The following is a 72,089-nucleotide window of genomic DNA, read 5'->3' as shown; positions in this document are numbered from 1 at the left end:
ACATATTTTTAACCCATACTTTAGGAACAGTACAACTTTCTTCCCTCTCCTTCCCTGTAAGGATCTCCCCCGTTAGTACTTCTTCATAATTGAAATTCCTTATAAGCAGTTTAAAGTGACTGCCTTCTCTCTGTAGGCTTTGGCTAGAACAGTACTACGTATGGTGGCTTTAGATTTATGTAAATGTCAGTATTGCTTTCTCGGGGATGTCGTTCAAGAAATAGAGCTCCTATATTGAAGAAATAGAGAGAGAGTGGACAGCCTTGCCTTGTCTCTAATTTTAGTGGAATTGCTTTAAGTTTCTCTCCATTTAATCTGATATTGACAAATGGCTTGCTGTATATTTCCTTTATTGTGTATAGGTATGTGACTTGTGTCTTTGATCTCTCCAAGACTTTTATCATGAAGGAGTGTTGGATTTTATCAAAGGCTTTTTCAGCATCTGATGAGATGATCATGAGGTTTTTCCTTTCGGAGTGTTTATATGGTGGATTACACTGATAGACTTTCAAGTGTTGAACCATCCCTGCATTTCTGGGTGGGAGAAGGGTTAAGGAGGGGAACAGGAGGAATGGAGTGTAGGAATGACCGAGGGAAAGAGAACTGGGATCACTGGGATCTCTGGGATGAGCTATAAACCTAGGACGATGGAAATTCACAGTACTCTATGAGGGTGACCCTAGCTAAGACTCCTAGCAGTAGGGGATATGGGACCTGAAATGGCCACCTTCTGTAGCCAGGCAAGACTTTCAATGGAGGGATGGGGACACCAACCCAGCCACAAAACCTTTGACCCAAAATTTGTCCTGCCTACTAGATGTGCAGGGATAAAAATGAAGCAGAAATTGAGAAAATGGCTAGCCGATAACTGGTCCAACTTGAGACCTATGACATGAGAGCCCACCCCTGACACTATTAATGATATTTTGTAATGGTTGCAGACAGGAACCTCGTAGAATTGTCCTCTGAGAGGTTTCATCCAATATCTGGTTGAAAAAGATGCAGAAACCCACAGCCTAACATTAGGTGGAGCTCAGGGAATCCTGTTGAAGAGAAGGAAGGAAGGATTGATGGAGCCAGAGGTGTCAAGGACACAAGAAAACCTACAGAGTCAACTAAGCTGGGTGCATAGGGGCTCACAGAGGCTGAGCTGCCAACCAGAGAGCATGCATGGGACAAACTTAGACCCTCTACACATATGCTACAGCTGTGCAGCCTGGCCTTCATGTGGGACCCCTACCATTAGGAGCAGGGCTTGGCTGTCTCTGACTATTGCCTGCCTTTGGATCTCTTTCTCTTAACTTGGCCACCATGTCTGTCCCCAACAGGAAAAGATGCACCTGGTCCTACTGCAATTTGGTTTACCAAGGAGCATTGATACCCAAGGGAGACCTCCCCTTCCCTGAGAAGAGTGGAGGGAGGGGGAGGGAGGGGGAGAGGGAGTGACTGGGAAGAGTGGGGGGAGGGGAAGGTGTGATCAGGATGTGAAATGAATAAGTTAATGGGGGAAAAACGAAATGAAATTCCTATTTGCTTTGAGGTCATCTGAATGTCAAGCTTTTCTAAATTAAAATGAGTACAAGTCACTTTGGAAAAAAAAATGTGTCTATACAGAAACTGCAAGTCTTTAAAAGTCAGCTAATGGGAGTGCCTATATTCTGGAAGCCTTTATGATGTGATGAGAGGTGGCAGCAGGCTCAGCCACAGGGAAGCCATTCTCTGACTTGGCCTGACCTTTGCTCATTCCTAGGCCACTGCCTTATCTTTGTATGAAACTCCTGGAGTTAGTCCCTACGCAGAGTGCCCACTGACTGTGACCAAGCTATGCTCTCTGAGAAGCCTTTAGGGAAACACGGCAAGAAGAGAAACTGGGTCAAGGATTGCGGAGCATGTTCGAGGCTCAAGAGGCTCAGTGAGACATGTTGTCCTCAGCCATAGTTCTTACTGATGCCCTTGTGACACAATAATAAAAGAACAGAAAATAAAATGCAGCTCCAAAGGAGCAGTTACCACGTGGGGATTTCCAGGTGCATCCTGAGGTAGGGTCAAGACGGAGGCACCACAAAGGGTTTTACTCTGGAAGCAGAATCCAGTCCTGCTGATGTGACTGGACCATACTTGACATCTTGGGGCCCGGCATCTCAGATGCTGAAAATGTCTCTGTTGTTTTCACTAACTCACATGCTGTTGCTGGTGTGTGTGTGTGTGTGTGTGTGTGTGTGTGTGTGTGTGTGTGTGTGTGTGTGTGTACACGATGCACACATGTCACAGCACATTGTGTGGAGGTCAGAAGGGAACTGGAGGAGTTAGTTCTCCCCTTCCATATGGAAGTCCCAGAGATGGATTTCAGGTCACTAGGCTTAGTAGAAAATGCTTTTCCTGGCTGAGGAAAAGCTGGCTCTTCTGTCTCTCATGCAACCTCAGCAATGCCATCCCCAGTCCCCTAGTCTATGTGTTCTTGTCATGCTCTGGCAGAGTCTACAGAGTTTCCATTGTGTTCACTCTTTCCTCCTGTACTTCAGAAAGTACACACACACACACACACACACACACACACACACACACACACACACACACACACACAAAATCACACACACATATACAGACATACACACAAAATACACACAAAATCACACACACACTCACACACACATACACACAAAATCACACACACAATCACACACACACATACACACAAAATCACACACACAATCACACACACATACACACAAAATCACACACACATATACAATTACACACAAAATCACACACATACACACATACACACATAATCACACACATACACAATCACACGTATACCACACAATCATACACACATACACACAAAATCACACACACATACACACACATATACACATACACACACACACACATACATACACATACAGAGAGAAACAGAGACAGAGACAGAGAGACAGAGACACGCAAAGAGAAACAGAAACAGACACAAGCACAGAGAGACTTGATTCGCCGATAGGTCTAACCCTGAGGTGATTCTTTAAAGCACTGTCCAATGCTCCTCTGACTCCAGTCTCCTCCTAGTGTTTTCAAGGTCCCTCCTCTCTTGGCCAGGCTTTCCCACCTGGGCTAAAGTTTGCCATGGCTGTTTTCTGGGGGATGGGGTGGGGTGGGGGGGAATGACAGCTAAGCCATGGAATGAGCAAACGAGCTAAATGAAAGGGCATGTTCCTGGCTCCAGTAGACTGAAAAATGAAAGTAGGGGATTAAAGACCTGGTGGCTACAATGAGAATATATAAATATGTAATAGACCTCAGGGTTGTCTAGGAGATTAAGTTTCTGCAGCTTTACCTTTCCCTGAACAACACTCCAATGTCCCCCTTCCCAGGGCTCCCTCAGGGACGGTAAAAGCTTGTGTAATGTTACCTGTTATAAAGAATCTATTCGTCCTTTATTCAGAAGCTTAAATTCTTGACTTTCAAGGGACGTTGTGGAAAGAACTCCCCCTTGGAGAGTCTTTGAATACCAAAAACCCGTGGGGTTCCAAGTTTGGTTGCACATCTAAATCCCCTAGAGAGGTTTATAAAAATGCAACAGGGCCTGGGAATTTATGTTTCTCAAAAGCTCTCTGATCGATTTTGATCCTCAGCCAGCTTTGTGGACTGCTGTCCGGGTGGCTGCTTGGACATTAGCTAAGTTAGTTTCTGGGCCTTCCGTGGATATTCAATAGGTGGCTAACAGTTACTGTACATAGATGCTGTGCCTGTTGCCATGGTATTTCATAGCACAAGAAATTTGTCTAGGTTTCTGAATAGCAGAAGGTAAACCCAAAATAAGAGTCAGATCCTTCATTCTTATCTGGCTTCTCAACTAAATGTGGATGATCCGGCTGCTAGATAGGTGTGGAACAGACTGAACTTAAAAACTCAGCCCTGTGAACATTTTACGGTAGATCTATCAAAATGAAAACATTGGGTTTTGTCAGATTTCCCACCACGGTCTGTTCAGGCTGCTATAACAAAGTACTATTCACTAGGTAGTTTAAAAATAATGGAAATTAACTGGCCGGAGCTTGAGAGTGTCAAGGCACCTGGTGAGGGTTCTGTCCACCACAGCGTGGAAGGGGAGAGGACTCCCACAGGCCTGCTCTGTGAGGATCTGATCTCACTCTTGGCAGAGGAGTTTCAGGACATAATCACCGGCTAACACTCTACCGAATACAGTCACATCGAGTTCCATCACGGATCTGGGAAGCATCAGCTAGGCAAGTATTCCACCACTGAGTTAACATCCAGACAGACCCCGTCATATTTCCAAAGGAGTGTCTAGTGTATTGTTGTGTCTCCTCCAGTTTTTAGTTTAACTGATGTATTCTTATGATCGGAATTCATATTCATAGCTGGCATCTTCATGGCTCACTAGAACTATGAATTCTGGAGATATATTTCTTGTGGCAACACACTGCAGTCTCTGCAAGATTTTGGACAATGGAGTATCTGTATCCTCTCAGTAAGAGAAGAGCTGAGGGCTCTAAGATGTGGACAGTACTGCCCAGGACTGGATTCTCAGGACACCTTCTAACTCTGAAAGCCTCAAACTAATCATCAGATACAGAGAAGAGTGCAGAGAGATGGGACACTTTCCAAGATGAATACTGGATTTGGGGAGCTGCCCAAGTCTCATTATGTCCACTCTCCAAAGGGTACCCCCCTTTTAGAAGGATCTTTCTTGAATAGGAGCTGAATTCAGATCTGTGAAATCTCTATAGAGCTAGGGTTTTCCCCGCGTGCAGTCTTATCATAGTCTGGGAAGAGGCGTCTATAAGGAAATGTTTGTTGTGGGTAATTGAAGCAGGGAGGCTGCCATTGTGGTTTTTCTGTTGTTTCTAAAAATTAAATTGATACCTAGTTAAGTGGAAAGCAATCTAGTTCGAAAGAAAGTAGCAATCTGACTCTAGCCAGTTATATGAAGTAACTTAATTTCCTTAAGCCCAGAAAAGCTAATTCTGGATGTTAACATATGAGTTTTATAGACTATGTTGTTATGAAACTGTAAACAATGGTTATTGTGAAGAAACTCGTTGGTCTGTAATGTGTTCCGGTTCCTGGGGAGAAGGGGAGGGGCAGAGGCACAAACCTGACTCTGCAGGTTCTACATTGAAACGCTAAGTGTGTCTTTTTGAAAGACTGGTGGAACAGAAAACACTCGCTGGGTTAAACGTCAATGCCTTACTATATGTATGATCGAAATTATCTTTATTATTCTTAATTATTTTGCTGATTTTTGTTTTGTTTTGTTGAGACAGGGTTTCATGTACCCCATACTGGCCTGGCATTCAGTGCCATAACACAGGCTGGCTTTAATCTTCTGACCCTTCTACTTAAACCTCCCTACCCCCAACACACACACACACACACACACACACACACACACACACACACACACACACACACACACACACACACACACACACACACACACACACACACACACACACACACACACACACACACACACACACACACACACACACACACACACACACACACACACACACACACACACACACATACACACACACACACACACACACACACACACACACACACACACACACACACACACACACACACACACACACACATGTACACACACACACACACACACACACACACACACACACACACACACACACACACACACACACACACACACACTCACACACTCACACACACACACACACACACACACACACACACACACACACATACACACACACACACACACACACACACACACACACAAGGATTACATGAGTAAATGCCTGCTTTACTTGCTCCTTTACAGGGTCAGACATCCTTTCTGATCCTGTCTTACAGTCTTTAATTTCTTTTAGAAAGTTCATTCTTTCCATCCACAAAACTGTGAAGTATTGCTAAAATACAGTTCAAACTATATTCTGATAATTTTGCTAACAATTCAGGGAATGCTTGTCTATCTTTCTTGCAGTTTGTGTAAGTACCTTGTAAAAAAAATCTCAGAAAGTTTAATAACTGTTTGGAATCATGCTTTTTTTTTTTTTGATGCTGTTGAGTTTTTTATTTACGAGGGAGGAAAGTAGGGAGGGGTGATGCACACACAGAGAGAATGGTTTCAATTAGGAGTTGATAATATTCGTATTAGAAAATAAACTTATAGGTGAATATGTATGTAAATATATGACTAAACTCGCTCCTTGCCCAAGATGCTCTCCGTTGTTTTGCTGGCACTTAAGTTACAATATGTTGAAAGGCAGTTACACTGTGATAAGTGTAATCAACACATTTCCTGCTGTTGAAGACCCGTTCATAACCAGCATTGAAAGAGAAACCCAGTGATGTAATGTCTGGGACGCATTTCTTAATAGAAGCTCAAGTCTACGACTTGTGGTTTTCCAAGCCTTTGGCTTCTTCGGGGAGGCTCGCTGACAGCTTTGCTTTATAGTTAAAGAGGACTCTATCACCAAGGTCTGAGTGGATGGTACCTGTTCCGTGGGATTGGGGCTTTTCTGTTACCCCTTCTGACCGGAGGAGGAGGAGGGGAGGAGGAAGAGGAGGAGGAAGAAGAGGAGGAGGAGGAGGAGGAGGAGGAGGAGGAGGAGGAGGAGGAGGAGGAGGAGCCTGTCACTCTGATTCTAAGCATCTTTCTCCAGCTGCTTCTCATGACTTCCGTTGGCTTTCCCCATGCCCGGAAAGCACAAGATGAGACAGATGCCCTTTCAAGGTCATTCATGACATAGCCATCAAGTCTTCTATTCTGCTGAGAGCTGAGAGTGAAATGGAGCTTTGCCCTGGGCTACTCGTGTCCTGAATAAACACACCGGTTTAGTCTGGGATCAATCCCATTTAAAAGTTAATTGTAGTTTAAGAAACAATGGAGCTTACAAAGCTGGGCAGTGGTGGCAGAGTCTTTAATTGCAGCACTCAGGAGGCAGAGGTAGAGTGAACTCTAAGTTCTAGGCTAGCCTGGTCTACAGAGTGAGTTCCAGGACATGCAGAGCTACACAGGCAGACCCTGTCTTAAAATCAAAACAAAACAAAACAAAGGAAAAACAAAACAAAACAACAAATAAATAGACCAAAGAGATTTTTTTTTCTCAAAAGGGGAGGTGGGGAAGAAAGGAGATTATAGCTTTTCATTTAAAAAAACCTCCTAAATGATGTCAATAGTTCTGATGGCTGGTAATCATCTGTTCAAACAAGGACGTGGATCTTGTGTGTGTGTGTGTGTGTGTGTGTGTGTGTGTGTGTGTATGTGTGTGTGTTTGTGTGATTACTTTCCAAGTCACCAAGTCAGAGTGGTGCTAATCAACATAGAAATAGTGAAAGATCTGGTTTTGAAAATGCTTCTTAACCATCATATGGTGAATGCCTATGTAAGCTCTATCTAGTCATATGGTAAATAAGTATTTAGTCGCTGTCTACCTGGAGAGGGGAGCACTGGCATCTTCCATGTCTGCCCATGCCCGTAATGTAAATATTCTCACCGTGTCTAATTTCAACCTAATCTTTATATCTAGGATCAGGACAAAATATGCACCAGCAGCCCATAGGAGCCGGTTCCAGTCAGCTTAATATGCCAAGAAACAAATTAAAAAGCACAGGGTCATAAACAGGAAAATGTCTGTTGCCCAGGTGTGGCCAGGTATAACCAGAGATTTCAGACATCCCTCTTTTTCACTGAAGTTGTGACAAAACTTCCATAGGATATAGTGTGCTAAGGTCAACTTGCAGCTCCTTGTTGATAAGCCTTTGTCATTGCTGAAGAAGACGCATCCTTTAGAGCTGTGTCATTTTTCGTCCAAAGTGACATATGTAAGAGACTCTTCTTTACAGAGTTAGGAGGCTACTCACACACTGCTCGGGGACAGGAAGCATAAGAAACCACACATGCACAGCGAATGTGCTGCCACTCCCTCCTGAAGGAAGACAGCTCGGAGGGCCTTGTCCAACCAGTTTCTTAGAACTGAGGAGAAGAAATGTGTTATGGTTTGTATATGTTCAACAAGGGAGTGGCACTATTAGAAGCTGTTGCCCTGTTGGAGTAGGAATGGCCTTATCGGAGTGGGTGTGCCCCTGTTGGAGTAGGTGTGTCACTGTGGGTATTGCCTGCACTGTGCCTGCTTGGATGCTGCCATGTTTCTGCCTTGATGATAATGGACTGAACCTCTGAAACTGTAAGCCAGCCCCAATTAAAGTTGTCCTTATACGAGTTGCATTGGTCGTGGTGTCTGTTCACAGCAATAAAACCATAAATAAGACAAAATGTGAGTTAGAACTCAACTCCTATAGACTGTGTGTAGTGTGACCCAGGACATTTCTTCTTTCCCTCTCCGTCTCCCTTACTTCTTTTTAAAAATTCTTTTGTTACTTTGAGCCTATGGATTTTTTTCCCCTCTACATGTATGTCTGTGCACCGCACATGTGTGTGTGCAGTGCCCTTGGAGATCAGAAGAGAGGATCCGATCCTCTGAGACTGGACTGACAAGGGATTGTGATTCACCAAGTGGATAGAGGATCAAGCTTAGTTCCTTAGGAAGAGAAGCCTCTGTGCGTGTGTGTGTGTGCGTGTGTGTGTGTGTGCGCGCATTGCATGTGAATGAGCATGGGTGTCTTCCAAAGATGCCCAAGAGCTGGAGTAACTGGTGGTTGTGAGCCGTGTGGTACTGGGACAGTAGGAAATGTCCTTGACTGCCTCTCCACCCTCTCTCCAGCAGGCCCTGATAGAGCTGTTTCTGCACTGGAACAAGGGGCCCTACCCATGGCCTACCCCGTCCCTGCCTATGGCAAGAGCTGACATGGTTCCTTCCTTTTCACTTCTGAGTACTTCGTTTCTCTGCTTTCCTTTATAGCCTTTTCCCCTTTATCCCTCTCCAGTCCCTCAGCGCCACCTCCCCCCAACTTCAGCTCTCTTTTCATGAAGAATTTTAAAGAAATTGAGAAAGAAAAATGAATTCTAATTGAAATAGAACTACAGGAAATTCCAAAGTTAAGCTTCAGCTGCCAGAGCTGACTTGGTCTGCAGTACACTGTGCTTTGGGCTTCTCTGATGTGCTGTTAGAAGGGGCCAGATGCCCTGTGTTAGGCAAACCAATGTCTTAGGTTTCAGCTGGGTTCGTTGGGTTGGTTGGTTGTTCTGCTGCTCTCGATAATAGTTCTCTTCAAAAGTTCCCACTAGAGACATCCTGCCAGTGGTCTTGGCTGACCCTAAACTGGTTAAACTCTTCTCTGACCACAACTGTCATCTAGGGGCATTGGAAAGCTTGTGATCTGAGGTGTGTTACAGCATACCAAGACAGCAGAAGCAGCAAGTGCGTCTCCCCGAGAAATATTTCATATTCTGTCTTCCAGCAGAGGCCAGTCTGTGTCCATAGAGATGGGTGCTTGTATTAAGGGTGCAACAAGCACTGTTTGCTTGACTTAAGGTTTTTTTTCAAGGCTCAAATGTACACACCTTGTAAAATCCACCTTTACCAAGCATCTTGTTGTGTTGTATTAGCCAGGGTAGCCCCTTCTCTATATCTTATCACCCTTAGTACAAAATTAGCCTCCTGTTTCTCCACCATCCCCTGGTCTGTCTTCGGTCTTCAGTAAGGATTCTCTTAGCACACATATGAAATCCCAGCATGTGGAAGAAGAGGCAGGCTGGTGATTTCAAGGCTAGGGCAGGCTACAGTGTTAAAACCTGTCAAGTGAGATAGATAGATAGATAGATAGATAGATAGATAGATAGATAGATAGATAGATAATAGATGGATGGGTGGATAGATAGTTGGATAATAAATGATTGACAGATAGATGATAGATACATAGATACATATATAGATACATACATAATATATAGAAGGAAGAATGGATGGGTAAATGGATAGATAAATAGATAATAGATGGATGGATAACAGACACATAGATGATAGACAGATAGATGGATGGATAGAAGAATAGATAGAGATAGATAGATAAATAGGTAGATAGATAGATAGATAGATAGATAGATAGATAGATAGATAGATAGATACCATGTTGGGTTGGATTTACAAGAGAAATGGACATAAACGCCTACCTCTTTCTGCTGCATTGGGAACTGAAGTAGGATATTCCTGGATTCTGTCTCTCATTGTGATGGGAGTTCATCCTTACTAACATTTGTTCCTGGCACTGCAGCACTGCTGTTCAGTTCTGGTTCCTCAGCTCAAGCCACGTCGGCAGCAGAAGAGGCTGTCAAGATAAAGAGAAACAATAGTCTTAAATTTCCAGATAGGTAAACCGAAAAGGACTGATCTTTATTTGAAGTACTTGATACTGGCTGCTAGTCCCTGACACATCCATGGTTCTCCTTTTACTTGGCCTTACCACTCGAAAAATAACTTGCATTTGCTGCTTAGAATAGGATTTATTGTGAGCATGAGCATTTAGTTTTCTCCAGTTAAAAGAAAAGCATCTGAATGTAACTAAGTTCACTGTTAATCCCACATGGCTCCTGTCCCACTCCACCCATCCCACCTATGCTGTCCTTCTTAACCCATAGCAGTGCCAATCTTTCAGTGAATGTCCAGGCTATATCTATGCTATGAGTTTCCATGTCTGAAATCACATCTGCAACATATAGTGACTTTATGATAATGATGAAATTCTAGATTTAACTCTGCACCACCATGTGGTTAACAAAATACAGTATGGTCAGGCCCTGTCTTTATGAGCTGACCTGATCTTTCATCTCTAGTCTGACCACCTGGCTTTCATTATCTGCCACTTCAAACCTGGGCTCCAGAATATGCATGGGCCCCAAACATGCTGTGTAGGATTCTCTTCCTGATTTCTGCTCAGTCTTCCTTTGGCTGTAACATTCTCTCCTCTTTACATAGAGCTCTCCCTAAAGCTCTGTCAAAATGCTTTTTATCATATGCTTATGTTAGTGTTTTATTACTGTGAACAGACACCATGACTAAGGCAATTCTTACAAAGGACAACATTTCATTGGGGCTGGCTTACTGGTTCAGAGGTTTAATCCATTATCATCATGGTGAGAAGTATGGCAACGTTCAGGCAGACAGGGTGCTGGAGGAGCCAGGAGTTCTACATCTGGATCTAAAAGTAGCCAGAAGGAAACATTATTCCATCCTGGATGGAGCTTGAGCATATATAAGACCTCAAAGCACACCTACACAGTGATATACTTCTTTCAACAAAGCCACACCTACTCCAATAAGGCCATACCTCCTAATAGTGCCACTCCCTCTGGGACAAGCATTCAAACACATGAATCTGTGTGGGCCAAACCTATTCAAACCACCACATTCTACCCTCTGGTCCCCATGGGCCTATAGCCGTAATATAATGAAAAATATGTTTAGTCCAACTTCATAGTTTATCCCAGTCTTTTTTCTGAAAGATTTATTTTATGTATATAAGTATACTATAGCTGTCTTCAGACACACCAGAAGAGGGCATGAGATCTCATTGCAGATGGTTGTGAGCCACCATGTGGTTGCTGGGATTTGAACTCAGGACCTCTGAAAGAGCAGTCAGTGCTCTTAACCCTGAGCCATCTCTCCAGCCCAATCCCAGTCTTAACTCCTCCTAATATTTCCATTCCCTATGGCCAAGCATTCAAACTCATGAATCTATGGGGGGCTATGTGTATTCAAACAACCACAGTGTTCATTTATTTTGAGAGTATGGAGGTTTAACTCAAGGACTTGAGCATGCAAAGCATGTGTTCTATGGTGTTTATTTATTTTAGGGCTACACAAAATTGTACTAAGTAGCATTTATTGGACAGTCAGTCTAGAGGAGTTTGAAAAGTAGTGACATAAGTAGCAAAAGATAGTTTAGTGGGTTTTAATAGTATTATTATATTCACGTAGAAAATAAGTGAATATCAATTAAAAGTAAGCTTTATTCAAGCTTAGAAACGTCTGTTGAAATAAATAGAGACAAATATGTCTGTGAAGACTCAGTCATGAAAACATTCTGATTTCTACCATAATGATTCCTTAAATTCATTCCCCATATTATAGTTTCAAAATTGCCTTTCAGACAAACTGGTAAATGGAACCTATTATTCAAGGGAAATATCTGAGAAATGGACAGTCTTTAGGAGAGGTAGAAAAGGAGATGTAAGTCTTAACTGGACATCAAGATATATGACAAACTATAATGGGAAATGACCACTTGCAGGCCAAATATCCAGTAAATGTAGCATTTCAAATTATTTGAAAAGTCATGGTACAGCTTAATTTAAAAAAATTCTGGCTTCTCTTTGCACTTTCCACCATTATTTTTAAAAAGGTTTGAAAAACTTGCAATAAGGTTACAGGGTAATATCATTAATACATCGTTGTAAGATAATATCAATAAAAATGTACTCAAATAAACCATAAACAAAGCAAGAAGAAAGAGCAGAAGGAAGAAGACAGAAAGGAAAAGCACATCTGCACATATATAAGTCTTATGTGCCTCATGGACAGATGTGAACTTTGGGAGCATCCGGTGTGGTTCCCAGAGTCCTGGACCAATGAAGGATACATATATTTGCGTACATACCTATGATTTTAGATGGACAACGTCTCTGGGGAGATCAATAGTCAAATTTTATAGCTTTAAGTAGTTCAAACAATGATCTCAGGTCTTAGACAATAATTTTCAGACTTCTTGAATGTCCTAGCATTTATTCTGGTATTGAACTAATTAGGTGGTTGGGATTACTGTAAAGAATCTGTTTAGAACTAATTATTCAGTTAGAATAATGTGGGCGACTAGGCAAGCAGCCACAATATGACTCCTCCACTGAAGGAACATGAAGGCCTGAACGGCTGAGCCGTGTACATCATCCTTGAGTGTGTTTGAACTCACTGTCTGTACTGAACTCTGACAGGCTCTGCGTCATCATAGCGGACTGTCCTGGATTTTCCAGAATTGCTCCACTCCTAACTTTTCTGTTAGTCTGTAGTTGAGTTTGCTGTAGAAAATGTTAGAGCACCTCCTGTTCATTTGTGGGCCTGCCTGAAAGCATGGGAAAGGATTCTATTCAATGTCTGGAGCTGTCAGTGCACCTGAGAGTGATGGGTATCATATTATTCATGGTAGGACTTAGGATCTTATACATACAATGGTGTCACAAATATCCATTAGCAGTTCAGTCAGACATTCTTAATTATGGTAAAATTTGAATCATTTAAACTATTGAGAGGGGCCAGTGAGTGCCTACACAATTTGGAGGGCTGTCTTCTCTTGAGTGTTAGATGAGAAGAGTCCCAGATCTTCAGTCTGCAATCAGTAGACGTTACAATGCGGCAACATGTGTCTTGGAATATATCAGCAAGTTCCCATTTTCAAAAGTAGCCGGTGGCTTCTTTCTCTTTTGCTTTCTGTTCTCATCTCTAGAGACGTTTCTCTTGCCTTGGACTTTAGATTATCTTGCCAGTGACAGGAGGATTCCGGGAAAGAGCAGCGACTTGGACACTGAGTCAAAACTTCAAAGCCGCAACCTTCCACCTCGCAGTGTACTTGTTTGGTGGCTGGTCTTAGCCTCCGTTATTGATAATGCATACTGCAAGGCCTGTATGATAATCACAGGCAATGGATACAGGAGCCAACATTCCCCGTGTATGCTCCTGCGCTTTTGTGTGCTTCCACTGATAAAGCAGCGTTGCCCTGTGAAAGGCGAGTGTCTTCAGTGGAGTTCATGATACACTAGTGAGTTCACTTGTTCTCGTGCTTGGACTCCATCTTTAAAAAGCATCAAACAAGCTTTACCTGTTTCACATTCTCTCCATGAAACTCAGTGGAATGATTTGCACACATTAGGCTTCCTTGACAAGTTGTTTACCTAAAATCTTGAGGGATTGAAGATTCAAACTGTCATATGTATTTATGTATACAAGTGTATGTGAACTTATTTTCAGAATAAAATGCAATGCAGTACTGTGTTTCCTTCACAAAAAATATAAAATAATCAGTATTTAGCCCTGAGGTTCCCAACTGCCTCATGTCTGTCCGGCCATAGGGAAGGGAGACTAGTTGTCAAATGACAAAGAAATCGCACATACAGAGCTGCTCCGGGGAGAGCCTTGGTTGTCTGAGGTCCCACTGCTCACAACGTTTGGCCTTGTTTCCTCTGCAATCATCCCATTCAGAATCAGGAAGATGTGAAAGGTTGGGGAGCAACGTTCACTGCAGCTGTTTGTACCAATCAGGAGAGAGCAGCATTGAGGCCAAATCAAGCTCTTTTATGCTGGCCTCATGCAATATGTAGAAGCAGATATGTCCTGTAAAAGAGAAGGGTTGGCGTGGGCGTGCAGGGCAGAACATAAAGAAAATAATTCAGTGTGAAGTGCAATAAGGAAGAGGAAAGCTGAGCTTTAAGGCTAACCAAAGCCAAGCGGAATTTGCTGTTCGCCTCCGTTTAGTGTCTGGAGCCTTTCGCCTTTTCACAGGCTCTAAGCAAGGATGCTTGAGCTGCAGATGCTCTTAACATAGTATAAGAACCTCAAGGTCTTGAACTCCTGCCACCATGGAAGTTCCCCTGCCGGCGGGAGGGCCAGTGACTTCAATTGCCTAAGTCATAGCTCATCAAGGGTGTTCCTGTGCCACATTCTGGTGGCTGCAAATGGGGTTGGGAGGAGCCCTGTTGTCCTGTGTGTGGACCAACAGTAATGGGTGTAGCAGTCTCAAATCTTCTTAATAATGATGTATGTACATGCTTTTGTATGACAAAATATGTTCCTTATGTCAACTATACATGTGGAAAGACACTCATTCAACTCCTCGCCTGCCTTTAACTTTCCAGGGCCATTATTAATCTTCAAACACTACTTCTACATGGCAGCAATGCATAGTAGCAGTCTAGAATAATAGGCCATCCTCTCGTTCAACAGCTATTTTTTAAAGACATTCTTCCTTGCCCCTTTTTTTTTTTTTTATTTTAAATTTAATTTGATCTCTCTCTCTCTCTCTCTCTCTCTCTCTCTCTCTTTCTCTCTGTATCTCTCTCCCTCCCTCCTCTCTTTCTCTCCTCTGTGTGTGTGTGTGTGTGTGTGTGTGTGTGTGTGTGTGTGTGTGTGTGCGCGCGAGCATGCAGGTGCATTCACACATTTGTTGCGGTAATTATTTAAAAATGAATCTAACATCTCACACTAATGCCAGCGCCAGAGGGCCATTCATCTTAGCGGTGGTTGATAAAGGGCACCATGCCATGCTACCCCCAGCTACTCTCTGGCCTAGGCAGTCTCTCCACCCCATTGCTAGCCGCCCTCTCCCAGCTGTCTCTCTGCCAGCCAGGAACTCTCTGGTCCCAGCAACCCAGTAAAATCAGGACTCTAGAGATTATAGCAGTGGCTACACTCTTACAGCTCTGCTGCTGTTTACATTCCCAGCATCTGCCCCCTAATAGTTCTAGTATAAAACTCCCAGCAACCCATTAAAATCAAGACTCATAAAGCTTATAATTTAACAATCAGATTTATATGTTAAATTCTCAATCTACAATACGTCCACCCAATAAACTCACAACCAATTGATAATGATATAAACCGCCCACCTAGATAAGATGAATTGAACTATAAAAATCCATCCCTTAAGAAATATCCATAGCTATCTGTGGCCATTTAAGGCCACACGAACCTGGGCCGTCCTTCTCTGCCTCCATCTTGGTCCCCCCATACCTCCACTTACAAAAACTTTGTCCCCACTTTACTTTTTACTGTCCAATTATAGGCCTTGCCTTGACTTGTGCCAGCCCTCACCTGCGTATAGACATCAACCTACACATGAGGGTGGTTTTTTGTGCATATCCTGGTTAGTTTTGTTGTCAATTTGATATGCATAGGAAAATTGAACTTCAACTGAATTGCTTGGATTACTCTGATCACTGAGCTTGCCCATGAAGCAATCTCTTAGTTGTTAATTGAAGCAGGAGGGCCCAGTCCACTGTGGGAAATGCTATTTCTACAAACTTGGGCTTGAGCAGCATAGGAAACATAACTGAGCAAACCGGGGGCAGGGTAGGCAATCCAATAAATAGCTCTTATATGTGGTTTCTACTGCAAGTTCCTGTCTTAAGTTCCTGCCCAGACTTCCCTTGATGATGTCCTATAACTCGTGAGATGAAATAAACCCTTTCCTCCTCAATTTGATATTTGAGAAATATTCTATCCCAGCAACTAAAAGCAAACATTGTACACGCATGTGCCTATCTGTACCCATGCATATGAAGGCTGAAAGGCAGCCTGAGGAACTTTAGGAACAAAACAGCTTAGTTTTTCAGACAGGGTTTCTCATTGGACCTGAAGTTCACCTATATCAAGTTAGGTTGGTTGACCAGTTAGCCCTGGAGATTCCCATCTCCACCCTACAACCCCATCACATTCAGAGCTTTATGTAGGCATTGGGGAGCTAATACAGACTCTCCTGCTTGCACAACAGAAGCTTTTTCAACCCAGCCACCCCCAACAGGACCCTCAACAACTGTCTTTGCTTTCTTCCTATCCTCCACAAATGATATTCCAGCAGTGAGTTAGCAAGCCGTCACTGATGGTTTAGCAGAAGAGGATGGGAATTAATAACCATAATAATGATAATGATGGTGTGAATAGTCAGTTGGCAACATCGATAAAAAATCATAATCAATATGATAAGGAAGCATTGGTTATTTGCAGAACACCTAAACCAATCTACCAGGGCAAAGACATTTTGGTTAGATGAATAAGTGACCTCCCCTCTCTGTACAGGAATTAGAAGCTTTTAGGGCATAAAGGAATGACTACCTATGACTGCTCCTGCTATCAGGGAGGGACCCTTGGGGGCTTATGTTCATTAAACAGGTTGAGAACATACCCAGGTGCTCTGGAAATTCATTTTGGACCTGAACATGTATTTATAAGCAGATGGCTGTCAGGTCTTTGAGAACCATAGATCCTTGGAGGTCCTTGGTTCATTCTTGGGCAGGTAGTATGGAACTGACTGACCTCATTGGGCTCAAAGTAGTCAGGTGTTCAGAGTTCCTGAACATTCTCTCTGATGGCATCGTGCCTCTGCCACACTTGTCCATGCTTGGGCTCATAATCCCGGGAGACTTTGACTCAGCACACACTGCTCTGCTTTCCCACAGGAGGATTTTCTCCTGTCTGTTGTTACATTTGTCTGTGATCCATAGTCTGAGTTTAGAATCCATTTGACACTCACAGAAAAAAGTTTTTTTCCCTAAATTTAGTAACTGAAAATGAAGCTTTGGGCTTATTGAGATAATTGAAAATTACAACATAGAGAGTTGTGGGTTTTGTTTTGGTTTGGTTATGTGAGAGAAAGTCTCTCTGTTGCCCAGCTAGAATGGAACTTGCGTTGTACAGTCTGTCCTGCCAGTCACCTACAAACTGTGATATTTGGATCAGTCTCACCATGCTAGCTAAAAATTAATTTTTGTTTGTTTGTTTGCATGGGGAATTGTACAGGGCCTTACAGGTCTGAGGCTGTGTTCTACCACTAAGTTATAGTCTTAGCCTAATGACTGAAACATATTTAAAATATGTACCAGAAAAACAACAGCAGAAGCAGCAGAAGCAGCAGTAACAACAACAACAACAGCAACTTGTTAATATTGAATTAAGGCATGAATAATATCAGTAAGGTATTCTGACAAGTGACTCTCACTCCTACACCATTTCCCAGTTTTAATATTCCTTGTAAGTCATCAGGTCGTCATGGAAGATAGTTAGATACTATCTGTCAATGGCCATGTCTTAGTTAGGGTTTCCATTGCAGTGGAGAGACACCATGACCAGGGCAACTCTTATAAAGGACAACAGTTAATTGGGACAGGCTTACAGGTTCAGAGATTCAGTCCATTATCATCTTGGCAGGAAGCATGGCACCATGCAGGCAGATATGGTGCTAGAGAAGGAGTTGAGAGTCCTACATCTTGATTTGAAGGCAACCAGGAGAAGACTGGCATCCTCAGGCAGCTAGAAGGAAGCTCACTTTTGCAATGGGTAGACCCTGAGAATAGGAGAAAATCTGCAATGCCCACCATGACAGTAAGACACTTCCTTCTCAAGTATTACTCCCTATGGGCCAAGTACAGGTCAATCCACCCCTGCATTGCAGGTAGGCAGTGTATTTCCTGAAGACCACAGCATGTGCATGATGAAGAGCTTCCTACATAGTTCTGTATATAAGCATAGAGTCAAAAATAAAGATATGACCAGAAGCCATTGCATTACAGAAATGTCCTAGTCCTTCAAGGTGAACATGCTTATCAAGTAGACTTTTAATGTGACAGAATTTCGGTGTCCTGAAATTCTACTCCAAACGTTAAGGCAGATTTAGGTCTTGCCTTGGTTAGAGTTACTATTGCTGTGATGAAACACTAAAACCAAAATCCAATTTGGGAAGGAAATGGCTTATTTGCCTTATACTTTCGTAAGTCCTTTACTGAAGGACATCAGTACGGGTAACCTGGAGACAACAATGATGCAGAGGCCATGGGGGTGGGGTGCTGCTTGCTCTACATGGCTTGCTTAGCTTGCATTCTAAAAATGTATTTATTTATTTTATGTACATGAATATTCTATCTGCATGTACACCTTCATGTAAAAAGAGGAATCAGATCATACTATAGATGGTTAAGAGCCACCATGTGGTTGCTGGGACTTGAACCCAGGAAGAGCAGCCAGTGCCCTTAACCACTGAGCCATCTCTCTAGCCCCTCAGCCAGCATTTTCATAGAACCCAGGACCACTATCCTAGGGTTGCCTCTACCCACAATATGCTGATCCCTTCTCTATCAATCACTAATTAAGAAGATTCTCTACACTCTGATCTTATGAAGTCATTTTCTTAATTGAGGCTCCTCCTCTCAGATAACAATAGCTTGTACCAAGTTGACATAAAGCTATCCAGCATAAATGACCCCTTGTCAACTTGACACATAAGCACATAGCCACTGTTAAGACACAGTTATTCACTTTTTGGTCATCTCCAAGATCTCACATTGAAACACACTTTAAAAGGCCCACAGTCTTTACAGATTAAAACACATTCAAAATTCAGTCTCTTTAAAATATTCATTTTTTTCCAAAAAATCCAAAATCCTTTAAAAAGCCCAAAACCTCCCAGCCTAGTGCCACTGTAAAAGCAAAATTAATTTAAATACCTTCTTCAAGAGAGAAGAATTGAGGCATGGTCACAATCTAAGCAAAGCAAAACCAGATTCCAATGGTGTAAATACCTTGGTGTCCAGTGTCTGGAATGCACTCACAATCTTCTGGCTCCTCCAAAGGACTTGAAGGGCCACTTCTCTGGCTGCCCTTCTGCAACACACACACTTTGTCTTCTCAGCTCAGACAGCCTCCCCTCTGCGGTTGTTCTTGGTGGTTATTCCATTATACTGGCATCTCCAAAATATTAGGGTTTCTGCTGCAACTGGGCTTCACCATCACTAACAACTTCTCATAGGCTTCAACCTCTCTCCATACCTCTTTAGTTTCAACTTCTTTTGAGAGTGTACTCTCTCTAGTGGCCTGTCCTAGCATTTCATAGTGCCAAGCCTCAGCTATTTTTCATGAACCCTTCACATCTTCAAAACTAGTACTTCCTAGGTGACTCTTAAACTACCAAGTTCAGATGCCACCTTGGCTGACTCTGTAATATAGTGCTAACTCTGATGAAACGCTTCCTGGAAGATGTCACCTCAATGATACTGGTCTTTTCTTAATCACCACTAATTTCTTAGCTTTAGCAACCAACATAAATTGTCTGAGCAAACTATGGTTTTTACTTCAGTGGGTCTGGTCTTCTGTTAATCACATCTGATTCTTCAGCCCCAACTGACCAGAACCACAGACTAATGACACAAAAGTCCTGGCAGTGCCTTTCCTCCGAAACATCACAAGCCAGGCCTGAATCCTCTACACTGCTCTCAACATTCTTATTCTCCAATCTCCTACAGAACATCCCACTGAGCTCTCAACACTCAATGGCTTTTCTAACCCAAATTTCTTTCATAACCCTCCCCAAAACAACATGGTTGGGTCTGTAGCAATGTACTAAGGTCGGTTTCGAAAGTCTACCATGGACTATCAGTCTCAACACTGTCTAAAAGTCCTGAGTCTTTTATGAGACTCTGCCATAAAATCAAAGTGAAAAGGCAGATCACGTACCTCCAACATACAATGGCACAGAATATTCATGACCATTGCAAAAGGGAGGAAAGAGAACATAAGTGAGAAATACCGAACCAAAGCAAGACTGAACACCAGCTGGGCAAACTCCAAACTCTGTGTCTCCATGTCTGACGTCAAAGTGCTCCTCAGATCTCCAACTTCTTTCATCTTTGTTGACTGCCGCACACTTCTCTCTCTCGGGCTGGTTCCACTCCCTGCTAGCAGCTTTCCTTGACAGGTATGTGGATGGCATCCGCAGATGGCAGCCTTGGGTCCTTTCAACGACAGATGAACTTTTGCTAGGCCCAGTGACTGCTAAACATGGGGGGACTTGTATAGTATTGATGTTTATACCCTCAAAACACTCTGTAAGACTTGCTCTCGAGAATTTAATCCACTGAGCAATTAAATTGGCTCAATAATCCTTTGTCTTCCTGGCCCCCACCCCTCACTACCCCTCTGGCTTATGTCGTGTTTTCTTTTGATGCCTACACTCTAACCTATCCAAACGTTTAACTATAGATAAGATGGGGAACAGTTGCTCCAATGACATCTCTGCTTTGTAAAAACAAAAAGGAGGAGTTGGGGGCAACTGGACTGTGCCACCAGACAGAACTGGTAAGGTTGAGTGAGCTTAAACTCTGTGATACTCAGAATTGAGTACAGTAGGTGTGGGGCCAGGTCCCTGCCAAATTCTACCTGCTCTGGAACATGTAACCATGGCAATCCACTGAGAGGACCATGGCAATCAGTCATGTAGCATAAAAACCCAGAGTTCTCCATGCTAAGGAGGTGTCTAGCCTTGGAGTTCCCCATGATAATCTATCTAGATAGGCCCCGAGTGTTCAGCCAACGAGCTTCCCTTCCTGGGCATCCGTTCTCACAAAAAGTATTTATTCTTTGGTTCATTCTGAGTAAGGAGTATGCATTCACAACTGTCATATAAATAAAACATCCTGGAAAAGCAAGGGGTATCTCTTCATCAAAGATTGCTGTGGGGGGAGGCCTTGGTCAAAAGGAGCCACACCTGAATCTCTTGGAGAAGGTCTTCTCTCTCCTAGCCCCTCTATATTCTCAGCACTCACTTGGAACCAAACCAGGTTCTTTCCTCTCCCCCAGCCTTCCCCACCCCCCCCCCTCCTCACCCTCTTTACCCCCTACCCCTCCCCATCCTCCAACCCAGGCTCCACCTTTCCCTTCCTGCTTGACATGTGGGTCCCCATGAGAAGCATGGACCAGGGACCTGTTCCCAACTCCAAGTGGTATGACAGCGTGCCTGGGTACGCAGGGGACCGGGAAACATAACAATCATCTCAGACTCCAGTTCTCCCCCTGGGAAAACACATACCGAGGAACCCCATTATGGATTGTGTTCTTCCTCCCCTGAACCATGTGCAGGACTCCATTACTCCTGTCTTGTATCCTTGACAAAGCCAGGAGCATTTGGCCAAAGCTGCCAAGGTCTTCTGCTCACTGGGGTGGATCACAGTCCCCTCTTCCAAGTACATTTTAATAGCTGTCTGTTGGTGATGATTTCCTTCACTGACTTGGCTGTCCTGGAACTTGCTGTGTAAACCAGGCTGACCTTGAACTTAGAGAGCCACCTGCCTCTGCCTTCTGAGTGCTGGGAATTAAAGGTATGCACCATCGTACATGGCCCTAAATTTTCTTTAATTCATTTGCCTAAATTGGAAGCTTAGATGGGTAGGGTCTTGCTCTGCGGTCATCACTTGCTGTATTATATTTAGCATCGGTTTTCACCACTCAAGTTTTACCTCCCAGAGCACTACCCTTGGCTCCATCATACTTCCTGGAGTTCATTTTTTTCTCTAACTATATATTTTATATTTTTCCTTGCTTGGCATGTTTTCCTTCTTGGTTTGAAACAATATAGATCTGCATGTGAATAACCACCGGACACAGTCAATACTAGACTGTTTTGAAATCTTCTCTGCCAACAACATTAATCTAAAGTGCTTCAATCTAGCCTCAGGCAGACTTCTCAGACAAAAGAAAAGAAAAGAAAAGAAAACAAAACAAAACAAAAACAAAACAACAACAACAACAACAACAACAACAAAAACCCCAGCTACATTCTTTACCAAAATAATGTAAGAATGATCTCTGTGCCACACGCACAGGTCTTCTTCCCTGGAACCTCTACACTGCTCTCAGTACCCCTGTCTTCCCTGCTCCTGCTGGAATGGCCAAGTAAATCCCACTTAAAGCATCCAACTGCTTTCCTAATCCAAAAATCCCCAAATCCACATAGTACAAAACAAAACAAAACAAAACAAAAACAAAATAAACAAAACAAAACTCAACCCAGTGGAAACCAAACCAAACCAAACCAATCCGAACCAAAAAACCATGGTTAGGCCTGTCAGTGAAATATCTCACTCCTGGTACCAACTTCTGTCTTATTTGGTGTTGTATTGCTGTGAAGAGACATTATGACCACAGCAACTCTTGCAAACAAAACAGAACAAAACAAAGCAACCATTTAATGTGTGCTGGCTTACAGTTTCAGAAGTTCAGTCCATTATTGTCATGGCATGCAGACAGTAGGAAGAGAGAGGCAATGGGCCTGCCTCCAGTTTTTGAAACCCAAAAAGCCCACTCCTAGTGACAGTTTCTCTAACAAGCTGATACCTATGCCAACAAGACCCAAATCTCCCCCAAGTATGCCCAGAAGCATTTAAATAAATGAACCTGCAGGAGCCATTCTTTAAACTACCACTGGTCTCGTCATTGAGACTAAACCCAACATATAAATTCTCTTGCTTTTCTGTACAGCTTTTCTTTGATGCCTAGGATCTCAAAGAATTACTCTGATCAGGCAAGTCCGACCTTTTGACAATGCGATGCACGGTTGTCTGCTACTAAGTTCACACTTGAGAAATGAGCAGTGGAGTTAGAAAAGAAGTCTTACCTGCCCCCTAGAGTATCAGTCAGTGATTTCTCACTGGGCCATATTTTTAAGTCTCCTGGAGTACATGCGGCAGCAACATCTAAGCAATCATGGCAATACTGCAGGAGAATGAATTCTCATATATACTAATCCCTTCAACCTGGTTTTATTTTTTTCTCTTTTGTACAATATCTATTATAATAATGCAATTAAATTCTACACTCTGCATTTTTGGGCCCTGTTTCTATATTTATCTTATCGATGATTGATGTATAATTTCCAAGCACGTACTTTTCTCTACTCATATTAACTGTTCAGTTTTTTTCCTATGTGTGGTTTCCCTTTAAAAGTAGCACTTATATTTTAAACTAAATTATGTTTTATGTATTCAGGGCAAAGATGATCTCCTTTGATAGTCACTTACAGTTAATGATCTATGTTCTAAAGTTCTTAATGGATTAACATTTGTAATTAGCCAAGCTTTGAAAACTGTTTATAAAGTATCTTGGTGAGAGATTTTTTAATAAGATGGAGGCTGCACTTTTTAATTAAAAGCAAACTCTAAATTTGTAAACTTGTTTTATTATTTTTTTCATATATTCCATTTTCTTATTATTTTGTGGAAAGCTGCCAAGCTCTCTGGAAAGCTTATTGAAATTATTAGTTTTCAGTAGATAAGGTTTTTATGATAAAGATGTGGGGTTTTGACCTAACCCCCGTTTGGTGTCTCTGAACTGCACAATGGGTGACAGGAATCATAAGAGCAGATAACATAGATATTTGCGTAGCTTGTTTGCTTTTGAGTTCTGCTTTTTGGTTTTTTGAGACAGGGTCTCTCTGTGTAACCCTGGTTGTCCTAGAACTAACTGTGTAGACCAGGCTGACCTTGAACTCAGAGATCTACGTGCCTCTGCCTCCCAAGGGCTGGGATTAAAGGCATGTGTCACTACCACGCTGGCAAACTATTTGTAAATATGTCACAAACACATTAAAAGCAATACTGCCTCAGTGTCTTTTTCAAGGTCTTACAGATTTGTGCCATAAATCCTAGCCGTACATAGTAACTTCAGCATTTTAAGGTAGAGATATTTTCCTCTGATCAAAGGTTGGAGACAGAGTGTCTCCTGGTCCAACTTCTTTGCAGTGTTATTCTTCAGCAGCGTCTTTCCCCACTTTGACATCTGGTAACGGGGCCCACAGACAAGAATCATCTCCAGCAGGGAGAGCAATACTCCGTCCTCCGTCATAAAGAGGACTTCAAATGAGTCCAGACCTAGTCATAAACTTCCCGTCTATTTTAATATGGCACTTGCTAAATTCACTCAGGGTCATCTCTGCATTCGTCTACAAAGAAGCCGTGAGCGAGGCCCGTGGTTTCCGAGAGTAGGTTCTCTCCAACCCTCCTCCAATTTTATTTTCTTTGAGTCAGCCTGTCCAGCCCAGCTCTGGGTATTAATAGCTGCTAGTTTGCAATTCTTGAGTCCCCATGCCCTGCCATTGCTAGGTTATGTGAAACCCTTTCTTGTGTTGAACACAAGAAGCCCCTGATTATTGGTACCACAGATTCTCACATTCTTAATCAGTTCCACCTGGCCAATAAACAGTAAAGCCAGGGTAGCTTCTCTTCTTCGTGGGTTTCCTACTTTATGGGTAGTAAAGCTGTCTTTGGTGTGATTTAGGAATCCCTTTGATGCCTGCTAGTTTACTGTATTGATATTTCAGGAGTGTTGGGAGTTGCCGCTGAGACTTCTCTAGGGTCCCCGTGGTCTGTAGCAGTGTGGTAGCCTGAATAAGTCATGGGGGGGACACAGCTGGGAATACTTCTTCTTGTACCTAACCCGATGAGGAGACAATTAGAAGTGTTCTTGTTTCAACATGCTGGGTCAGAGGTGGTGGCTAGGTCCTTTTCAAACCCAGAGGAAGGAACAAAAGAGATGTGGAAGACGATACAGAAAAAGGAGAGGAAAGATGAAGGATGTTTTTGAATGCTGCGAAAACTCTGAATTGTGTGTTTGAGATGGTCCTGTGTTTAAAGTCACGGCTGTACAAATCAATCTGCTGTCCTGCAAGTTAAAAGAGAGCAGGAGGAGGGGGAGGAGGAAGAGCAGAGGAGCGGGAAGGAGGGAGGAGGGGAAAGCTGTGCCTCCTATAATTTCAAGGAAAGAGAAGTATGGGGACCATTCTGTTTTCTCTTTTTAAGCTCTAAGCTTGAGGTCTTTTTATTTTCACTGTCTGGTTTGGATCACGCGTCGCTACTTCGGGGCTTGGGGAGGTTTTTTTTTTTTTATTTTTATTGGTCTTTTTTTATTTTAATTTTTTTCCTAACCAATATGCGAAGGGCTTTTGAAGTGGAAAGGATTAAACAGTGTGAGAGGTTAGTTCAGTTCATAGGACACATATGTAAAATGAGAACGGGTTAGGAACTTGCACAACTTTGCGTGGCACATTTATTTAAGCAATGCATTTAGATCATATTTATCAATAATTGTTACAGTTGGGACTGGTTTGAAACAGTTCTACAGCACAGAGTCTTTCTTTGTGTTAGTAGTAGATATCAATCTGTAATTAATTATTTGGGTCACTTCTTGAAAAGAATGAGTGTCCTCAGCCTTATTATTACATTTATTATTACACCATTGTCATGTGTTAATCACAGGTAGTAGTATTAATTATCCTTATTTATGAAACTGAGGGATGTTCTGTAGTAAATGAGAGAAAGCTCCCCTTTGGGCTTCCTGCTCAAAGCTTATTCAACCAAACACATGGGCATTGTCAAGGTTTAGAGGTCTAAATTTTCTCCTAAGTACCTTTTTCTCAAATACATTAAATTAATGTATTAAATTAAATTAATTAATTCTTAAAATATTTGTGTAATTAAAATATTACTCAGGTTAGATTTATTAATCTATTTTGCAGATAGTGAGAAAACTATTAGAGTTAGACCACGTAGCATGTTATGAATGGGCATAATGTATATGTGTGTGTGTGTCCATGTGTGTGTATTCATGTGCATTTGTGTGTGTATGTGTGTATGTATGTATGTGTGTGGTATGTGTGTATGTGTGTGTGTGGTATGTGTGTGTGGTATGTGTGTGTGTATGTGTGTGTGGTATGTGTGTGTATATGTGTGTATGTATGTATGTGTGTGTATATGTGTATATGACATGTGGTATGTATGTGTGTGTGTGTGGTGTGTGTGTATGTGTATGTGTATGGTATGTATGTGTGTGTGTATATCGTGTATAGTATGTATGTATGTGTGTGTCTGTGTGTATGTATATGTGTGTATGTGTGTATGTGTGTATGTGTGTGTGATTGTGGTGTGTGTGTGTGTGTGTTTTATAAGAGGATCCATTCAACATCTACCTAGAAGCTACTATAATAATTATTTCTGGCACCATAAAATCATGGAATTCATTCCCTTAGTCACTATATGGTATTAAAAAGTGATAGACTTTCAAATAAATAATCACAATAAAAAGTGATCCTGGGGCAGTTGAGACAGGATCCCTAGCAGAGAAGTTTTGAAAACAGCTTTGGTCAGAACACATCAGAGGAAAATACTGGAATTCAAAGACAAAGTCTGTAAAGAGCCCAGGGAATCAGCGTCTGAGAACAACCAAGGTACAGGTGCCGAGGACAGGAGCTGAGACACGCCGCTTCTTTTCCTGCTGAGATGTTACTCATTATCTACTTAGGCACAAGGAGGCCCGTTGACCCTTGTCATTGATCTTCTACTCCCGGTAGATAATTAAAGTGTGTTAGAGCAGAGGAGAGAGAAACACAGTGAGTCTGCACTAGAATGTGGGTCTCCTGGCAGCTCTTCATGACCATGCTCCTCAGGTCTGAGGTAGATTCTGTCTACTTAGATGGAATCCTTTACTCATAGCTGCATCAGTATCTTCCTAAGTTCCTAACTTGAAGTAAAATGTTTGATACCTTGTCGCTAAGTTAGCACATCTAAGGAACTTCTTATATTTATACAAAGTCAGTATTTCAGCTGATCTTAAACAAGAAAATAATGGGCATTGATAAAACAGGATTTCAGTAAATTATGGTATGAAGGAGAAAAATATTTCATTTTGTTATGTGTCTATATGAGTTGCTGTTTATATAATACTTTCCCTCATGTATTTCTTCATGGACATAAACCTTATTTAAACACTATCAGTTTCCTAGTTGAAACTGATAAGCAAGAGATCTTCAGCTGCATTTCTATATTATGAACTCTGACACTTGTCATATATGGGATAGACAGAGACAGAGAGAAGAAAGGGAGAGAGGAAGAGGGAGAGTGAGAAGAAGAGGGAGAGGAGAGTGAGAGGGAGAGAGTGAGGGAGAGAGGAGAGGGGAGAGGAGAGGGAGAGGGAGGGAGAGGAGAGGAGAGGGAGAGGGAGAGGGAGAGGGAGAGGGAGGGAGAGGGAGAGGGAGAGGGAGAGGGAGGAGGGAGAGGGAGGGAGAGGGGCCAAGCACATTTGGAATATGTTTTCTTTATTTGTTTCTTTGTTTCCTTGTTTGTCTGTTACTTTCTTTTTTGGTTTAACACAATGTAAAGCTTTGACTTATGAAGTGAACAAGACAAGAGTGAAGTTTTCTGTGGAAACTTGAAACATTTTGGTCTGAATTGTATTGCGTGAAAGCCAGCTTATTTAAAACAGAAAACATTTTTATATGATCATTAAAAATTCTCATTTAAGAGAATAAATGTTGAGCTATATAATATTTTAATGTAGTGAAGATATGATCTGAACACAAATTCCTTAACAGAGTCGAAAATCAATTAAAGATATAATTTGTGGGATTATATTTGCTACCTAGCTCCCTGAGCTTTAGTTAAATTTTTCCTTTTACTCCACATAGGCGCTGCTCTTTGCCACTGTTTCATTCATCCCAGATAAAAACAATAATGGATGCTCTTACAATTCACTGTTGCTGTCTTCTGTCCTGCCTGCTGTGAGCTGCTGCAAACTCGCTGGCAAATGCCTGCCAAGGGACCTGTAATGACTTAATTACGGTGGGATGTGCGGAGGCTCCCCGGCCATTGCTTCCTGCACAATTTCAACACTGAGAGAAACAAATTAGGTAGATGGCCATGAGATCATCCCGGGACAGATGCCTTAGTCACCCAACCCTTAACCCGCCCAGCCAGAGGAGTAACCTGGTCACACCTGGAGTTGCCCCTCTGATTTCTGGAGACCTCAGCAGTATTCCAGAACCTTCCCTCAAAGCTTTGGCTTTGAGTCGAGGTTAGCACCCGGCGTGCATTCCAAACCCCAGAGCATTTTGTTTCCTTCTGGACTTGGTAATTAGATGGTCTCAGACGCATCACTACTACTGGAACTGGAACAGAAAAGAAGCTGGGTTTGTCTTTTTTTTTTTTTTTTTTTAAGAGATCTTAGAACGTGGCCTCAAATCTCTGCCGGGTTCTCCAGAGTGCTGGAATTACAGACACGGACTGGAGCACAAAGCTCACTTACAATTGCTGATGTGTTCTCTAAAGCAATCACTAGAAATGTTCACAGCACTCTGAGCTCAGCAAAAAAGTACCTGGTCAAGGCAGCCTGTGCCGCCTGCTTTTTCTTCTGCCCGAATGGATGCGCTCCCAATACTGTCAGAATAAGACAGGTTCCGTTTCCACCTCGAAGGAGTTCTTAAATGTGTCCTCTGCTTTGTTAACCACTGACTCACCAGACTTCCAGACCCTACATGCCCCAGACTCTTTCTTGACTGTTAGATTCTTGGACTAAGGAAAGTTTCGGAAATGCCTGACCACTAACTACATAAATCTCGTGGATCAGGTGAGCTAGCTACTGTGTATCTTCAGCAACACTACACGGGTGCAACTGGGGCCAAGGGAGAGTGTAACTCTAGAAAATTGGTTTAAATTATCCTGACGCGGCTTGTGGCTTGTTCATCTGGGGGTGTATTTAACCCAGGGGGTGGGGGTGGCGAGGGTGGAGGGATGGGAGGGAATTTCCATGCAGATCACACCATCTTACTTTATAGCATCCAAGGAACAATGGCAGAGGTGAGAAGAAATGTTTACTCTGGACTCTTCTGCATTATAACACTTGAAAATCTCGGCTTCTATCATTGTCATGTGATCAGTTGTGGAGAAATAACTTTTCTTCTGTTATGTTCCTTCTATCATCATCTGACAAAAAAAAAAAAAATCCAGAAAGAAAAATCCCAAAATCCAGGAATCAAGTCAGCCTTTGAGAAAATCCTGCAGTCTAAAGTGTCTTTCACTGTGGAAGAACTGACAGTAAAGAGGCAGTATTTTTTATCTTTTGTCTCAATTAAATTCTCTTTCTTAAGACAAGTCAAGATATCTATACATATCAAATATGTACTTACATATTATCATATATATTATTATATATTATATTTATATATTATTATACATGATTATATTTATGTATAATCTATATATTTTAATCTATATATTTTATATACATTTATATATAAATATATTTTAAATAACAAAGAAATATCTAATATATAAAAATAAACATATATGTAGTAGTATATACACCATTTAAAAAAAAAGAAATAAGAAAAAAGTCTACTCTGGAAAAAGAAATTATCCAATTGGGAAGAAGGAGCTGAGAGGGATTGACATATAGCTCTAAGGGGCTACAGAAACTCAGATTGGCCCATGAAATAGAGATGATAGAATGTCAGATGACAATTTACCAAGAAAGAGGGTCCCAAAGTGGGTCATTAAGAGGGATGTGTAGGTGCAAAGAGGAGTGACCCCATTTGTAACTGTAGGCATAGAATTGTGAGGAGCCAGTATGTCCAGGAGGGACTTCCAATGCAGGTATACCAAGTATACCACAGGGAGGAAGAAGACTTGGGTGACCCAGGAAGATTCAAACGTACACAATGGGGGCATGCCCATGGAATAGATTCCATTGGATGAGGCATTTCAGAGGGCAGATATAGTTGTGACAGCCTCCTCAAACCTAGAACCCTAGCATGAGGTTATCTAAGCCATGAGGACAAGGATGGGTCAGTTGTGTCTGAGACATCCTGAATGGCACATGGTCCTGGTTGAAGCGGGTATGATGTCAATGACAGGGATGTCCAGTGTCTAGAATCATGTCCCCTAATCCCAGAAGGAATAACTAGTGGGTCAAGAATGACTCAGGGTAGCTCTGTCTCCAAGGAGGCAGCACTGAAGGTCAGAAGGTGAGAGGAGGTAGATTTGATAGAGAAAGCTCAGATCCTTACAGTGATGTCATAGGTATGGGACAGAGCATGCATCTGCCCACAGCAGATGAGGTTGGTGAGCCTGGGTGCTACACTTCTAAAAGCTATTCAACTGCTAAGTCTTGATCTGCACCCTTGGAGGCGTTGAAGGTGTAAGACACAGCAGTGGCATGGTTATAGAGGTATCATCTACTCATGACATCAACTGCTGTATTTGAGGCATCAGATATAACAAAACTAAAACAGGCATAACCTTTGATGTTGCCCATGATGTTGCTGGTGATGGTGATCTCAAAGGCATTGTGGACTGCCCTGGTGCTGTTTGTATTTTGATGCTAATTCTGCTTCCTCAACAAGGGCTGCCCTGCCCTAGGGGTGGACTCAGGCCATTTCAGGTAAACCTTCTCCCCATCGTAAGTGGTGAAATAAAGGCTAGAGACTGTGATTGGGCAGTGAAAGGGAGAGGTGGGGCTGGAGGTTTTAGAGGGGGAGAAGAGGAAAGAGGAGAGGGAGATAAGGAGGCAGAGGAGACATAGGAGACAGAGGATACAGAAGAGACAGGGGAGATAGGGGAAGATGGAGGAAGGAGGTAGAAAGAAGATGGAGCAGAACCACGTGGCCTAGAGAATCTACAAATAACAAAGGATCTCATAGCTGGGGAATAGAGTAGTGCAGTGGTACATCTGCCCAATCTAAGTGTGCGACTTATAAATATCATGACTGAGTTGTGTGTTCTTTGCACGGGCTTATTGGGGTTGGAGATTTACTGGAACACACTTGGAATATCAGAAAGGAACGTCTCATCAGTCTTTGGGTTGAGATTTCCAATGAAAATGTTAGCCTACACGTCTGTGCTTTGGTGTTCTCCATTTTGTTTGTTTTGCAGTGAGGTGAATGAGTGTGTTGGCTTCCCATAGAGTTTGAACCTGTTCACAATCCTCATGGCACAGTTGGTGCCTTCCTTCCTCAAGAATTCAATAGAGCAACAACCTTGATAGCTTCTGGTGAGCAACAGCCATAGTGAAAAAATAACAGCTACCATCTCTGAGCAGCTTCCCTGACCCAAAGTCTAGATGCAGTGAAGGTTGGGGGCAGAGTTGCTAGTAAATAACCAAGCACGCACCCACATCTTTGGTGGATTGTTTTGGACATTTGAGTACCTGATTTGCTCTTAGAGGGAGTTCTAAAGCTTTGCCTTTACAAATGAGATCAGAGTATGACGCTCTGAATGCCATCGGAATGGGAAGCAAGATTGTCGGCCCCATGACTAAACTGCACTCACCGGTCTCATCGTCCGACACTTGTGGCCACCAGCATCTCTCAGAACTCAGAGCGCTCCTGGAAGTATTTCCCTTGGTGATGCCAATAGCTGATGGATGACTTTGGGAATATCATTTCCCTTTTGTGTTTTTCTTTTCAATTACATGACTTTAATGTCTTTTCAGGATCAAAAAAAAATGCTATCCTAAAAGGTCATTGCTTACGGACATTTGAAATCTTACATTTTTTTCCCCATAGGGCAGCCATTAACATGAAGCTACAATGCATAGCCGTAATGCACAGGTGAAGAATGCATATTCGCCTATGCAGGATATGAAAGGAAAGACATTTTGATATTTATGAAGTATGAGGCTGTTTTATAAATTCTTTTGTTAAAACTGAGAGAGGCTGGGAGCCAAGCTGTAGTCACAGACGAAAATGATCATGTGAGCGTTTCCCTTGTCTGTGGTATCATAAGTGACATAATCTGGGTTTCCATTTATTCATTCTCAGTCATCTCTCCTTCAGGTTTGGCATGGTGGTAATCACACATGACTGATGATGTGGGTGTAGCGAGATTGAAGACCATCTGAAAGTGGGAAACAAGCCAGGTACTATATTAAATAATTAGAACCACTGTAAGATTAATGTTGATGAATGCTTAAATATCTATGAACATAACATTAAGTCAACTTCATTACTTGTTAAAAATAGTACTCATGGACTGGAGAGATGGCTCAATGGTTAAGAGCACTGGCTGCTCTTCCAGAGGTCCTGAGTTCAATTCCCAGCAACCACATGATGGCTCACAACCATCTGTAATAGGATTGATGCCTTCTTCTGGTGTGTCTGAAAACAGCTACAGTGTACTTACATAGTACAATAAATAAATAAATATTTTTTAAAAATTAGTATTTATATCAGTTCATGATGTTTGGAAACAATCTCAATGTAAACTTCCCTTTTTGTACAAATTCTTGAGTATGCAAGATGAATACCAAAAAGAGCAAACTAATTTTAAGTTCAGTGATATGATGTGACTAGCCAAAGGATTTTAGGAGCAAAATTACACACACACACACACACACACACACACACACACACACACACACACACAGCATCCTCTACTAACTTTGTACAAATAAAAGTCAAGTTTATGTGCAATTTGAGTATATTCCAAACACACTGGCTATCATCTATAACAGAGCAAAACCAATGTGATATAACAGCATGTATCTAATGCTCATTAACGGAGAAATCATCTAAGCATCCACCCATTATGGATGTGACATTGATTTCATTCCCCCTCTATCTCACATCTAATCAATCTCTGGGTCAATATTTACTTACAATTTTAAATGATCTTGCCTACTCTTCTCTGCTCCACCCCTGCTCCAAATAAAGAGACCACTATTTAAGCTGAGCTAGTGCAAAGGTGTCCTGGCATCATTTTCTATCTCCCTTCCCCCGGCTCTTTCGAGATAATGATCTTTTAAACATGAAGCTGTTTTAATTCCCTCAGTGCCCCTTCATGCTACCATAACGAAGGACTCAGTGTGGCGTGCCAAACTCAAGCCTTTTACAACCAGCCTTTTGCTGCGCCCTCCTTATGCTCCAGGCAGAGGAAATGGAAACACAGCCATCTACCTCAGGAACCAGAAGCAAGGGCCGGACCATCCTTCAGGATGGGTGCCTGACACAGACACGCAGGGATTAATTCTAACTTACCATCAAAGGGAGGCTGTGAAATATTCCTGAGAGGAAAAAGGAAAAAACCAATGTTTAGCTAGCGAGGGCCTCTCCACAGCCTGACTGCACACCTAGTAGAAATCTGTGCCTCATGTAAGGCCATGTATGGACAAGACACTCGGGGCAACACAACCAGTGAAAGTAGAGTCAGTACATGAAATCTGACTTTGAGGCCAGTGTTTCTCCTATTCACTACCTGCCTTGTTGTTTGACCCTTGAATAACCCTAGTCTTTCACAGAGACTCAAGACACCAAGAGTCTATAAGTGCCTTTAATAAATGCTGGGCGAATAGTAGTTCAGAACAAGTCATCTCTAGGCTAGGGCTTCTCGAAGCTCCTTGCTCATTCTGAGGGTTGACGTGATTGAGTCTTACAGAGACACAGTTCCTCTCCGGACACGTGTATAACACTACAGAGCATTGAGAACATCTTGAGATGAAGCGACTGTGGACAAACCTGATACACATGGACGTTTTTGCAGCATGACTTCTGTGGAGACTCCGTTCTCAGATGCACACTGTTGTCATTCTCCAGTATGATGACTGCATTTCTATGGCTTTGAAATGCACCTGGGTGTGCTGCTCTGTCTAAATATATTAGCGTTATAGATGTAACTATTTCAAAGTGTTCACTGGAGCAAGGCAGGTAACCACTTGGAAGTTTGCCTGGGAGCTGCTTACCACCAGCCAAGGCATCTCGCATGGCAAAAGCCCTTCTGTCAGAGAAGAAGAGGAGTGGCCAGCCGATCACCACGGGTCTGAGGGGTGGACCATCGCTCTGCATTACAGTCCCTCAGAAGCTCATCTGTGATTCTGATTTTCTGTTTTTCCTCTGGTTGAGGAAGATCTGTTTAAAGATGTAATGACAACTTATGATCAGCTCTTTGATTAAAATAAATGGCTTCGAACTGCCTTCCCAGAATTCCCCACACCTGAATTTTTAAGTTAACAACCAAGAATATTTATTTGTACAAGCCCCTTTGGTCTCCCTGTGGGAAGTTTTCCAGACAGACCTTTCAATTGCAGTCTGATCTCAAATAAATCAGAACTCAGAACATAAAACATCTCACTTCAGATTAAACAAAGGAAAAAGGAGGTGGTCGCTGCCCGGGAAGTGGGACTAGAACTTAGCTGGTAGCAAAGGATGCTATTACTTGGTTGCGCTTGAGATCTGCCCCCGGAACCCTCCTTTCCCACCTCAATTGAGAGCTGATAGATATTTTAGCTCATCAGAGATGGTGCCCAGAATCTGGACACCCCTGGAATGGACAGGAGTTTGGTAGAAGCTCTGGTGTTCTCATATGAATGCCTGCCTGTGGAAGGGAACAGGATTCCAAGGAGCACACAAAACTTTCAGATAGTTCTATGTCTGTCCTGTGACCTTGACCAAGACTTCTAACCTCTTAGATCTTAGACCTTACCCATCAGTGGAGAACATAATTCTTTTCATCTGTGTCACTGTACAGGATGACTGGAATAAACCACACATTATTAGTTATGCCATAGTTATTATTTATACCCTCACAAATGAACATAAATGAAATGGCTTCAAATGAGAAATTTCTTCCTTCCTTGTGGTGCACAAGGCTCCAATAGTGTTTATGGTTTAACTTTTGTTTTTCAAATAATACAAACAAAAGACACATAGGTACTGATTATGGAGGAAACTGATCTTTGTGCCCAATTTAGCTCTTTCAACATGCATGACTGTTAGGATAAGTCACTAAAACTCACGAGATTGTCATTCCTCAATGTTCAAATAATCACATAGGTAGATTTGTTTTCTGTCTATTATGTGACTTTTCCTGTAGAGACTTGAACAAGTATGTGTATACTCAAGATCTTATGCTTAAGACAGAATGAAGAACCTATTTTACCCAAGTTCAGCTTAATGAACCAGTAAGTTTACTGAGGCTTTTTATAGAAAAGTGGATGGGGACTTATTTACAGGAACACGGCTGACTCAAAACAGCCACATCACCAAAAAGTCCAGATCGTCATGCAGGAGGACTCGCAAAAGCCATCTCCCTGGAACTCCCTACATGCCTTTCAGACAGTTTGGCTTGTTATAGAGTCCCCTCCTCTCAGCACATGGTTACTACTTGTGGAGGTACCTCATGTATCATGTAAGTTTCAGGAATTTCCTGAGATTTGTGAGCTTTGTTTCTCATGAGCCTCCCTCCAGGACTGAATGAGTCAGTTCAGAGGAAGACATTATACAACACTGTCCACAGTTCTTATCTCAATTTTATTTAGTTTGTTGATATTACTCAGAGAGAAATTACAGTTATATTTTTCATTTTTGTTCATAATGTCTCCACGTTTCAGAGTAGAACCAAAGCACATGATGGCGAAGCTACTTACACACAGTCATAGAACTGGTCAGTGGAGCTGTGAGGATTCAGATACATGTCCAACTCAAGAACATATGCTTGCAAGCTTAAAAATGTATTGGCTTAATATTCACTGTATTTTGTGTGGACTGCCTAGAACCAGGGAATGCTTGGCTTATTGTTGGAATTTATACTTTGTTATTGTAGCCTCAAATTAGCAAATTAGGTATTAGGTGGTAACATGGGATTGAGTCTTAAAAAGTTGAGTAGCTAAAGTCTGAATTATATCCCAGGTGCGTTTTACAATATGGAGAATGTTTTACAATTGGTATCAGTTGTAAAATGTTTTTGTCAAACATTTTTTTTTCATAATTTCCAGGCAAAAAAATAAAAAGCATTAATGTTATTTAAACAATCTACTTAAATAATTAAAAATAATTGCATTTTACTATTCTGGAACATTGTTCCATCTTTTATTACCAGAGGCTTCTAAGTTAGAACTCCAATACTCAAAGCTTGCCTTTGCTCATTTTCTCAGCTCTAATGCTGGCACCTGGTGGTCCGGTGCCAGTCCTGGGAATGACTGATTTAATACAAAGATGAAGGAAAACTGTTGGCTGAGCAGGAGACTTCCCACCTTTCCCCTACAACATCAATAGCACTTCTGTGACATTGACAGATGAAATAGGAGGTAACCTCAGGGATGGATATCTTATTGTATATCCAATTGAGTATGGCAACAAAGCCTTTCATCTCCCTGATGCATGGCCAAAGGTGAGATGGAGATATTGTATATCCCCACAATCACAACATTCGGGAGACAGTGTTGAGGTATGCTTCACACTGTGGGTAGGTCAGTAGGTAGGAAGAGGGCAGAAGGGGACTCATCTCCTTTCTTCTTATTTTATGGTAATGACATCGATTATATATGATGTGCAGAGAACGAGTGGGTGCTGCAGGCAGAAATGATGACATGTCCTGCCTGTGGCCTGAAATAATCTTTCACTACTCTGTGTCTATGTTGCCATTGTCAAGGTACTTAGTGACTCTGGCCATGGATTGCCTCTTTACAAGGCAAGGATTGTCCTGTTATTAGGATTATCAGTTAACCCTTGCAAAAACTAACAGAAAGCTTTCAGTGAAGTTACTGTTTCTGTCAATAGAGAACACTAACGTTTCTCCTGTTCACAGGCAGCAAATTCTTCCTCACTTTTGAACACCAATCCTCTTGTTTCTCCCATGGAGTCTTTTGGACACTTAGCTGTTTCTGCTTAGAATGCCCATATGAAATCGCCCGCCACTTTTCTAAAACCACGTTTATGTATTTTCCTTCCCCATCAGATATGAAAAATAATTCAGTTTGTGGAGCACTGTCCAGTATAGCACAATAGGTAACTGTGAATAGGTGAAATTGAAGCAATTTGCAGATGAAACATGACCCTTGTTCTATTTATTATCCACTCTGGATATACTGCCCAGCTGAAGTTCGTTATTAGACTCTATTGCAATATTGGAGAACTACCCTAAAGCAGGTTTTCAGAGTTCTAGTCAATCAAAGATACAGTTTCAAAATTAGACATAGTTTGGACAGAATGGCAAGAGAGACCAACCGAATGATCAAAGCCATATCGGGCTCCTTTTCTCTGATCACAACCACTTTATAAAAATTTTTATTTCTAAAGATACATTTTTCTAGAATATGTCTCACTACACACACACACACACACACACACACACACACACACATATATATATATATATATATATATTTCTGTTTCCGAACCTACCCTGTTTCCCAGGCTGAGTGAAAAGGGCACTGGCTACATGCTGCATAACCATTTTCTATCAGATTCTATACTAAGCATTTCTGTGAGTTCTCAGATCGTTACTACAGGAACCTATTGTTGGGAAGAAGACTCACTGAAAACAGTCACTAGTACTGATGTTCAATTAATGCCCAGTTAATGCTCCAAAATATGTCAAGGGAATGAATTATGAACTATTGTTCCTATTTTATTTTTAATTTATTTTTATTTTAGACTTTATTGTAAAAAAAAAGTATTGCAAGTGAAAAAGAAATCACACTGAGAAATTAACCAGACCCAAAGACTATGAAGCTCAGTGAACATCTATGAATTTAGAGTAGTCATCTGGAACAGAAGTTGTGTAGCTTAATATTGGATTTTATACCTTTAATATTGGGTACATTTTAATGGAATTATCTACTACCCAAAAGCAGAAAGTCCAGGACAGAGTTAGAACTAGAATAACAATCAACTTTATAATCTCTCTAATGACCTGTGTTCGTTACCTCCAGCCTGCAGTCCTTCCTCACTCCCTAATATTGATCTGTTCTTGTTCTGTTGGCTATATCTTGTGCGGTGCCCACATATATATGTATATATGTATACATGTATACATGTATGTATATGTGTATGTACACACACACACACACACACACGTGTGTGTGTGTGTGTTGCTGTAAAATTATAATTAATTCTGTCTTTTACCTCGCATTAGATCCGGCACTGTAGTGGTAGTGCCCCAAGATATCTGGTAGATACCTTCATCTCAGTCAGCAAAGCATCTCACCGGCTCTGCTCTATCCCATATCGCACTGCCAATGGCTTCTCTCTGAGCCTGGCAACTATCTCTCTACCCATCTAGTTCCCAAGGCAGGCTGCCACCATGCCAGAAATATACATCCCAATTCTGTGGTGGCTTAGTGTCTCTGGCTGCCACATACTCTCTTAAACTTAAATTGCCACATGAAAGAACACACAACACAATAACCTCTGATCCAACTGATAAGATGTAATTGCCCACCTAAACATACAAAGCCCTGTACACATCCATCCCTTAAGAATATTCATAACAACCTGTAAATGGGTAGAGAGGAATCTTAACAACCTCCATGTTCTCTCCGCTGCTTCTCCTGCCTCCTCCAGTCTCCTCTTCTCTCTAAAACTTTTTCTCCCACCCATTGTTCCTTCTCGTCCAATGACAGACCTCGTGTACCTGCCTTCACCTGTAAGACATCCTACCTATATGCATGTATTATAGCCTAGAGTCTGTATACAAGAGACAGCACATAGTATTGTTTCTGAGTTAGTGCAATCTTGCTTGGTATTCTAAGACCTCTTATCCTTATTTATAAAAGTAAGAAAATCAAGAAATGGAAACGAGCCCAAGAGCCAAAGGAAATGCCCAAACTCTAATGCATGGCTCCTCTCTCCTCTACAGGTTGGCATCCTAAAGGCTGGGCTCACCCTTCGCAGCCCGACATTAATGGAGCTGCCTGCTTTCACCCTGGGTAAGTCAGGAACATGCTGTTGCCTACTCAGCTTGCTTTCTCTCCTATCCTAATGGTCCTCCATGCTTCCTATGTTGTCCTTGTTCTTCTACTAGTGGAGTTGTTGGTATTGTCCCGCCAGACAGATTTCACCTCTTAAAAAGCAGCTTGCTTTCCTATTATCTAGTATGTATCATCTGTTTGATTCAAGTCCTTGGTCTTTACATTTATGTAACACTAATTATTCATCCATCCAGAGGATATGTATTATGTCACGAAGATGCCTGGTTTTGGAACTGGAGATACAGTAGTAATCGCAAAAGGGCGGTGTCTTTTTTTTTCATAAGTTTATATTGGCAGAAAATAAACAAGAAACAAATATAATAAAAATACACAGAAGCACACACGAAAGAGAATGTGCCTGAGCAATGAGCTGGCAGGTGTAACCATTGTTAGATGCTGGTGGTACTGGGTTGTATTAGGTAAAGCATCTCTGAGAGGGAACCATTAGGAAGATATGTCAGGGATTTCTTTGACAAAGAAGCAAGCTGTTAGACAAGATGCTGGCTAGAGCCATAACAGTAAACACAGGCCTAAGCTTAGTTAGGTCTGACGAAGCAGACCACAGGTGCAACAGGCAGATGCAGCAGTGAGAAGCAGCACGCAGGTGCCACAGGCAATTGCAGCAGGCAGGTGCAGCAGGCAGGTGCAGCAGGCAGGTGCAGCAGACAGGTGCAGCAGACAAGTGCAGCAGAGAGATGGAGCAGATAGATACAGCAGGCAGGTGCAGCAGACAGGTGCAGCAGACAGGTGCAGCAGACAGATGGAGCAGAGAGATGCAGCAAGCTGATATAACAGGCAGATATAGCAGGCAGGTGCAGCAGGCAGGTGCAGCAGGCAGGTGCAGCAGGCAGGTGCTGTGTAACAATGCTGCACTGTGATTGGGGAGGACAGACAGACAGGGGACAGATTATTCAGTTTACACTGAGCATCCCTAACCTAAAAGCTAAAATACCAAATGCTCTCAGATTCAAACCTTCTATAACTTATGTGATGTCACAGGTGAAGAATTCCAGGCTCGACCTCATGTGACAGGCTCCAGTCAAAACACGGGCACGTGAAAGCATGCTGTGCAATTACATTCAGACTATGCTTAAAAGGTATATAGAAAACATACTAGGATTTTGTTTTTAGCTTTGTGTTCCAGCTTCAAAATGTCTCATTATCATGTGTGCATATTTCTAAATCTAGAACCAGCCCCAGTTCAGTGGCACCTCAGTCCAAGCCGTTTGTATTCGTGGAAGGGCATTTTGGCGATACATACAAGGCAGGGAAGTAGTCTAGGACAGTGGCTCTCAACTTCCCAATGCTGCAGCATTTTAGCGCAGTCCCTCATGTTGTGGTGACCACCCACCCCAACATCATTACATTACTTCATAGCCATAATTTTGTTACTGTTATGAACCAAGGTGGATATCTTTGCCTTCAGTGGTCTTAGGAGACCCCTGTGAAAAGATGATTTGACCTGAAAGGTTGTCACAGCCTAGAGGTTGAGAAACACTGGTCTGGGATGTTGAGAAATAGGGGAAAATGTCTGCTTTATATTTTGAAAGATCTTCCTATTAAAATAGAATAGAAAGAGGATATCTGTTAAAGATCTGCTCTAGTAATCCTGAAGGGATATTGGGACAATGTACTCTAGATCAGATTTGCTCAACACGGAGTGAAGAGAGAAAAAAATAATCCAAACCAGGAACATCATTAAGGAAAAGAGAATCACAGGACTTACGAGTGAATTGAATGGGGAGTCTGGTAAAGAAGAACTAGAGTTGATTTCTTCAGTTTCCTGGTGAGATCTGGGTATACTGTGGAGAAATTTACTGAGGACAGAAGGCCTTGGGAAAACCAGAGAATTTGCAAACTAATAGGTGGCTCTTTTGAAGAGACAGACCATAGGTTCCTGTAAAGTTTCACACAGCATTATAATCCCCGAGTATATGAGGCACTTTATAACTGGAACACATGCTGTGTGTGTTGGTGTGTATGTGTGTGTTGTGGTGTGTGTGTGTATTGGGGTGTATGTGTGTGTATTGGGATGTATGTGTATGTGTTGGGGTGTATGTGTATGTATTGGGGTGTATGTGTATGTATTGGGATGTATGTGTTGGGGTGTATGTGTATGTATTGGGGTGTATGTGTTGGGGTGTATGTGTATGTGTTGGGGTGTATGTGTATGTATTGGGGTGTATGTGTATGTATTGGGATGTATGTGTTGGGGTGTATGTGTGTGTGTTGGGGTGTATGTGTGTATGTTGGGGTGTATGTGTGTGTTGAGGTATATGTGTGCATTTTGGGGTATGGGCTTGTGTATATATGTATGTGTTGGAGTATATGTGTGTGTTGATGTATGTGTATGTTGGTATGTGTATGTGTGTGTTAGGGTATATGTGTGTATGTTGGGGTGTATGTGGGTATGTTATGGAAGTGTCTGTTGGGGTTTGTGTGTGTGTACTGATGTGTATGTGTGTGTTGATGTGTATGTGTGTGTTGGTGTATGTGTGTATGTTGGGTGTATGTGCATATATTGGGGTGTATGTGTATTGGTGTATATGTATATTTTGGGGTGTGTATATGTGTGTTGGTGTGTGTGTAGGCACATGCACAGGCACGTGTATGCACACTCTTGAGGAGGTCAGAGGTCAATATTAAGTCTCCTTTTGTTCTCTCACCATTTTCTAAGGTAAGATCTTTCACTGAACTCATCAGTTTGGTCTGACTAGCTGGTCAGCAATCCCCAGGGCTCCCCCAGCCTTCCCCATAGCAGTGTTGTTACAGACCATCACCTGGGTGCTGAGGACCTGAACTCCTGTCTTCATTCCTGTCCTTGGGGTGCACTTCACAGTCTGGCTCATCTCATCAGCCCTGGTGAGCTGTATTAATAGTGATTGACAAGACTCAGAAAACAAGGATGAAGAGCAGAGTAGACGTTACGTTCACCAAACCTGTGTGGTTACTGGTACTCAGCCCCCAGGTTAGCTCCTCAGAAAAGGGAGCCTTGGCCAGTATCTTAAATTTTATTTCTGATCAGAGGAATTGTAACTCCCCCTCAGCAGCAACCTTTTTCAGGTTTAAAATTTTAGAACTTCCTCACAGCTGAGAGGGGGGCACACTGAGGGGGACATACTGAGGGAGGTGCACTGAGGAGAGAACACACTGTGGAGGACACTGAGAACACGCTGAGGAGAGCACACTGAGGAGAGAGCACACTGAAGAGAGAGCACGCTGAGGAGAGAGCATACTGAAGAGAGAGCACACTGAGGAGAGGCACACTGAGGAGAGAGTCCACTGAGGAGAGATCATTGAGGAGGGCACACTGAGGAGGGCACACTGAGGAGAGAGCACACTGAGGAGAGAGCATACTGAGGAGAGAGCACACTGAGGAGAGATCATTGAGGAGGGCACACTGAGGAGAGAGCACACTGAGGAGAGAGCATACTGAGGAGAGAGCACACTGAGGAGAGATCATTGAGGAGGGCACACTGAGGAGAGAGCACACTGAGGAGAGAGCACACTGAGGAGAGAGCACACTGAGGAGAGATCATTGAGGAGAGAGCACACTGAGGAGAGGGCACACTGAGGAGGGAACACTGAAGATGAAACACTGAAGAGAGCAGGGTGAGGGTTCTGAGTCAGTCTTCATCAACAGCCTTCTTAACAGGATGGTGTTAGATTCACTCAAAATTACTATAGAGTAATTCAAAGAATTAAAAATTTTAAACTCCTACATTGGAGAACTGCCTTCATGGTTTTCTTCCAAGCTCAACCCCCCCCCCCACCCTGGGTGATGCTGCTGTTATTCCTCAGTGGATGCAGAAAGGTCTGGTCTCTCAGTGAACTTTACCTTTGTTATTCAATGGGGCCTCTGATGGCCCTACTTCCTCTGCTAACTGCTGGCTTAATGCATGGCAATGCATGTTTTAGTTGTTTCAAAACTCTACCATTGTCTTGAGTACAAATTTTAAAGGCAGAACATTTTGGGCTTACACTTCCCATTTTTAATGTGTTATTTCTTAAAGTCATTCTTTCCTTGCATCCTTAGAGAGAAAGTCTTTACAGAAACCCGGGCCACAGATCTAATGGTGAGAATCCTGTGTCTCACATCTGATGGTGAGGATCCCATGTCTCACATCTGATGGTGAAGATCCCGTGTCTCACATCTGATGGTGAGGATCCTGTGCCTCACATCTCATGGTGAGGACCCCACTTTTCCACAGTTCAAACCAGATCAGGTCCTTTTGAATTTTGGGCCACAAGTCATGACACACATTTAAATAACAGTCTTACCTGGTGATTTAAAAAGTCGGTGAATGCACAGTGGTTCTTTTTGAGAGGAAGAACCAGAGAAGCACTGCATCCCCTGCCTGTGCCTAAGGACACAGTTAATAACGGGCCCTGGGGATATTTTCTTAAAATGTGCTGTAAATGTAGAAAAAGGAATGCATAGCAAGATTTCTTCCAAGCTTTATTCATTTGTTCCATAATAAAACAGGCAATCAAATGACATAAATATTTCAAGGGGTTACGTGTGTGTGTGTGTGTGTGTGTGTGTGTGTGTGTGTGTGTATGGTGGAATTCTCCTAATATAAAACCATGTGATAGGAGGCCTCTGAGAATTCACGGAAATGCAAAGTTAGGTTCACATTACTTAAATTTCTAGACATTAAATATTTAAGAGAGTAATACATATACTTCATGAAGTGTAACATACAGAAATGGGAAAAGCAGAACTGCAAAGAGAAAAAGATGTGTAGCTTACTACAAGGAGATATGTGTTTCCAGACTAATTCTGTGAGAGCCAGGGACACTTTTGAGATGTTAAGAAAACAGGAGTAATAGCAGTTAATCATGGCATACTGATAATTGTTGTATTTCACAGAGTGATCTCAAGCCATATCTGGATATAAAGGATACAGCAGCTATCCACTGTGTCCCCTGGGTGAGAGTATTGTATTATATCATTATTTTATATATTGCCTATTTTATTAAATATATTTATATTAAAATACCAAAATATATGATAATGTATAAATATGCATATATATGCATTCATGTATATTGTAAATCTGTACGTATGCATGTGTCTTATGGGTGGACTTGGGATCTGTGAGGGCTTCACACATGCTTGCCAAGTGCTGCAACTCTGGCTGTTCTGTACTAAGACTGTTTTATATGATGGATTCTGTGTAGAAAACTTAAATCGCATTCTTCTTTTACTGGTGTAGTTAAAACAGAACAGAGAATCCTTGTGACTTTGAGGTTAACCTGGTGACATAGTAGGACAGCTTGGGCTGCCGTGTGAAATCTACTTCAAAAAACAAAGTTAAAAACCAAAAGTTAGTGGATCCCATTTTCATCTAAATGAGCATACATTTCCATGTAGCTACTAAGACCTGGAAGGAAAACTGCGAGAGAGAGCAAATGTGGTTAGAAGAGTGGGAGTTAGGGCGTGTGTAGACTGCGCTACAGGAGGCTCTGAAAACTATGCACTGGTGGGCAAATTAGCGTGCGTCTTACCTTGAAAAGAGAAATATAAAAAATGCCTTGCGTAATTTACACCAGAAAGGAATATTCTATTCTGTGGGCCCCACAAAATACGAAAAAGGAGCAAACACACACAGGGTTTCATAGAAAATACAGAATATATCAGTAGAAATTGGTTTGTAAAAAAAAAAAAAAGAAGAAAGAAAGAAAGAAAGAAAGAAAGGAAAAAAAAGGAAAGAAAAAAGACATCAAAATTCACCAAGTCTGTGCTTACATACAATGTCCAGCAATGTGTTGGATATTGAAGACAAACAATATTAGAATAAAAGTCTGTTCCCCAATTGCTTCTGAGCCATGTGCTTGATATTAAAAACAAAACAAAACAAAATAAAACAGCTTTACAAGAGGCAAAGAAGGGCGAAAGCTACAGGATTTGTAGAGCCCAGGAGCACAATCATGTAGGGTACAGCCTGGGAAGATATAGAACAACCAGTTATGAGTGAGAGAAGCAACAGACAGGAAGTGAAGCAATAGGCAGGAAGCACTGGGATCAGGGAGAGCATTGGTCTTAAAGGATGCTCAAGGGAGAAGGATGGCTATAGATGGATAAGCAGACATGACACAGGCCATGATCCTGTCTGTTCATTCGACGTTCACAAGAAAAATTAAGGCAAGGGAGTGGGTAAGAAACAGAGCTGGGAGGATCAGCTGCTTGGTCTACATTTCTGCTTTTTCATTTAAAAATGGCGTGTGTGCACGTAATATGTGTGCAAGTTTGTGTGTGTACAAGTTGTGTGCAAATACAGGTACGTGTACCACGGCACATACATAGAGAACACAGGACAACCTCAACTGCCCTTCCTGTCTGCTACCACATTTGGGCGTTAGACATTTTGTTTTCCTCTTCTTACACTAGGAAGTTTCCCCCAGAGCTTCCAAGGACTCTCACATCGTCTGTCTGATGTCACCATAGGAGCCCTGGGCATACAGAAGCACACAGTCGATTTTACATGGCGACTCGGGGTTCTAAGTCACATCCTTGCATCTGTGCAGTGAGGTCTTTACCCACTGACCATTTCTCCAGCCCCTCCTCCACTTTAAAGTGACAACCAAGGCCTCTATTATTAGGACCATACGAGAACGGAATCAAAGACCAGATGTAAACTGTTTAGACGAGCGCTGCCTTGTGACAGCTGAAAGAGAGGAGCCTACTTGCGCACGCTCAGATGAAGATCCATTTTCGTCTTTCTGGCAGTGTCTGCCACCTTTCTTTCCATTCTGCTGTGTATATAGTTCTGAACCATAACTTTATTTCTCGAAACTCTCTTGCCACTTCCCCACTATTTTAGAAATTTACAATTGTGGAGAAGGATGCCAGATGCCAGAGGTATTTTCTCAGTGTGGAGAATATACTTTTTCCTTTTTCCTGCATCCTCCCTTGAATTCCAAGAATTTGGGTGTTTGCATCGTGGTTAACCTGCAACACAGGAGACCTCTCAGTCTGCATGTGGCTTCTCTCTCTAGGTTCATTTTTGTTCAGATATTGTGTTCTAAGAATTGCTCTTTGATGTTGCAGGAGTGTGGGAGGAGGCTTGTGTGTATGAGAAGCACCTCCCCCCCCGTGTGTGTGTGTGTGTGTGTCTGTGTGTGTGTGTCTGTGTGTGTCTGTGTGTGTGTGTGTGTGTGTGTGTGTGTGTGTGTGTTTCTGTGTGTGTGTGTGTGTGTGTGTGTGTGTGTGTGTGTCTGTGTGTGTGTGTGTGTGTGTGTGTGTGTGTGTGTGTGTCTGTGTGTGTGTGTCTGTGTGTGTCTGTGTGTGTCTGTGTGTGTCTGTCTGTGTGTGTGTGTCTGTGTGTGTGTCTGTGTGTGTGTCTGTGTGTGTGTGTGTGTGTGTCTGTGTGTGTGTCTGTGTGTGTGTCTGTGTGTGTGTGTGTCTGTGTGTGTCTGTGTGTGTGTGTCTGTGTGTGTGTGTCTGTGTGTGTGTGTGTGTTTATCTGTGTGTGTGTGTGTGTGTGTGTGTGTGTGTGTGTGTGTAGAGGGCCTGGCTAACTCCATTGTTCTTTTGTTTCTTTTTGGTTTTGGTTTTCTGAGACAAGGCTTCACAGTGTATCTTTGGCTGGCCTGAACTCACAGAGATCAGCCTACTTGGTGCTCTACCATGCCAGGCCAACTCCATTGTTCTTTGAGTTATTGTTTCTTTGTTTGATTGATTGATTACATCTTGTTTGTCTTATGGAGTTTTTGCGTTTTAAGTATGACAACTCTTTGCTTTAGAAAACAGTCATTATGGTTTATCTATTTGTGCAAATAGGTAGCATGTGTGCGTTCCTTCACCCGCATAGGTGCACGTGTCAGCAGACAACATGCTATCTTTGGCTCTTTGCTTCTACAATGTGGGCTCTGGACATGGGGCTTAGAATATCAGGTATGGGTGCCAAGCGTTTAAGGTTAAGTGCCTTCCTGCTGAGCCAGAAACACAGATCATGAGGATTCTTCAACTCTCTCTGTTTTCATTTTGATAACTTTTTTCTTTACTCAGAATCAGCTTGCCTCCTTCCTTATGACTTTGGTTCTCATAATAAATATTAATGTTCTTCATGGCACATGGAAACATAATTTTAATGTCTATAAAGTTAAATGAGTCTATTTCTTCTTGTATCAAGCAATCTTTCCTAAGCCGTAATTTAGGATATAAGATTGCTCACTGTTGTGTTTTATTGGGTTGAAGTGTCTCCTTTCAGCTGCCTACTTAGTTTTTATCTGTCCTCTTTCCAGTGTTAGTTTTGGAGGGTGTGAACATACTGTTTGTATTCGTGTGAACTGTCCCCATAGCGCCTTTTCTTCTCTCCAAACAACTTTAAGGCTTCTCTTTGAAAACAGTGCTCACTTGAGTTTTCCTCTCTTGCTTCAGTCCATCAGTCATTTGATGTGAGCTGTCTATCTGCTGCAAGCTCATACATTTTCAAAGAACTGAGGTGTGTTTTTGTTATGCAGTTCTTTTTTCCCTGTTTTTCTCCCTTGTCCTCCTTGTTTATTCTGTTCTCCATTTTTCTCCTTTTGTTTCTTCTCCACTCTTCTCCTCCCCTCCATTCCTTTCCTCCAACCTCCCCTCCATTCCGTTCCTCTTCTTCTCCTCCCTCCTCCCCTCCTTTCCCTTCTCCCCTCCACTTTCCTTTTCTCCTCTCCTCTGCCCTCCTAAGCCACCCTCCATCCCCACCCCACCCCTTCTTTTTCTTTCTTGTTTTCCATTGATTTGCAATGTGCGATTTTGCAAAGTAATTTTCTTTCAGTTTTTCAAACTTGTGTTTAGTCTCTCCTCATTTTAAAAGATGAATAAAGGATATCTTTGTATGTCTCTGTGCAATATACAATACTTAAGAGGTCTTTGTTTCCTCCCCCGTCACATAGCTTTGTAGCAATAGACTCTAAAATACTGCGTACTTTTTACACCCTGCATTTTTCCATGGGTACAAATGTGTTAATTCTTTAAGGGCCACCTCAATCATCATTCTTCTTTCTCTGATGAAAGTTTCCCTTTAAGAAACTTTCTGACTTTCTTCTCAAGACTTAAATCAACCAGAAGATCCTTGGATCATCTATCTGCATGCTTTATAACATTCCCCATTGACATTGTAACTGTTAGTTTTGATGTGTGTCTCTCCAGTCCATGACTGCCCTTTTACTGATGAGAACCATATCTTCAGTGTTCCATTTGGATAGTAGAATGTAGCACCTGACACAAGCTTGATAACACTTGGTAAATAGATGTGGGCAACATGAAGACAGGACATCTGTATAAAATGTGTGGCTTCCTTTGTGGGAATCTGGTAGTTATAAACAATATAAAGGACACAGTGATTGCTCTCTCACTGTGCACAATCCTTGCATTGCGAGTATATGCAACACTTAGTAAGTACCTGAGGTAGGACAGACAGATATTCTCAATGCATCCCCTTAGAATAAGAAAGATTCTTGGAGTTCACTATAAACCAGGGAGGTTGCTGTGACAGTGATGCAGTCTAATGCAGAGGTAGGAACACATTACATTCCAGAGGACAGACTCAAAATAGCCTTAAGTGACTTACAGTATTTAATTCTCTAAGAGCAACCATGGGGTTTGCCCAATAAAAAAAGATTGTGATTTTGCTTATGAAATCCTTTTGTCTCGAGTCAACTGATCTTGCATTTAAGTTACAAGTCATTATCATGGGGCCCTGTGGAGGATTCTCACAAATCTGAAACACTCAGAAATGTTATAATGTTCCACCCCAGTCACATAACCTGATATCTGGTTAGCAATGCTTCCGCTGAGCGATCTACATTCGTAGTATGTTAGCAGAATGTTTCCTTTTGCCCTAGAAGGGAGGAATTCCAAATGATTCCGACTTGGCTTTAAGTCGTTAAGATCATAGTCTAATGGAACTGCTGTCCTACTGAGTTGTTTTCTAAGCAAATGAAGCATGCTGCCTGTCCCCTCCAGCCCCTGTGCTCTGGTTTCAAACACACTGCAGCTGCTGTTGCCTCATCGTGGACAGCAACGATCCCCTCCCTGAGGTAATTAGTGTTACACATCCCATTTACAACTCCAGACACACTGCATGGCAACTATGCTCCACTCTCATGGAAACGAGGCTCACTGACTTCTAGACTGAATCCAAATGGAGGTGCAGGATCCCAAACCTAAAATTGCCAACGTTGAAAGGAAATTTTTGGGAGGACGATATCACTTCAACTTAACAAAAATATAGCCACATGCAAACACATGGTTTTGCATGTATGATAGTGTGCATGCAATGCATGGAAATTACTCAGTTATTCATGCTTACAGCGCTGTATTATGCAAACTAGTCATCCTCTTTAGAGTAGAGCGATGAGATGTGTCATCAAAATTTAAATGGACGGGTGAATAACTAAACACTATGTTGTCTCATCTCCACCTTCTCAAATTCCCAATTAACTTCAGTGGTATCAGTTGGCACCCCTTCCCTGCCCCACTCCTTCCTACCAACTTCTAAGCCTTTGAAATTCTACTCTCTCAAAAGGAGGCGGGATGCCTTCTGCTTACATGCTTCCCTGGTGAGGTGAGACAGATTCCTTTTCCTTTGTTCACCGACTGAATGGCCTCAAGTGTACAAAGAGGTGCTGGGGGTTTCAGTGATTGCTTGCTTTAAGCCTTTCTTCACACCTGACATCAGATCAAAACTTTCTTAGAAAGAAAAAAAGAGAAAGAGAGAGAGAGAGAGAGAGAGAGAGAGAGAGAGAGAGAGAGAGAGAGAGAGAGAGAAGTGTGTGATCAGTTTTCCATTCACCTGACTAATAGCTTGGTAAATACTGAAAATCTCCTGACTTGCCTTTCCTTCTTCACAGGAGAGCACCGTAAGATGCTTGGGAACAAGAACTAGAACGCAGAAGATACTGTTAGTCTGTCCTCAGCATAGCAAGACTGCAGTGCTGAACTTGCAGGAGGGGAGCTGGGAAGGAGGCCATTTTGCCTAGTTTGCCTTCTAATTCCTAGTCCTCAGTAAGAAAATTGGACAACTGATTTTTCTTTCTTCTGAGTATATGTAGACACAGAGCATGTGTGTGTGAGTGTGTGTCTGTCTGAGTGTGTGAGCATGTGTGAGTGTGTGAGTATGAGTGTGTAAGTGCATGAGTGTGTGTGTGTGTGTGTGTGTGTGTGTATGCACATGTGCATTTGGAGATCAGAGGTTGACGTTAGTATCTTCCTCTGTTGCTCTTCACCGTTTTTTTTTTTTTTTTTTTGAGACAGGGTCTCTCTCTGAACCTGAGTTTGACATTTTGGCTGGCTAGAAAGCTCCTGAGATCCACCAGCCTCTGCTCCTTATAGCACAGGAGTTTCAATACCAGTAACCCCAGCTGTCTGTGGGGTCTTAGGATCCAAATTCAGTTAATTTACTTGCACAACAAATATTTTACTCACTGAGCTAGCTCCTGGGGAAAACAAAACACTAACTTTTTTTTTTTTTGGCATAGCTTCATTAAAAGAACAAAGTCTTTGGAAGCGATGGTTGGAATTCTTTAGTGAGTTTGAGTTTCTGACTCATTCTTAATTGTTCTCATACATATGGTTCACTTTCTATCTGTGGATAAAAAGCTATGAATCTTTATAACTTAATTTATATATCTTGGAAACCAAGTTTAGAAGCATTAACATATTAAATACAATTTTCCAACTGCTTCCAACCTAGATGTAGTAACAGAGATTGAGGTTACCCTGTCATGTGTGGTAATCAGACGTCGTCACTATGCGTTAGCAGTGATGGATGGTGATTCCCCAGGGTGCTAGTGAGAATCCTGGGAAAGGCTCATGGATCCCCTGATCAGTGAGACAGAGCTGAGGTTACGAGATGAGATTTTTAAAAATCTGGGCTTAAGGAAATAAGTGCTGGGTAGGAAAAAGTTTGGAGACTGAGGAAAATCTTATGGCAGTTTTTTAGCAGAGCTCTGAGTGCACACATACTCTAACACACTCACAAACATGCACATACACTCACACACACTTTACACTCTCACACACTCAAACACACACTCACAAATATGCATACACATTCACACACACACACACACACACACACACACACACACACACACACACAGTATGGTAGGAATCTTCAGTTCCTACTAGACCCAAAGGCATCATAATTTATAGGCACTGGGTAAAAAAGAACCTCAGAAATATCAGTGAGGAATATGAGCATTAGGTAAAACATGCTTCTGCCCTCACTAGTATATCTTCAGTAGAAAGACTGAGAAAGAACAAATGCTTTTCATGTGGCTTAATTGTAACCCAGAACAAAGCACTCAAATTTCTACAAGAAACTAAATTCAGTGCCTGACTTGAAAAATTTGTTGTTCCTGGAATCAATCAAATGCTACCAGGCATGCAAAGACACAGATACATATTATCAATAATGAGGAGAGAAATTAATTAGTGCAAAGCAACCGAGAATTAGCAAACAGATATTGAGATAGCTATTGTGATTATATTACCCGTGCTTGAAAAGTTTAGATAGAAAATTCATTATTACACAAGCTGAACCTCTATGGTGGAAAACCACAGTATACATCCTTCCACTTTTTTGCTGTTTGCTTTACCCGCCCAACTTTTTTTTCCACATAGAAAATAAAATATACAATTTCTGAAAAGAAAACAACATATGAAATATAATTCACAGATTAGATTTTGCAGAGGAAATATTTGTAAACCCAAAGCCAAGTTTACCTGCTGTACCCCCTAAACACACTCATACACACAGAGAGAGAGAGAGAGAGAGAGAGGAGAGAGAGAGAGAGAGGGAGGAGAGAGAGTAGGACAGGGTGGGGATATAGATTAGTAGCTCAGTGATTGATCACCTGCCAATCATGTACAAACCCCCAAGTTTAATCTATATATAGTACCATGGGAAGAACAAGTACAGAATATCCCAACCATTCATTATTAAGCTATGGGACAAAGTCAAGTCCTGATTATACAGTGGAGTCCCAGAAGGGAGAAAAGCAAACCTTCAAAGAAATAGACACTGAGATATTTCCTAAGCAGGTGAAAGCTTGAACTAACCACAAAAGGCAATAAACACTGGAGCATAAAACATGAAAACAAATGCAAGGAGGCGTGGTACCCTAAGGACAATTTAGTTGAGCTAGACATGCATGCAGATGATGGATGGATGGATGGATGGATGGATGGGTGGGTGGATGGATGGATAGATAGATGATAGATTGATTGATTGATAGATAATAGATGATAGCTAGCTAGATCATAGATAGATATATACATAGATAGATAATAGATGGTAGATAGATCATAGATACATACATTGATTGATAGATGAGCGATAGATCATAGATACATACATTGATTAATAGATGAGAGATAGATCCTAGATACATACATACCAAATAGAACATAGAAAATGAATTTAAAACTGTCTCTGATAAATGATCTCTCTGAAAGCAATGCAAATTAGTGGAGTAACTCACAGGATTGCAAGGATTAAAAAACGAATACATATTTACAATGCAATTTTAATATTTTCTCTCAATATCTGAATCAAAAAGTACAAAAGAGTATGGGTGACTTAAACAATATTGTCAACTAATTTAACAGTTGGCATTCACAGACCAATAGTGAAATAAATACTATTTTCATGTTCACAGAGAACACTTGGCAGGCTAGAGTATATACTCTGGGCGATCAGACAAGTCTCCATACACAAAGTTATCTGAAAAATTCATAAATAATTATAGACCAAATAACAGATTGATAAATAATTAATGGGGTGCAGAAGGAATTAAAAGAGAATTATTGTTCTCAATGAAAATTAAATTAAATGCTGCCACGGTTTGAAGCAAGAGAAGAAGGAGAAGGAGGAGGAGGAGGAGGAGGAGGAGGAGGAGGAGGAGGAGGAGGAGGAGAAGGAAGAAGAAGAAGAAGAAGAAGAAGGAAGGAGAAGAAGAAGAAGAAGAAGATCAACAACAACAACTTAAAATTAAAGCAAGGAAAAGAAAGAAAATAAGAAAGGTCATAGAAAGATCCTGTTGAAAGCCAGTCAGTGGTGACACATGCCTTTAATCCTATCACTTAGGAGGCAGAGGAAGGCAAATCTCTGAATTTGAGGCCAGCCTGGTCTGCAGAACAAGTTCCAGGACAAATAGGGCTACACAGAGAAAGCCAGTCTCAAGCCCCATCCCGAAAAAATCCAAACCAAACCAAAAAACAGAAAAATAATGTTGAATTTAGGAACAAAAAAGCAACAGAGGAAAACTAATGATATTGGAAGCTGGTTCTTTGTGAAGACCAAAAAAGTTTATAAAATCCTAGTCCAAGTGACAGTAGAAAGGCAGACGGCACACGAGTCTGTAGGAAGAGTAAAAGGTGACGTCATTGCAGTGTGTTCAAGTATTGAACAGACAGCTATATGGAAATAACTCCAGGAACCTCAGATGAAATGTATGGGGTCCTTCTCAGATGCAGACCGCCAAGGCTCACCCATGAAGAAATGAAACTTTTAATGGCCCTCTGTGTAAGAAAGGAATTGAATTTGTGGTTAAAAAACTTTTCACACCAAAAGCTCCGTGACCAGATTCCTTAACTGACTTTTCCGAACCTTACAGAATAAGATAATAAAACTTTAAAGGAACTTGGAAAATTTGGGGGATCAATCTACTAACTCATTCTGTGAGGCTTGTGATGGGCATTCCTGGTTGTCAGCTTGACTACATCTGGAATGAAATACAACCCAGAAATAAAGGGCTCACCTGTGATCCAGTTCTTGAGGCTTAGTAGCCATGAAAAGCTTAGACCCAGGCAGGTAGTACACAACGTTAATTCCAGGAGACTGAGGCAAGCAGATCTCAGAGCTTAAGGACAGCCTGGAACAAAGCAAGTCCCAGATCCAGGAATGGTTGTACACACCTTAATCTGGGCTCCACCTTCTCCTGGACGCCTACATAAGGACAATGGAAGAAGGACGTTCACCTTCTTTGCCTGCTTGCCCTTGCTTACCAGCACTACTTCTTCAGGATTCCAGCTCCTACGGACCAGGTGAGAAACCCAACCTTGTGGGACTGAGCAGCTACTAGATCCTTGGACTTCCCATTCAAAGCTGCCCATCATTGGGTTAGTTGGGCTGCAGACTGTAAGTCATTATAGTAAATTTCCTTCAGTTCTATGACCCTAGAGAACCCGTACCAATACAAGGCTGTTATTTAACCTAATTCTCACAATGAAGACATTACGACGATAGACACCACCTATCAAGTCCAAGGATGATTTTCTGGATCTCCTAGCACGTAGGTTTCAGGAACTGCAGTCTCATCATCAGGCTTGGTGGCAAGCCCCTCTGATCACTGAGCTGTCCTGTCAGTCCACAGTCTCTTTTTAAAGAAATTAAACAAATCAAGCCAGTTGCTTTAAGTGAAAGATGATTAAACAGAGTTTATCACAGAAAGTGTTGCTTTAATCTTAACCCCAAATTATCATATGCAAATTAATTAAAAAGTATGCTTGTTTTGTTTGTTTGTGGACATGCACTGTCTCTCCCTAAAGGTGGGATTTGAGAGATCAGCAGTAGGTATGGGGGAGATAAGGTTCTTACAGCTCAGGAGTAGAGGTTTCCAGATGGGGTATCTTACAGGCAAATGGGGTTATAGCAGCAGAACATACAGTTAGTCATAACAACCTTCTGAAACAAAGATGTTTGCAACGTGGTCATAACAAGATGGCCATACCAAGTTGGTCTAGCGAGTTGGTTGTAGCAAGTTAGTTGGTTATAGCAAGTTGGTCGTAGCAAGTTGGTCATAATAAACTTTTGAAACAGACATGGCTGCCTTTTTCTTTAACAGGCAGTATTGAACCATTTGTAGTTAAGGTTACAGGTGGGGCATAGCCCAATCCTTGAGAAGCAGATTGAGTCATAAACAGGAATGAACATAGCTCGTCTTCACTATAAGATGGCTTTCAAGCCTATGACAGAGGCAAGCTAGTTCATCATGAATGCCTAAACATCAATCTGTAATTTATTAGTTAACTAAAAATTATATGCTTTACTCAAGAGATCCTGCAGTAAAGCGTCTTTAGAAAATCCAATGCTAATTCACTAACATTCTCAATTAGAACAGAGGAGATGACCATCAAACCTGTAAACGTAATCTACCCAAACACCAAAGTTGGTTGTCACACTGCTGAAAGGCTGACTTATCAATACAGTGTAATCAAATCAAAACTCTAGCAGACTAGCTTTCTAAGAAGCATAGAAACTGATTAGAAAACTCATCTTAAAAGTGTGTGGAAATTACAGTTAGTCAGCTCTCTAAAGGACAGTGGGATCACTTTAGTTACTTAACTCGATTGTAAAAGTATCTTTTATTTGCCTGATGTAATTGTCTTCTCTGAGGTTTACACTTTAGTCTGCTAACCTAGGCCTAGTCCTGGAAGCCTCCAGCCTAGAATCTTACCTAGGCCTAGAGTGTTTTCAGTCTCTGAGACTTGCTACTGAATAAGCTCGCCTCTTCCTAATTCTTTCTGATCTCTGGCTGGCTGGTTCAAACTCCTCACACACAAACACAGATGACTGACTCAGTCTGGCTTCTCTCTCTCTCTCTCTCTCTCTCCTGAATTCTTTCTCTTGCCTCTCATAGTAATTGATTTGCCTTCATAGTAACTGGCTATCTGTTCTAATCTGACTCCTTAAGATTTTCTGGTTCATTCTGTCTTCATTTGTATCTAGTTTGTTCTCTCTTCAACCTGTCTCTGTAAAACTCTCCTGGTAAAACTGCCTGTCTCCTTTTCTCTCTCTGTGCTGCTTTCTCTTAAGAAGCCTCTCTTTCCTCTCTAGTCTCATGAGTGTTAGGCATATCCTATTCTGTCAAATCTTTCTCTGATTCATCAATTTGCCTACCACTCGATTAAACATCACTTTCAAACTTGGCTGCTTCCTTCTACAAACGAACACTACCTTTATTATTTGGGATTAAACATGTATACTAAGGGCTGAGCCACATCACAACTAGAAATGGGTTTTTCCAGTAAACAACACAATCTTGGGGTTGACAATGTAATCAAATATCTTACAACTCAAGATTTATTGCAAAGCTATAAGAGTCACATCATTATAGTGTGGGTGTCAAGGTAAACATAGGTCAATGGATGAGAACAGGAAATTTAGAAGTTGACCCACACTTCACTGGCCAACTAATTTCTAATAAAGGGGCAAAGGTAATACAGTTGTAAATTTCATATATATATGTAATATATATATATCTGTAATGACCTGGGTTTGACACCCAGCAGTGCTGTCTCTACTATTTCCAAATACATGAATGCTACTTGAGCAGTTGGAGATTAAAATAAAATAAAATCCCAAGCCACAAACTCTGGAAAAACAAAAAAAAAATCAAAAATGTACTTTTTGTTGTTTATTTGTTTTGGCTGGTTTTTTTTATTTTTATTTGTTTGTTTTACAAAAACACCTTTCACCCACATTGAGCACCAAACTGATAATGTCAAATGCATTGCTACACCTGTAAGCCTTTTAAAGAGAGGTATTGCAATTTTAAATTCAACAGCATTCTTAGATGCACCATTTTAAACAAAATGTCTTCTCACTGGACTTCTGATAAAAATGGGCCATGTGAATGGGAGAGAAACATTACAAAGGACAAATGGAGGCATGAAAGAAACTGTAGTATCCCGTTAGTCCTGACAGAAAAGAGACTAAGCTCACTGTAGAGGCCTGTCAGAAGAGCATGGATTCAAACACTTCTCTTACTAAACACTAGCCTCACGGCACATCTTAAAAACTTAACATATGCAGCTATTATAGTGTGATATACTCCTCTTTCTAGGAATCTCCCCACACAAAGGAAAGCATATGTCCAAACATACACTTGAAACTTTTGTATTGTTTCTGTATTTTAGCCATATCTGCAATGGAAGCCAATTAGAAGCAGCTGGATGTCCACCGATAGATGAATGAGTGGATCTTAGTATGTTCAGATGTGAGCACTCTTCTATTCTGCCCTACACTATCATACACTACTGGTATGGTAGAACGATCATGAACATGGGTGAATCTTGACATAACTGTGTGTGGTGGTCTGAATGAAAGTGACCTCCATAGACTCATCTGGAGTGACATTATTGGAGGTTTGGTCTTGTTGGAGGAAGTGTGGTCACTGTGGGTGGGCTCTGAGTTTTCAGAAACTCAAGCCAGGTCTACTTCTGCTGCCTGCTGATCTGAGATATCAGACTTTCACTTACTTCTCCAGCACCGTGCCTGTCTTTGTGTCTCCATGCTTCCTGACATCATGATAATGGAGTAAAATGCTGAACTGTAAGCCAGCCCCAGCGAAAGGTTTTCCTTTCTAAGAGTTGCCTTGGTCATGGTGTCTTCACAGCAGTGAAATACTGACTAAGACACTGTGTTAAATAATGGAATGAGGCCGCAAAGAGGGGCCACCACACATTCTCAAATAAAGCATGAGATTCCATTTCTATAAAAGTTTATAATTAAAATTAGAAAGTTAAGTGTTATTGAATAAAAAATATCATTTACTAAGTTTCATAGACATCGGGATGGTCTAGAATTCCTTTAAAAATAATTCACAGATTCAATCTTTGTTATTAATATTCTAAGAACTAATTGTTTGAATTTTTGGATTGTTTTGAATCTGGCTTGAAAGAAAATTAAACTTTTGTAGTCTTGCATGAAAATAAAACAATGTAAAGTGTCAAATAGACTTTTAAAAAATTTTCCCAGGATAGTGTATGTGTGTGTGTGTGTGTGTGCACTATGTACAGGAATGTTTTGCTCACATGTGTGTCTGTACCACGTGCCTGGTACATGCAGAGATCAGAAGAAAGTCAAGTCACTGTGGACAATTGTGACCTGCTGTGGGGGTGCTGAGAATTGAATCTTGGTCCTCTGCAAAAATAAGTGCTCTTAACCGCTGGTGATACCACTGGGCAGAAGGACAAACGTTGTCTCTGGCTAATAAAATGTCTTATGGACTATAATTTTTTAACGGTTCCAAGCTCACATTTTAAGGTTTTACTGATGATGAATATGGTAACACTTGAGGTATCTAGAGAGACTGGTTAAATAATCCTCATGACAAATTGGCCTTCGTCAGTCTCTCCGGCAGTGAAAGCCGATCCCTCTCACTAATTGCTGCAGCCTATGGGGTCCTTTGTTTTAGAGCCACGGAGGGACAGAAAGGGTGAGGTTGACTTTCACGGGAAGAATGCTCTGGTCTTTCGTTCTTTCCGTATTTTTATTTTTAATGAGTTCCAATTGTGTTGGCTTCCAGCAGCGTGTGTAACTGCCTTTTGCCCTTCGTCTGAGTAAACTTCCACAATTCTACAACATGGAGATCACAGAACACATCTTCAAAGCTAATTAAATCAGCATGATGGGCTGCCACAGCTGCGGGCTTCATGTGGACGGCTTCCCAGTGCATAAGCCCGACGTGGGGATGAAACGCCTTTGCTGCTTTTCCACTGTGGTCACACTCGCCCTCCCCCATGTCTCTGCTGTTCACACTCACTCACCATCCCCACTGTTCACACTCCTTACTGTATCTTCACGGTTCATATTTGAAGGGCATGCTTTAGTAAGGCAATGTTTTCTCTTCAGAAAAGGGATTCATCTTCCACTTTCCTACAGTACTGGTGGAATTCTCATAGAGTAAATAAAATGTCCTTTATGATAAAACTATAAACCAGTGATAGATTTTTACATTAATATTTAAAGGTTTTTAAGAATTAGTTGTGTCTAACCTATCTCCAGTGTTTATTATTATATTTATTATTTTATTGCTGTCTCTGCAATAATTCTATGAGGCATCTTGATCTTCACTTACCAAGGGAGGAAATAAAAACCAGAATAGCTTTTGGGAGTCCATTTTCTCCTACAGTGTGGGGTCTAGTGATGGAACCCGTGTCTTGATGGCAGGATTGAGCTATCCCAGAGCAGAGAAAGAGAAATTAACAACTGCTTCTTTTGATTTTCACCTGAGCACACTATTGACTTTGGAAAATGACTGGTGTCTTCACTGACAGAATAGACAGCATTCTCCTAGATTTAATACATTTCCTTTTTATATTTACTGATAGTATGTTTGCACGCAACTCATAGTCAAGCTGTCTTCCTCCTTCGTTTGACCAAAACAGAGGTCACATTCCTTCTAACGAAAGGCTGGTGGATGGTTCAATTTGATTTCTGTGTTTCAGAAGCAAAAATACATTTCTTGGGTATGTCTGTGCAATACTGAATTCTTCTTATGTCACCGAAAGTGAGACAGGCAGGAGACCCCATGCAAGCAAAAAAGCAACTTGCACAAGACAGAAGATAAGTTGTTACTCCATTACTCTGAGTAAGCTCCATTTGTGCTTTTGATGAGCACTGCACTGTGATCATATGTATATGATATGCTACATACACAGGAACCACAAAGGCCTTGCCAGAGACAGAGCTGGATGGAGCCCAAGCCTGGAGCTTCATGAAGTGTTTTCTGTTTGAGAGCAGAGAACTCAGAGTCTTCTAACCATCTGGCTTTTATCAGAGTATAGGCTGCTGTCAGCATCTAGTGAATAGGGGCGGTTTCTCAGTCTGTGTCATCTGAGGGACACCAGTACTTTCTTTAAGTGATTCAAAAAGTTACATCTATTTATTAATGTGTTGCATGAGTGCATGTATATGTGCATGTGTATGTATGTATATGAATATGTGCATGTGTATGTGAATGTGTGCATGTGTGTGTATGCATGTGTACATGCATGTACATGTATCTATGGATATGCATATGTGAATGTATGTGTGTGAATACGAACACGTGTATATGTACATGTCTGTGTATGTATGTCTGTGAACGTGTACATGTGTGTATATGTATATGCATGTGTGCTTGTGTCTGTCTGTGCCTGTGTGCATGTATCTATGTATGTGTGTATATATATGTGAATGTGTGCATGTATGTATGTAGGTATGTGTACATGTATATATGTGTTCATGCATTTATGCATGTATGTGTGTATGTGTATGCATGTGTATATGTATGTGTATATGTGTATATACATGTGCATGTATGTGTATTGAGTGTGCATGTGTATATATGTGCGTGTGTATGTGTGTACATGTATATATGTATGTATGTAGGTTTGTGTACATGTGTGCAGGTCAGAGAACAAGTTGCCTAAGTTTATTCTCTGCTTTCACTTTGGGTGTCACAGGCTTGATCTCGGATCATCAGCTGTGGTAGCAAGCCTCTACCAACTGAGCCATTACCTCGAACCAAGGGATGCTATCCTTTAATGGCTGAACTGATTTAAGTTTTTATTTACCTACTAGAGTAACATGGTGACATGAAGAAATGCTTTCTGATATAGAGATGGCTCATTACCAGAGTCTCTTCAGACTCTGAAATTATCTAATTCAGAGTTACTTAAAACAGCTACCTTCCTCGTTGCCACTACCACCTTCACCATCCAAATTCATATCAGACTCTGAGAGCAATGTGAGATAGGCGCTTGACTGGCAGGGCTGATAGGCATTTGACTCACATGCCATTAGAAATTAGGCATGTTGCTATCCATTTCATGTTAGAGACAGTGTGGCATAGCATGTAAGTACATGGATGCTGGAACAGGCTCCCTGGAACCCTCACTCTGCCACTTCCTGTCCTGTGACATTGAACATGCCATTCTACCTATCTGTGACCTAGGATCCTCATTTGGAAAATGGGGACCCTCATAAAACCTGCTTCCATGTATTGAGAGGAAGAAATGAATGTAAAGGAATCTAATGAGAACACACACACACACACACACACACACACACACATACACAGAGAGAGAGAGAGAGAAGAGAGAGAGAGAGAGAGAGAAAGTAAGTCTGCTTGCATGCTGCTATTTCTGTTATAAAAAGGACATAAATGTCGCCTCAGTGTTCTCTTTGAGCATCTTTAATAACATTTAAACCAAAAGAAAATTTGACTTGTTAACAACCATTGTCAGAGTTACAAAGTATCTTAATATCCATATACGAAAGAAGAAAAAGACATGCAAATTCTTCTCAAGGAACCGCGGTAATTGGATATTTTGAGACCAAGAAGGAAGTAAGGTTACTTTTTAAACTAGATCCATTGGGGTTAGATGTAAATTCATTTCAAATTCTTTCAGAACATTCTACTTCCTCTATTTTAGTTACTTTCTTCATACTTCCAAGAGAATATTCCCTCAGGGGGTGAGGAAGGATTTTAAGAGTCACCCTCACTATTTCCTTACCTGAGTTGTACTTGGCCAGCACAGATCTCCCGGGACACCCAGTCAGTGTCAGGCTCTCTCCTGTCTTCCAGCCCTCTCGCTGCCTCACTCTGCCCACCTGCTTCCTCCTTTGCTCTTCCCTTGGTCACCTGCAATTCAAAGTCCTTAACTGGAGCTGTAAATTACAGCTTGGTTTTCACTTCCTTTGAAAAGATTTTCACTGATTTTCTGGGACATACGGATCGCTTTCACCTCATCTGCTTGTGCTGATTACAACTAACTGTATTTAATATGTTTATCATGGTTAACTATGATGTCCTTGAAAGCTTCCATCACACTGGCTTCGGTGTTGGCCGTCTTTGCCTCCTGCCACTGTGTGTCATACGGTCATTTCATAGGTATTATGTGGAAAAGTTATGCTGAATGCTCTACGTTCCCATTTGGGTTCACTTATTTCCAGATGCACGTGAAGAAAATGTTTCACTGGAACATATTATTGGAGAACATAAAGAAACTCAGTGGCTTCCATTTTTCTTTGAAATCGCCAACCTGCTGCTACCTAGAATCTCTTGCAGATGAAGATGTAAAGTCTCCGTGCACTCTGATCTTGTACAGACATTACCAAGTTAAAAAGAAAAAGGAGAGGGGAGTAGCTGACATTCGTAGGAAGGGTTGGTTGATCTGAGGACGATTGATACACAGAGATGGCGAGCTCAAATTCAGCAGAACGCACAGCAGTGGCTCTCAGCCTTCCTAATGCAGTGACACTTCAATACAGCCCCTCATGTTGTGGTGACCCCCAACCATAAGATTATTTTCGTTGCTACTTCATAACTGTAATTTTGCTACTGTTATGCATCTCAGTGTAAATATCTTTGTTTTCTCCTGGTCTTAGGCAACCTTTGTCATTGACAAAGACTTATTTGACCACCAAAGGAGTTGCAACCTAGAGGTTGAGAAACTCTGATTGAGCATGTTAATTAGAGGGGCCTTGATCAGTCAGGGCATGAGCAGGAGTCCTGGACAGGCTGTGGGAATCCAAAGGTTGGTGGTGTTCTGTTAGCCTACTTGAATTGTGTTACTGTTCAGCTGAAATTTGGCCCAAGACTTAGCACCTAGAAAAGAGAGTTCTAAGTCACTCGGAGGCCACTTGGCATCTCCCTAACAATAGTTTAGTGGCACCACTGTAGCTATGCATGCAGCATGAAGCAGTCACTGCTCTTAGCAAAGCAAATTAGATTCAATAGTTGGTTTAAAGTTTAAATGTTTATAATAATTAAACCCAAATAAGAGATTCTTTCTTGTTATTTCTTAACTCTGCTGGGCAGAATGGCTCAGAAAGCCATTCCACCCACACACAGTCCACCATTCATGTTTGGATCTCTAAAAGTAGCTGCTATAGGGATCATTGGCTTTACAAACCCAGCCTGTCTCACTGTTAAATTATTTGCAGACTGGCAAACAGTATTCATGTTGGAGGGGTCGGGGTCGGAGGTCTCAGAACTGTACCGCCCCCTTCTCTGCTGGAAAGAGCTATTCATACATGAAAAATAGCGTTTAAGCAAGGTTTAATTTCTTTCAGAAGTTACTTCCGGCACTAAACCATACCTGTAGCTGTAAGTTACTCCACAGTGTTTGCGGCCAGAATCATCCAGCTTTGTCATATCCTCTGGGCTGGCATTTAGTTGTGTTAAGACATCCTGTGAAGAGGTCAAGCATATAGTCCCACATTCCATGATCCCATGATCAGCGTTTGTGGTACTAACTCCTGATTCTTCTCTTCTGTTACTGTTTTTTATTTTTATTTATTTATTTTTTTATTTTGGGGTGTTGTGGAACAAATCTCCCTGAGTGGCACAGGTTTGCCTTGAGATAATGGTCCTGAAATGTCTTCTGACCTTTCCCCTTTCACCCACTCTCGCATCTGCTTTTGTCTGTCCCGAGCAGCCAGGATCAATTTTCTTTGAGTACTGCTTTAAGTTTCTCACCCTTATTATTATTATTATTTTTATAGCGATACAAAGGCCTCTTCCTTCTATAATATCACCACTCTGGAGACTGATTCCCACACTGTAGGTTATGCCCTGAGACACACCCCATCTTATATCCTCCATTTTGTCTCCACAGAGCCCATTCCTGACTTCCTTTACTCCATCTCCACTGCCTTTGCTCACCCTGAGTACATGTGTCTCATTCTGTCTGCCTGGACACTCACTCGTCTTTCCTCGATTTCCTGGGAAGGTTACAATACTGAGCTCAAGACTCTGTGTTACTGGTATCTGAATCATTGGAGACTTTTCAATATTCAATGTGTTTTAAAGGTTTCCAGTGTAGCTTCACCAATCCATTGATCAGTTACAGATCTCTGTTCAACACAGTCTGGAAAGCATCGATTGTAAAGATCACAAAATAATCATAAAAGACAATTTGGGCCCTCGATTTACAAGTTTTATAGAATTATAAGTTAGTGTTGATGGTGAGTGTAGTGGCGATAGCCCGCAAATTGTGAAATAAATGCCAGAACTCGATGTTTTGAGGACATCATCCTAAACTTAAGGATAGTCAGTCTTGAAAGCAATTTCTTCCCACTAGGTTACCAGAGTCTCTCCTTCAGATTTCTGGTTTTAGTTCCATATGGGAGCCATTAGCCACACAGGCCTCTGCAGCCCTCAGAATGCGACCTGTGTGACCGAGGAGCAGAAACAATTGCGTTTAGTTCTAATTCATCTCTACTCCAATTTAAAAGCAAATATTCTGTTTAACTATTGGAAAATTTACATATGTCTGGAACAACTTGAGCTTATGAACCTATTTTTTTTTTCTCCAGCTATAAAGTTTGCAAATCTAAATACAGGTCACGAATGAATAGTGAACATTTAACATCTGAATCCTTTGAGTGTAAGACATGGAATAGGTAGTAACGGCAGTGTGGGCAAAGACTGGAAAATGTGTATTAATTTGTTTCTATTGGTTATTTTTTGAACTGACAATATTTTGGATTTAGTGGGTTCAATAAGACATGAGTTTTAGCTCCTTGATATTACCTTAAAAATTACAATTACTAGAAATATTTAAGGAACATATACAAATGCTGCATTGTTTTATTAGCTAGCTCCCCTCTAGATGAGCAAGGTCTAACCTAGATTCCCATGTGTCCCTGGGACTCAAGGCCAGAGACTCCTGCACTGTTCTGTTTCCCCCAAATTAAGAACACTGCCCTTTGCGGTTTTGATTGTATCAGTGGAGTTCTAGGTTGTTTTAAAAACAGTTCTGTGTTGTCACATGCTGCTAGAAGGAATTACAGACCTTTGTCCATGTGACCTACTACAGGCACTTAATGGAACCCATTGCAGGCACATGTACACGTGCTGGTTGGTGGTGTCAGCTTGACAGTTTCTAGAATTCCTTGGGAGATGGGCTTCTGTATGTGTCTATGGGGAATTATCTTCATTATGTTCATTGAGGAGGGGAGACTCAATTGACTGTGAACATTTCTGTCCTCTTAGGGTGGTGTGAACAGTTCTGTCCTCTTAGGGTGGAGTGTGAACAGTTCTGTCCTCTTAGGGTGGAGTGTGAACACTTCTGTCCTCTTAGGGTGGAGTGTGAATACTTCTGTCCTCTTAGGGTGGTGTGAACACTTCTGTCCTCTTAGGGTGGAGTGAACAGTTCTGTCCTCTTAGGGTGGAGTGTGAACAGTTCTGTCCTCTTAGGGTGGAGTGTGAACACTTCTGTCCTCTTAGGGTGGAGTGTGAACATTTCTGTCCTCTTAGGGTGGTGTGAACATTTCTGTCCTCTTAGGGTGGTGTGAACATTTCTGTCCTCTTAGGGTGGTGTGAACATTTCTGTCCTCTTAGGGTGGAGTGTGAACACTTCTGTCCTCTTAGGGTGGTCCTCTTAGGGTGGTGTGACACTTCTGTCCTCTTAGGGTGGTGTGAACACTTCTGTCCTCTTAGGGTGGTGTGAACACTTCTGTCCTCTTAGGGTGGTGTGAACACTTCTGTCCTCTTAGGGTGGAGTGTGAACACTTCTGTCCTCTTAGGGTCGAGTGTGAACACTTCTGTCCTCTTAGGGTGGAGTGTGAACACTTCTGTCCTCTTAGGGTCGAGTGTGAACACTTCTGTCCTCTTAGGGTCGAGTGTGAACACTTCTGTCCTCTTAGGGTGGAGTGTGAACTGTCTAAGATGCAGGACATAAGCTGAGCCCTAGGACGCTTTTGAGGCTCTCAGGCACTTGGACTGGTGAGAGGAGCAGTGGTTTCAAGTTCCTGCTGCCTCCACTCAACTTCTGAACCATGAACCAGGAAACTAAATAAACCGTTTATGCTCAAAGTAGATTTGGAGGGGTCATTTTAGCATAGCAGCATGAAAAGATACCAAGACAATGCCTTATGGTTCCCTCTTTCTATCCGTATTTTTGTTCTATCTTGTCTACTCTCTGCTGAGTTTGCTGCAATGGCTTCTTCGATCTCTTTTGTAGGGCCTCGTCTTCCTCAATCTTCTCTGGAAAAAAAAAATCAGTCCCATTCTGGATTTAGTTTCACGGCATAAGCAAGTTTTCTGTAACAACTTGCATAAGGCTAGGCTTGGGTCTGTCCTCCTGGCCCTAACCCATTCCCTACCATTCAGTTAAAGGGGATGAGAGGAAACCTCAGGGAACTGGACAGGGTCAATGAGTACAGGTCTAAGCAACATGTTCTCTGTTCAGATCACAAAGCCTACAGTGCTCATGGATTTGGGCTCCAGGCTTCTTTCTGGTTGTTAAATTATTTGTTCCTAGTTTAAAAAGCCATGTTGGTATCACTAACCCATCAGTCCTCACTAATTATATTTGGATCCAGATTGCCACTTTCTCTAGGCAATTCTTCTCTTATTTGGGAGGTGAAATACAAAGTGCTTGTCTTATTGTGACCTCTAACTCATCACTAGTGACTTAACCTACTAGTTCATCCTGCTTTTGATTGTTTTCCTTCCATGATTCTACTAACATTGTTTACTTTTTCCTTGGGGTGGTGAGGTGACTAAGGTAACTAAGGTGAGTTTTGGATTCAGAGTCTTATGAATGCTAAGCAGGTGCCCAGTGCCTGGTATCAATGCTTCACAGCACCTCCTTAAGCAATCTTTCAGATTCTCAGATAAATGGAGAGAGCCATTTAGTTTGACTCAAGTTTTTGAGGCTTCAACAACAGTGAAAAAAAGAAGAGTTGCTATTGATGATGTGGAGCCGAGTATGTGTGAGGCAATGTTTAAACACTCTTCTATCCATCCATCATCTGCATCATCTGTGTACCTTCTACTTATCTATCCATCTATATCATCTATCTATCTATCTATCTATCTATCTATCTGTCTGTCTGTCTGTCTGTCTGTCTATGTATCTCCTATCCATCATCTATGTACGTATGTATAAATGTATGGATAATCTATATCATCTGTATGTGCATTATGTATGTATTTATGTATGTATCTATCATCTATTACCTATATATCTTTTATCTCTATCATCTATCTACCTGTTATCTATGTATTTATCACCTACCTACTTATCATTTACTTATTTATCATCTATCATCTATCCATCATCTATGTATGTATGTATATATGTATCATCTATATCATTTATGTATGTATTATCTATCATATACCTATCATCTATCATCTATCTATCATCTATCATCTATCTATCATCTATCTATCTATCTATCTATCTATCTATCTATCTATCTATCTATCTATCTATCTATCTATCCCCACTTCATATTCTCTTGATATTCCACAAAGAAGCACTATTATTATTTCAGCAAACAAAAGAACATATTGTTAAAGTGAAAGAACTTAAAGTTATTGAAAGAACTCCAGGCAACAGGGTAAAGACACAAGGAACCAGAGAGGTGATTGTACAAGTTGTACAAGCCATTCAGGTGAGGTTCTTCTGAAAGGAGAAACTTAACAATTAAAAGCAACCCATGAAAAGGTGTGGGAAGGGTGGCATCTGTGGGTTGAAGGAGCAGCATATTCTGAGCCCCAGCAGTAGGGAGAGCTTTATCTTAACCTCAATGATCCATGAGTCTCCCTGGACCAAAGACAGTTTTATGACCCATCTACTACTGTCTTAGTTCTGCTTTCACTGCAAGTAAAACCACACAAATTTATTAAAATAACTCACAATTAGAATAAGAGATCTCATGCCTGCCATTTAGAAGGAAGTATGTTATTCTATCTTTGAAAAGGCTTTTATATTAATTTAATTTATGCATATGCGTATTTGCCTGCCTGTATGTATGTATACCATATGTGCCCCTGGAACTAGAGAAGGTCAGAAGAGGGCGTTGGATCTCCTGAAATGAGTTATGGATGGTTGCAACAAGTGACCTAAACCACTGAAACAACTCTCCAGTCCCAACTCTGTTAATCATTAACTACTATGGCATGTCTTTTTAAAAATCCAAGATATTTGTAGAACAGTCTAGATGCCTCATGCATCCATGACTAGACCTTTGAATGTCTGCTACAAAGTTTCTGCACCCCATGTTTCTCAAGTCCAGTCCAAGCTCAGATTCTTGCTCTGTGTGTGTGTTCAGGCAATATATATAAGCTCTCTGGATTTCAATGTATTAATTAACAAAACAAGGGAATAGATCTGTACTTGAATGCTGCTGTGCAATTGATTTTGAAAGCTTGTGCCACTGTGTCTTGCCAGAGAGTATTCAAATATCACTCATAATTTCATAATCTGTGTATAGGTGAATAATTCTGACTACTCATATTTATTGTGAAGTTTGGAATTTCATGGCCTACAAGAACTTCCTTGTTTGGTATAGTGGTGTATGTCTATAATCTCAGGATTTGGGAGGCAGAGCCGAAGCTCAGAAGTTCAAAGCTAGCCTCAGGTATATAGTTTCAGACTGGCCTGTGCTACTATAAGACCCTCTGTCAAAATGAAATCTGAGAAATGAAGAAGGTAAAGGAGAAGAAAGAGGGAGAGGAAAACAGGAAGAGGAGAAGGGGGGGGAGGGGAGAAGGGGGGGGGAGGAGGAGGAGGAGGAGGAGGAGGAGGAGGAGGAGGAGGAGGAGGAGGAGGGGTTGTTTTCAGCATTCCCACCTCAGTTTACTCTCACAACAATCCTATGGGATAGCTGGTGGTTTGAATAAGAATGGTCGCATGGCCCCCTCCTTAGTCATCAGGGAGTAACATTACTTGAGAAGGATTAGGAGGTGTGGCCTTGTTGGGGGAAGTAAGTCACTGTGAATGAACTTTGAGTTTTCTAAAGCCCATGCCTCTCTCTCTTGCTGTCAGTGTCTATGGATATAAAACTCTCTGTCTATGGATATAAAACTAGCACCATGTCTGCCTGTGCACCACCATGCTTCCTGCCATGAAAATAATGGACTATACCCCTGAACTGTAAGCCAGCCCCAATGAAATGTTTTTCTTTATAAGAGTTGCTGTGGTCATGGCGTCCCTTCAGAAGTATGGCAGTGACTAGGGCAGGACTTTTTGCTTGAAGGACAAGGAGGAGATTGATAGACACTTGCACAGTGTCACAAAGCCAGAGACAAACCCAGTAGAGGGTCAGGTTTCAAACAAGCTTTGGAGCTTGGCCTCTAAAATATGTTTGTTTTTTCTAGAGAAAAACACATCAAAAGCAGATCTTTTCAGGTAAGGAGTGTGAGGGCAATAGGTGTTGTGGGATGGAGTCTGAAGCCCAGAGAATGGGTGTGGTGGCTCATGGAGAACAAAATACCATCTCTTCCGAGTGACCTCTGTGGAGAGTAAGGCTGCTTTTCAGAAAAAAAAATAAAGCAAAAATGACAAATTGGTTATTAAGGTATATAGTTTGTTATATGAAAACCCAGGCTGTGTATCACATAAGGGACTTGCACATCAATTTACTGTCAAACAGATAGCAGCATGTAAATTTCCAAGAATCCACTTGGCATCACTGGAAAAACATCCCCCTGAGGCTGGGGTATCGTAGAGAATTCCACAGCAGCTGAATCATAAAGACTTTTATAGATCAATAACCCTCAACCTTGCTTCATTAAAAACCATCTTCATCAACAAAGAGAGTTTCAGGGAGACAAAGAAGCACAGCGGGATTATTAGAGCAGGTGGGCCTTTGCATATATGACTGGCATTTATTTCCAGCAAGGTCATTGCTGTACAGTGATGATTTAACCAGGATTTAATCGTAATATTTCAACATAATATCATAAAATAATATAACATCTCCGTATATACTACAGTATTTCTCCATCTCGGGTAATGCAATGGTTCTTTCTCTCATACATCCTCAAATATTAAAGATCCAAATGCAGCTGGTTTTGGACAACAGTACGTTCTGCGGTGGTTTTTATTTGCTTGATGCAGGCTGATGATATATAGCCCTGGCTGGTTTGGAATTGGCAGTCCTCCAGTCTTAGCCTACCAGAGCTTGGATTTCAGGCACGCACTCCTGTTCTATTTAGGTTTCTACTGCTCGAATAAAACACTGATATAACCCACCTTGGGAAAGGAAGTGTTTCGTTGTCAATCATTGAGGGAAATCATGGCTGGGACACAAGCAGGGCAGAGGCGGGAGCACAGATGGAAACTACTTAATGTCTTGCGTTGAGGGTTCATATCCAGCTATCTTCCTTATACTTGCAAGGACACTGCTCATAGTAGGCTGCTCCCCACCCTGCACATCAATCATTAATTAAGAAAGTGCCCCAACAGACTTACCTACCAGACAATTTGATGGAGACATTTTCCCAATGGGATTCCCTCTTCCCTAACGACCCTAGTGTATGTCAAGTTCACAAAAAACCACTATCATGCCTAGCCCTATGCTCTTATCTTTATGGCGTATTCCAACCTGAGTTTCTTCATTTCCAAATGGGGATATAAGAATAAACACTTCATATGGTACTTAATGCCCAAAGTGCACATCTCATGGACTTACTCCCTTCAGCAAACATGAGAAATCAAGCTGTCTTTTTAAAAAATCGTCTTTTTCTTTTTAGATGTTAACCAAATCAAATTATTTTCCTTTTCCTCCTTTCAAACTCTCACATATACCCCTCCTTGATCTCTTCTAATTTCATGACCTCTTTTCCATTTATTATTATAGGAATTTTTACACACATACTCGCACACGCGCACACACACATGCACACACAAACGTGTGGGTTTCTAATATATATCTTTTGTCATGTTGAGGTATGTTTCCTCTAGCCCTACATTCTCTGGGATGTTTATCACGAACGTCATTTTAGATTTTATCAAATGCTTTTTCTGCTTCTGTTGCTTTCTGATCCATGGGATTTGGGGGGTGGGGGTGAGCCAGTGGAACCATTTCACCAGACAGAAAAACTGGCAAGGTCGAGCAGATTAAGGAACCTCAGCAATTTTCATAATTGAGAACGGTAGGCTTTTGAATCTGCTCCCCACCAGATTCCAGTTCTGGCCCACGTGACCAGGACATCCCATGAAGAGGACCATGACAACTGGTCACATAGCATAGAGCCCAGAATTCTCCTGGCACTCACCCTGAGCTAAGTCTGACTCCCGCTCCCACACCACTCATGCAGGACCTCTCCTCCTCAACTCCTCAAGGTTCCCAGCTGTGTCTGAGTGCACAGGAGTTTGGGAATTACAGCCTGGGCTCCAGGCTGTGTCATTTCACACCCGGACTGGAAACCTCATCTTAGGCTGGGTTCTTAGGCCTCTCCTGGGAGGGTGTCTATGTCCCCAAAGCCCGGCACCCCGGTGGCAATGAGGAAGTAATGTAGCCTAGAGGCCCTGTGTGCAGATCCACAATTTTTGTCTTTAGGTCCACTTATATGGCTTACTTATTGATTCTTCTGTGTTGAACCATTCCTGCATTCTAGGAATGAAGCCAACTTGAGTATGGTGGATAATCGTTTTGATGCATGTTTGTAATCTGTCTGCAAGTTTTTTTTATTGGGCATTCTTGATTCTGTGCTCGTCAAAAATGTTGACCTGGAGTTTTCTTTTTTCTAATTATTGCTTCATCTTGACTCAATTTTGGTGTTATGGTTTGGCTTTGTAGAAAGAGTTTGAGAGTGCTCTGTCTCTGTTTTGCTTTCTTTCTTTGTTTTGGGTTTTGTTGTTGTTCGTGGTGGTGGTCTTGAATAGTTTATGGCTTGGCTATGGGTCTTTGAATGTCTGGTAGAATTCTGCTATGAATCATCAGGACCTTCCATTTCTTTGTAGGTAGAAAGCTCTTTACTATTTCAATCTCCTCACTTGTTATGGCTCTGTGTAGGTTATTGACTTCTTGGTTTAAGTTTACTTGTTCAGTTCAATCTAGAAATTTAGCCTTTTCTTTTTGGCTTTCCAGCTTATAAATTTAGAGGCTTTTGCTTGTTTGCTTCCTTGCTTGCTTGCTTTTGTTGTTCTTTTTTCCTTTACAATACTCCAAATTTCTTTGTCGTCTGTAGTAATGTTCCTCTGCTCATTTCTGATCCTGATAATTCAGACGCTCTTTTTCTTTAATTTGGATAGCTGGGCCAAGAGTCTGTTTATCTTTTCAAAGAAACAACTGTTTTATTCATTGATTTTTTGTATTTTTTTGTTTTTATTTCATTGACTTTTTTCTTCTGCTCTTATTACTTTTTGATGTGGGCTTGGTTTGGATTTGTGATTTGTTTGTCCTTGTTTTTGAGTTACATCAGTAAGTCATGATGAACTTGAGTTTAGAAATTCACTTGCCTGTGCCTCTCAAGGGCTGGAAGGCTGGGATTAAAGGCATATGCCACCAGCACCTGCCTTTTTCATTTTTTTTTAATGTAGGCACTTGGAGCTAAAGATTTCTTTAATAGGACAGTGTT

The sequence above is a fragment of the Rattus rattus genome, chromosome 1, assembly GCF_011064425.1.
Source record: "Rattus rattus isolate New Zealand chromosome 1, Rrattus_CSIRO_v1, whole genome shotgun sequence".
Lineage (NCBI taxonomy): Eukaryota > Metazoa > Chordata > Mammalia > Rodentia > Muridae > Rattus > Rattus rattus.
This window is presented reverse-complemented; position numbering follows the sequence as displayed.